The sequence below is a fragment of the Vigna unguiculata genome, chromosome 10 (genome assembly GCF_004118075.2).
Source record: "Vigna unguiculata cultivar IT97K-499-35 chromosome 10, ASM411807v1, whole genome shotgun sequence".
Lineage (NCBI taxonomy): Eukaryota > Viridiplantae > Streptophyta > Magnoliopsida > Fabales > Fabaceae > Vigna > Vigna unguiculata.
In genome coordinates, this window is record NC_040288.1 from 6,118,955 (window position 1) to 6,191,043 (window position 72,089).

At 31.1% G+C, this 72,089-nt stretch overlaps 4 protein-coding genes across 4 annotated transcripts in view; all 4 read left to right on the plus strand.

The window, feature by feature from the left end:
* The first annotated feature begins 10,546 nt into the window (after positions 1-10,546).
* Positions 10,547-11,859, plus strand: LOC114165145 (GTP cyclohydrolase 1-like). The gene is made up of 2 exons (XM_028049811.1): positions 10,547-10,574; positions 10,667-11,859. The coding sequence occupies exons 1-2, from the start codon at positions 10,547-10,549 to the stop codon at positions 11,857-11,859; spliced, it is 1,221 nt and encodes a 406-aa protein (XP_027905612.1).
* Positions 11,860-14,701: 2,842 nt separating this feature from the next.
* On the plus strand, positions 14,702-17,784 carry LOC114167680 (GTP cyclohydrolase 1-like). The gene is made up of 2 exons (XM_028052806.1): positions 14,702-15,049; positions 16,477-17,784. The coding sequence occupies exons 1-2, from the start codon at positions 14,842-14,844 to the stop codon at positions 17,670-17,672; spliced, it is 1,404 nt and encodes a 467-aa protein (XP_027908607.1). The 5' UTR covers positions 14,702-14,841; the 3' UTR covers positions 17,673-17,784.
* Positions 17,785-65,159: 47,375 nt separating this feature from the next.
* Positions 65,160-65,534, plus strand: LOC114165146. The gene has a single exon (XM_028049812.1). It carries the CDS (start codon positions 65,160-65,162, stop codon positions 65,532-65,534), a length of 375 nt encoding a protein of 124 aa, XP_027905613.1.
* Positions 65,535-70,908: 5,374 nt separating this feature from the next.
* LOC114165147 (GTP cyclohydrolase 1-like) overlaps positions 70,909-72,089 on the plus strand; it is a 2,945-nt gene continuing 1,764 nt past the window's right edge. Inside the window, exon 1 of the mRNA XM_028049813.1 lies at positions 70,909-71,116. Coding sequence (XP_027905614.1) covers positions 70,909-71,116 — 208 coding nt within the window. The remainder of the gene's footprint in view (positions 71,117-72,089) is intronic.

The following is a 72,089-nucleotide window of genomic DNA, read 5'->3' on the forward strand; positions in this document are numbered from 1 at the left end:
TTAAATATTTTTGTAAATTACCATGAATTTCATAATCTCCATAAAAATCATGATTTCAAATTAAATTTTAAATTCGTTTATTATGGAAACATTCATTATGAATTCAAACCTACTTAAAATGACGATAAGAATACATTGATTTACAGTATTATTTAGGCGTTTGACTAATAATAATTGTATAAAACAACTCAATCGTTTTCTTTAGTGACTATTTAAAACAAAACGAATATTACTTTGAATATGTTGCCCGTAGTGATATTTTAAAACAAAGAGTACTATTATTTTAATACCAAACAAATTCTTACATTTGTTTTTCTCCTCTCCTACGAGCTTAATTTATATTTTTGAAGATGCATGCAGTCCTTTATTAAGATATGTTCACCTCCATTTATTTTTTATAGGCAAAAACAAATTAAATTAATGAGGTAATTGGGTTACCTTAACCCATATACACAACATAAATAAAAGAAAAAAAATATTACCGTTTTATAGTTTCCTCTCTCGTACTAAGCCTAGTGCATAAACTTTACATTCTTATATAACACAAAGTTAGAAACATTACATACCCATATATACAAAGTAATACCAGACCCTACCAAAAAAAACATGAATAAACGGATTGAGCATAAAGATCTCAAGTCAGTTTTGATCCAATAAATGTTTCATTCATGTTTGTTTCTTGAATCTACTACTTAAAGTCATTCCAGCACCCCTATAAAAGCTACAACATATGCATATTACACAGCCTGAAGCCAAACTGCAAACAAATCCACAATACCACTATTCGAATTGAACCTACATGCACAGGTATGTTAGCCCAACTTACTTGATTAAAACATATCATAACTTAGATTAAACATAACCTTCCATAAACAAATGCACAAGTTTTAGCCTAAAACTCAAACCAACTTATAAATGCATTGTTTGAAGGCATGCTCACCTCCTTGTTACACGTTATTTGGATGATATGGAGAAAGAAAATGATGTAAGATTTCAACAAGTATAAATTTAGATTTTTGTCATACATACAGCAAAAGAACTATATGAGAGGTAATACTTCTAAAAAGTCAACGAATAATTGTTTGACTAACTTTTCTATTTTGAAGTTTTTTTTTGGCAAACGTTATTCGTATGTATACCAAATCATTAAAATACTAAAAATTTAAATTGAGATATGTTATCATAAGATATTCGTGCTCTTTAGAGAAATCATGATTAGTTACCGTTTTAGGTTAAAAACTTTAAAGGAATAATATTATTGATTTTTGAATAAAATAAATATAATTTTTAGAAAACAATTAAATTAATTAAATGAAATATGCTAAAAACTTCATAGGAGTTGAGTTTCATGATCCAATTCAATATAAAAACACTAAACAATATACTTCTAATTCTTACTTTAGCATTCACACCTTATTTAACAAGTCCTAGTTTCCTAGAAACAAGTCTAAAAACCTAGGTTTAATTACTCGTATGGTACCCACTTTGGTACAAGTGTGTCAATCTGGTACTCGCTTTTAAAAAAGCGTCAATTGCATTCCAACTTTTGAAAAAGTACTTCAATTAGGTCCCTTTAAGATGGAGTTGACTAACGTTGTTAGTCAATGTGCCATGTGTCAGACTGTGATTTTTTAGATTTTTTTTAATTTTTTGAAAAAAAAATCTCATGTGTCAGGTCTATGTGTGTGACACGTTGCATTAATGCCACGTGTCAGTGTCATTATCAGATGTCATTATGTTGATTTCGATTTAGTCCCCATATATGTCTTTTTGTTTCAATTTGGTACCCACTTATGTATATCTGATTCAATCTTGACCTAATTTTTTTTAATAATTAAAATCCATTCTTTATAAAATTAAAAGTAATTAAGTATAAAAATTTTACAAAAATTAAGTATTTGATATTTATATTAAAATTTAGTGGTAAAAGTTATTTTATTAAGTCATTTTTAATAAAAAAAAATTAGTATAACATTCAGACAAATAGAAATTTTGGTTTAAAATTAATAAGAAATAATATTGTTCTATTTTGGGTTAAAAAATAATAATTAACAAAACATGAGTACTTAATAAAAAAATAATTAATAAAGTAATATGTTAAAAAGTCATTTTTAATAAAAAATATTAGTAAAACATTTTGTACAAATAATATTTATACTTAATTAGTTTTAATCTTAAAAAAATAAGTTACAAAAATATTTTACTTATTAAAAAAATTGGGACAAAATTGAATCAGATATACATAAGGGGTACCAAATTAAAACAAAAAGACATATATAGGGACTAAACCGAAATCAACACAATGACATCTGATAGTGACACTGACACGTGGCATTTTTAATTTTTTTTTCAAAAAATTAAAAAAAATCAAAAATAAAAAAAATATTAAAAAATTAAAAATACCACAGACTGACACGTGGCACGTTGACTAACGTTAGTCAACTCCATCTGAAAGGGACCTAATTGAAGCACTTTTTCAAAAGTTGGGATGCAATTGACACTTTTTTAAAAGCGGGTACCAGATTGACACACCTGTATCAAAGTGGGTATCATCCGAGTAATTAAACCAAAAACCTAATAATACAAATTATAAATCTTAGATATTGATAAAGGACCATCCATTGATCCAATACAAAGAGAAGAAGTATTCAAATGGTACGAATTTAAGGACAAATTCTCTTCAAGTAGGAGTGTGTGATAGAGGACCATCTCCTTATTCAATACAAGAAGAACTTAAGGAGGAAGTATTGAAATTCAAAGTACATGAAAATCATAGCTTGGAGCACAATTATAGAATAGTTTTATGCAATTAAAAGTTTTGTAATTTTCTTAATTTTACTTTTTAGCTTTTATTTTGTAGTTTTGGGGTTTGGGATTTTCTTTTAGGTTTATAGGCTTTCTTATTATGGTTGGACAACATACAATTGTACTTACCTTGGATGATCATTATGTGAAAATTGATTTTTTATTGAGAGAGGATTCTCAGAGTTCTTAGATTAGAACTCTAGTTTTTATTAAAGATTGTATTTTTTTGTGATAAATCTTCCTTGACTTATTAATTTATTAAATTCTGGTGTCCCTAGTTCCGATTCTTATCAAAGATGACAATCTTTTTGGTGAATCTTCGTTGAGTTATCAACCTGCTAGATTGCAGAATTGTCATCACTATCTTATTTTGCGTTCTTCTCTGATTTTCGTTTTATTGTGCATTTAGAGGATTCAAATTCAGAAGCGATGGTACTCTTACCTAGAGATGATCGTATAAGATATTTTTACCACAAATTCGCATTAAGCACTAAATTCATATGTTTAAAATATCCAATTATTAAATCTATTAGTTTTTCTATCTATCCTAGTATAGATTCTAACATTGTGTCCAATAATTAGATACCCATAAATATGAAACCAATAATCATAGCAGTCAAGAATAAGAATAAAAAACAAAAGTAATGGAAAAGAAATATATTGAATAGTAGAAGTCACAAAAAGTTAAAATACATTACGTCCAACCCCCGTGAATAAGGGAGTTAGTTAATGTTATACATTCTGAACACTAGGAAAATGATAATGATGAATGCCTCCATAATTCAGAATGTGCCTCTACTGTCTCTCCTTTAGGTGTAGTTCCTCATTCCCAAAAGCTTATTTCTTTTAACTTTGTGAAGCCTTCTATTTAAATATCTTCAGAACTGGACTAGGCAAGGAATTTATAATTGAATTTGTAATTGAAGTAACCAATTATATAGATAACTAATTCTCTTGGTAATTGAATTATCCAATTCTACATTAATAGTTTGATTTTTAACTAAGTTAAGTAACTCTATTGTAACTTCTTGAATCTTCTGAGATTCTATATCTTTGATATATTCTTCAATATTCTTAAATTTTCAATTATCTACAAAATATTTCACAAATAAAATCCATATATTTATCTTTTTCAAAATTATCGAATAAAATCTTAATTATCTAATAAAAGATAAAATACTTATGTTTTCTAAAATTATTGAATAAATCCTTGATTATTTAAAATGATAATAATAAAATACCAATAAAAGATAAAAATAAACATAATAAAAATTAAACTTTTGAATGTCCTCATAGAAGATAAAACTATAAAATAAGAAAAATTTAGGCCAATTCATCAAAATAAGACAAGAACAAATGATTTATGAGTCCACAACAAAAGAGAATTTCACTTGTATAAAACTCAAATAGAATGACATGATTGTGTTTAATCACTCAAATCATCAAAACCGTATAATCACAAGGAACTAAGGGTGGTCATGGATTGGATTTTTAGTGATCCAATCCACATCCAAATAATTGGATCATATTTTCGATCTAAATCCATTTTTCCAGCAAAACTAGTTTGGATTTTTTTAAAATCCAGATCCAAATATTTAAATCAAGTTCAAAATTCAATATCCATTTCTTATAAAATAAATTTAAATTGAATTTTCAAAAACTTGTATCCTTAGAGCCGACACAATCGAATTTGGCAGAATTTTGGTCGGAGCCAACTTGGTAGAATTTCTGTAAGACCCGAGAAATTTAAATAATTAAATAAATAATTATTTAATAAATGCGGGTAGTAGGAGCCTTTATGGCATTCAATGTGGATTGTTATGACGTGGAAAATGTTGGCACAAGCAAGCTTGAAGCAAAGAATTGATAAAGCCATGTGCATGAAGATCATAGGTGTTTCATGAAGATTGATGAAGATGCACTTAAAGATTAAGTTTTAGTGTGTTAAATATGAAAATAAAATGTTAAATGTAATGTGTTTGTGCTATATCATGTTGGTAGGCTATATGACATCGGTTAGATGTCTTGTGTGCCTTCGTGTGTCTCTTTTGATCTGTTAAAATTGGGTTTAATAGGTTAAAAGGCTTGATGTATATAGTTTCTGGTATAAATGCATTCAGTTAGTTGAATTATTTTTCAATTGACTGATTTCACTTAAGTCAAGTGAAATTAGTTGATTGTACAGAAAATTCAATCGATTGTTTTCACTTAAACCAGACTATATAAGTTGTGTTTTCGCAAGCAGAGATGCGAATTTGAGTTTTTGTGCACGAAACTTTGTCATTCTTCTTTGGAAAACACTATCTCTCTCTCTGCAGTACACAACTACAACTCGTGTTTTGAAGATCTTGGTTGATCTTGGAGGCATTTTGGCTTGCGAGTAGCTTGAAGAACACATGTATGGTTGGCTAGGGACAACCACCATCAAGTTTGGATGTTTTTGTGCCTCTGGTTGGTTTGCTTGATGTGATTTCAGGTCTGTAAGTGTGATTCTTGTAGGGTGTGTGTCTAGATTTTTGTCTGAGTCAAAAATCTCATAAGTTTCTTTGTTCAAAAGTGTAATCTTGGTGTGTGATTTGTAAAAATTTTGAATATAGTGGAAACCAGACTTAGGTTGTCCTGGTAAACTGAATGTAGCTCTGTGATTGAGTGAACTAGTATAAAAACAGTTGTGCAATTCTCTTTCCCTCATCTCACTCACTTTGAAACTCTTTAAAAACTCAAGAAAACCAAGTAATTTGATCTTTGGTGTGATTTAATGCGTTTTTGTGTAATCTGAGGTTGTATACTTGTTAAAAATATTGATCGGAACAAGTCTTGTATGTAAAATATTTTGTTTGAGATGAATTAGCGAATTCTGCATTTTGCATAAATCTCCAGTATTTTAGCCGACTGATTTGTCTTTTTAATCGACTGTTTTATAGCTTCAAGAACAAATTAGTTTGTTGTTTTATATTTTAATCGACTAAAAGTATACTAGTCTGTTGCATTTACATCCAAACTTTCCGGTCTATTTGATTCAATTGAAAAAAATTTAAGCTTTCGAAAAAGTTTTATAAAGCCAATTCACCACCCCCACCTTCTTGGCTAAAATCACCATTTCAAAACTAACAATTGTTATCTAGAGCAAGGTTCTTGAAAGGTATTCAAGTTTGATCAAAGTATTTTAATAATTTAAACGGAAGCAAAGATGAATATTATGACGGATACGAAGACCTTTTCCATATCCAAACCCATACTCATGCCTATGACAAATCAATGCAGGAATCTCCCTCATAACGGGAATAAGTTTGGGTAATACCCAAGAGAGTGGATTTATTTATCATTCCCATACAAAAGGTACTATAACTATTCAATCATTCAGAATATCCTTGATGTGTTGTATTAAAATCAACACAAAGAGGCTAAGGAGGTCTAAGATATGCTGCTTGTGGAGGATTTTTGGGGCAGCTCGGATGAGTACATTGTTAACTTCACTTCTTTTCTAAAGGTCCAAAATAATTTATGTTGAATTTTGTGGGAGTTATTTTGACTATTGAGATTTCTTGAACCGGTGGTTGTATATGTGTGTGACTCGTCTTTGTTATGCCAAGTTTTTTATTTTAGTTTGACTGTCTCCTTATCTCCTAGAGAAAGATAGAGAAAATGAATGAAAATTTGTGAGGATATGAAGTTTAATATTTTTCACATTTATCACGAGAGTTGTGCTGATAAATTTGCTAAATATTCTAGATACATAATTTTTTTGTTTCCTATATTTCAAATTGAGTTTCTTTGTAGGAAGTTTATTTTGTATTTGTTTTTCCATTTTTTATTTGTTTTATGATAGGATTTATATGATAAAAAATAATAAATGAAATCTACGATGTCAATCTAATTAAAAATATCCAAGTTCATGTATGACTTTTTTTTTCCCTTAAATTGTATACATTTAAAACTATTTTCTTTTCACTTATGCCAGCATCCATCTTGGAAACTCGTGGTAGGAAAAAAATAGCAGGAAAAATGTTAATATAGATCGTGGGATAACAGCACCATATATTACAAATTAAATATATATATTGTTGAAACATGTAAATGGTATAATTTTATTTTTTAAATATGTGTTTATCGATGGATTTTTATTGTTTTTATAATTTATGACTGTCGATAAAACTTATTATATATATATATATATATATATATATATTATTTGTGTATTATATTTTTTTTAATTGGGCATATCCCAACGAAGCAATTGCATTTTTGCGTGTACGTGACTAGTTGTAACGTGATAATTTTTTTTAATGATACATCATTACCTATTTTTATTTTTATTTTTGGTATATCGTGACATGTGCTTGAAATTGAAGTTGACGTATCCATCGAAGAATGGAGTTACTCCAACCAGCAGTAAAATGATAATCCTTTTTCACAAGATGAATCCTCTCCAAATTGTTTGGGGATTGTGTTAACTTTTAAACTCCAGAGATATTCTCGTTTTTGTTCTAAAATTTTAATTGGGTTTTTACATTGGATCTTTGTTAACCAGTATTTTTTTTACACTAATTAATATAATTAATATGTATTGAAACTTAAAAAATATATAAATAAATGTAATGTATAATTAAATCTGATCTAATCATTATTAATATAATTTTATTTTATTTAAAAAACAAAAATATCTATAATTATTATACATGTATATGTTTCATATTTTATTTAATATTCATTAATAAAAGTTAAAATATAATTAAATAATATAATAACTATATTTTAATGTTGTTAAAAATTAAATATAATTAAACATAAAAAAATTTAAATTAATAGAACAATCAGAAAAAAAAATTGTGTTAACCAGCAAAACTATATAGAATGTTTTAACAGAGACCATACAAATTTCAAAATCATTATATTGTATCGGTACATTGTTTAAAACTTTAAAAGGGTATTTTTATTTTCATAAAATTTGTTATATACATTTATACTATCTTAACTAATGTATTTAATTATTCCAATTTTCAATATAAAAATGAAGGAACTAATTTAAATAATGAAAACTACATTTTGGATGATATACAGATCTGTAATTGTAACATGTTAAATAAGAAGCTAAAACACACAAAATGAAATACAATATGAAGTTACCGGATGAAATGAAAACATTATGATAACAAAAGGATCACTTGTGATAAATGCCAAATAAATTTATTGAAGCATAAAAGTGTTTGAGACTACAAAATATAGGTTTGCCAAAAAAAAGGTGGGAGGTTTTCATAAAAAGTGATGCCTAAGTGATGATTGCTTTAATTTTGGATAATTTTGAATTGTTAGAAATTTTGAATAATGCATAAATGATGCATTAACAATGCTTTGATTACTACTATTACTTTTTTTTCTCAGGGCTATATAAAACTTATTGTTGATAGAGACTTGTTCAAAACGCATCAAAGAATAGTGTAACCAACCATCCATCTCATGTCGAAGGATGAACAAAAGTGGATACGTCTATGACTTGAGATCAACGAGTGGAATATTGAAACCTTATTCTTCTACAAATTCTCTAAATGTAAAGTGAGTATGAATAAATAAAAGGTATAATCGGTATAAAATTAGGTAGTATAGAAAGTTTCCACTTTCTGCACAGGTATATAAAAGATTCAGATTAACAACGAATTGACTATACAATGTGTTAGGAATAAACTTAAATATGGGGCTTTAATGGACAATTAATGTGTTAGTAGTTTTGTCGATTTTGTCAATTGTAGTGCAAAAGTTTACAAGTTTATTGGTATTGTAATTGTCTTTATAGTGTGTCATGTTTTGTAATAATATAGACTTAAAAAGCTTGAAGATGGAAAACCAAAAGTGAGTATGTAAAGTTCAGGTTATAGTGTTTAATTTAACAAGTGGAAGACCATTTGAATAGAAAAACTTGTTGTCATGGATTATAAATGAAGAGATGTCAAGAGTGTTGATGATGGAGACTGCGTGTTGATAAAGGAAATAAGGTGAGTAAAGGATGTGAGTGTGAAGGAAGAAGATCGGTGTACAAGAAGGAAATAAATAAGTGTGAGGAGATTTATAAATGTGAATGAAAAATATGAGTGAGAGATTTATATAAAAGATAATGAGGAAAATTATAACCGAGGGGATTTGTCAGATTTAAATCTTGATTTTTAGATTGAAAATAATATAAAGTTTTTATAAAATTGTCATCAAAAGCACATAGATTCATGATGTATTTTTAGTTAAAATATTTTTTTTTCTCAATTTTCGTTTAAGTTTTATCATTTTAGTTTTAATATTTTTTTATTTAAATAAGTCTTAATTTTTGTCAATTTTATTCAATTTGGTCATTTTTTTGTTAAGTTGTTTAAATAACTAACAGTAATGAACGGCGACAATCACGTGTCAGTTTGTGGTGTTTTTTTTTAATTTAAAAAAAAATCCACGTGTCAATCCAATCCAACATTTGTGTCACAGACGATGTTTTATATTTAATTTGGTTCTTATGTTCGTTATTTTTGTTTAATATTTAGTTCCAATTTTGTTTAAAATTGAGCAATTTTGTCCCTCCTGAAATTGATACCAAATTTAATTTTTATATAAAACTTATAATGATATTTTTATTAAAATTCACAAATTTATTAATTTTTTTTGGTTGAAGATTACTATTATTTTAAAATTAGAACGAAAATTTTAATGATGACAACTAACACCATATATCTAAAATTTTAAAGTAGTTCTCATTTTTACGAGTTTCGTTCTAATTTTAAATTAATCGTAATCCTAAATCAAAATATTTAATAAATATGTGAATTTTATTAAAAAAATCATTATAACATTTATATAAAAATTAAATTTTGTCTCAATTTGAAGAGGGACAAAATTGTTCCATTTAAAAAAATGGAACTAAATTAAACAAAAATAATGAATATAGAAACCAAATTAAATATAAAACATTGACCCTAACGTGTAGCAAATGGTAATGACATGTGGACATTTTTAAAAAGATAAAAAGAAAACCACAACAAAAATTTTCCTTAGATATTTAAACTGTGTTAGGGACCAAATTAAAAAAATTGATGAAAATTGAGACTTATTTTAATAAAACAATAATATTAGGACTAAAATGATAAAATTGAACAAAAATTAGGACAAAAAATGTATTTTAACCTATATTTTTACAATTTATGATGTTTTTAAAAAAAATAATCCCATCATAGTGAATCATATCCAATTAAAAGCTTTATAAAATCATTCAAAATAAATTCTTAATAGTTATAACACATTAGAGTAGGTTTTTGTTTTAACAGAGTAAGTTATAAATGAAATAATTGAAATTTATATAAAAGAAAATCAAACGGAAGTATCTTAATTAAATTTAGATACTACCAAAGTCAACCAGCATATTCAACATTGCATTCTTTACCTGGTTCCTGTAAACTCAGGTGGTGTGCAAGATTTAGAAAATCTTTTTGACTTTAATTAGGAGAGATAAAACGGTTAGCCCGATTTGGCTCAGCCCACTCTTGGGTCCTAAAAAATCGAGTCGGACCTAACTTGTCCACCAGGTAAAAACGAGTCATCAGTTGTAACCCGCCCCACTTATTTGTCACACAATCTTTTTCTCATAGCTTACGTAGCCATGTTGCTATTTTTTGCAATACATGGTCAAGAAATACCGACGAATAAAATTATAGATGATAACTAGTTAGGACCGACATGGTAGTATTTATGTATCTATAAGAATCGTGATATGATTGAAGAATTCTACGGATACATAAGTTAAAGAGTCGAATTTCAGGTTTGAACTCCATTTACTAGTGTAAAATATGTTAGCAGAAATACTGATAAGAAGGGTCTTGTTATATACCAGGTTATGTTCAAAGTGTGAAGGAAATTGTGGAAGGTGCATTATTCCCCGAAGCCGGTATAGAAAACAACAAAGTTGGTGATGCAGGTGGAGTAGGTGGAGTTGTGATTGTGAGAGACCTTGAGTTTTACTCCTACTGTGAGTCTTGCATGCTACCATTCTATTTCAAGTGCCATGTGGGGTATGTCCCTTCTGCCCAAAGAGTTCTTGGTTTAAGCAAACTGTCTCGTGTCACCAATGTGTTTGCAAAACGTCTCCAAGAACCTCAAAGACTTGCAAATGAGGTGTGTTCTGCTTTGCATGAAGGAATTCAACCCACAGGTGTTGCTGTTGTGCTTCAATGCAAACACATTCCCTTTCCAGACATGGAATCATACTCTCTTGGCTCAAACCACAAAGGGGTGATGGGGATACTGGTTTCTTCTGGTTCTGGTGTTTTTGAAAACAAAGATGCAAACTTGTGGGCTGACTTTTTTGGCCTTCTACAATTTAGGGGCATTGACAAGGACAAAATTCATGATAAGGGGTCAATGGACGACCAATGTTGGTGTCCTTCTTTGTCTTCTAAAGTTTCATCCAAGAATGAAGAGCTGAACCTTGCTATGCTCACTGCAGTAGCTTCAATTCTTAAGTCTTTAGGCGAGGATCCAACTAGGAAGCAATTACAAGGGACTCCTGCTAGGTATACCAAATGGCTGATGAACTTCAAGTGTAGTAGCATTGAGAGGGCGCTGAACTGTTCGCTTGGGATTCGGACAAACGGTATTTTGAACACTAATGGGGGGTTAGGTTTTCATGAAAAGCTACACTCGGAGCTGAACATGCCCTTTCTGTCACAATGTGAGCATCATTTGCTTCCGTTTCATGGTGTTGTTCACATAGGATACTTCATTTCCAAAGGGTTTCACCCCATTGAGAAAACCTTTTTGCAGTCAATAGTGCATTTTTATGGTTTTAAGTTGCAGGTTCAAGAAAGACTGACCAAGCAGATTGCTGAAACTATTTCCCCACTGATTGGTGGAAATGTGATAGTTGTGGTGGAAGCAAGTCACACATGCATGATTTCTAGAGGAATTGAGAAATTTGGAAGTAATACAGCTACCATTGCAACATTGGGATGCTTTTGTACTGACCTTGGAGCAAGAACCTCATTCTTGGACAGTATTCCAAATGACACATACATCTCTTGTAGATAGTTGATGATTGTTTAGCTCCATTCTGAAGGGTTTCTCAATTGTTCATTTTTCATCATTCTATGTATATTTAAGGTTTCACCAGTATCGTTGTCGTTGTAATATAATGTCGATCGTGTTCAGTATGATGTGGGAATATTAAAAGTCCAAATAAGAATTGAAATTTACTCTCTAATATCTTTAATATTGATAGGTTCGGAATATAAAAGGAGGAAAAAGACTAATAACCGAATATGATCGTTATAACCTTTCGAGTGTAATTTTGATTTCCTTTTAAAGCTGTCTTGTAACAGATTATTATCAGAAGTTATAGGAAAAAGTTAGTTTTGGGTTTTTATGAAAGAATGTATGGTAGGAGAGTGAGGATCTCTCGTAGTTTCCTCAGTTGTAATCTGGAATTCGGGCTTCTACTCTATTGGCAAAAGTTGTGTTGTTAAATAAAAGTAATCAAGAATTGATCTTGATTGGTATTTAGAGCACCTTCTAGATTCTATGGGAAAGGTTCATTAGAGCACGGTCCGTAACAGAATGGAGTCAGACATGGATGAGGTTGAAAAAATGGTTCAAGAAATGGTTCAAGATCGGGACAGACAGCAAAATTAGTCACATAAGCGGTTCCAACGTTTAGAAGATCTGATTCGTGACATTACAATGGTGGTGGAGAAAATATCGTCAACAAGAAGATAGGACAAAGATGATAATTCAGTCACAAATGGAGAGTGTTCTACATCTTCATCAAGATAGTGCAGTACCCCCTTTTGGCCTCGGTTATTTTTGAGATTCTGCCTCGGTTCTTAAACCGAGGCATATTAAAGTGACCTCTTTTGGTTTCAGTCATTACCCGAAGCTATAGATCTCTTTTTTGCCTCAGTTGTAGAGAGACAGAAACCATAGATTCAATATTTTTTTTAAAAAAATAAATAAATTTGCAGCCTCCGCGAAGCTTCCTCGCGCACCAACCATAGCAGTTAATGTTCCACCATTGACGGCAGCCACTGCTTCTCCATCCTCTCTGCAACGCGTAGCCATCGCAGCACCATACCCCATCGAACCACCATGAGCAAGCTGCCCGCACAGCAGCTGAACCATCACCACCGCGCTTGCAGCAACAACAGCGTTCAAAACACCATTAACGCTCCACCATGGAAGCACGAACCAGAACCATCATGCCGAAACAGTTGCAGTAGCGAAACAGCAGCGAAAACACGAACCTTTCAGATCTGCACTGCGTCTAACCTTTGAAGACGCAGCATCACCACCATCATTTCCACTGCAACGCCGGCGCGAGCTCCACCTTTGCACATCGAACCAGATTCGCGACCACCATGGCAGCAGCGGAGACGTATCCTCCATTGCAGCAGCGAACCAGAACAACACTAGCAGCAATCACGCGAGCACACACCAGAGAGGCGAGTTCAGCCACCGCAGTTCCGTTCTTAATCTCGCCGGCAGCACCCATCGCGAATCCTTCCTTCTGATGGATAATTGGGAAACCCAGTTGACAGCTCCAAATTCTCAAAATTTCATAATTTACTATCTCTTTTTTGTTTTTCACGTATTTTTAACCATTTTTCTACATTTTAGAGACTTATTCAGCTAACTTATACTTTTTGAAAAATTCCACTTTTTTTTTGTGTTTTCTAACTTACATGCTTTAACATACAATTTTTATAGCTATAAGAGGAGCAAGGCAGAAGACAGATGTGAAAGAAAACATACATCAGAGTAAGGCACACTAGTGGCGAGCAACATGCAAGAGAAGATATCCAATGGTGTGTCATGAAAAAAACCGTAACCTATACTCTGATAACTATTATAAACATTAATTTAATGTTGTATAAATATTAATTAACTTTTTAATTAAATTTTTCACTGTTTTATATTAATTGTAATAATAAAATGTAGTTTTGTAAATATATATTTATTAGATTTAGTGAAGGTAATATTTGGTTTAGTAATCACTCCAATTATTTAATAATAATTTCAAAATATAATAAATGATATTATTTAATATTGATCTAATATTTAGAAATATTTTAATGTAAAATGATATGGAGGAAATAAATATCCGTTAAATAATAGTATTTAAATGTATTTTTACTAAAGGTTATTCGGCTTATTGTTTACATATTTAAAATTCATTAATTTAATTATTTTTATTTGTATGTTTAATTATTATTGTCTTAGATATTAATGACAAGTTTTACTTATACATATATACATTACTAAAAATTCTCATATTACATGAAATTTTTCTTGCAAATTTGTTAAAAAATTTGCAAGAAAAGACCTTTTTCTGTCATTTTTTCTAAGAATTTTAGTTGGCAGGTAATTCTTTCGTGGGTAATCATTTCCTACAAAATTATAAAATTTAAAAATATTTCTTACAAAATTTGTTGCGAAAAGTGTTTTATACAATATATTTTGCAATAAAATTAGTAACAATTTCTTGAAAAAAAAATTTCTCAACAAAATTTGTAAGTATTTCCTACAAAAAGATTTTCAAAACAAAATTGGCATGTAGTGATATATATATATATATATATATATATATATATATATATATATATATATATATATATATATATATATATATATATATAAACATTAAGTAGTAATCTCAATACATTTTTTCAATATAATTAATAATGAATTTCAATCTATTATTAAATATAATGTTTATCACATTTAATTAATGTCAATTTTGTTTTGGTAATGACGTAACTTATTTATTACATTAATAAATTCACTAAACAATATTATTTAATATTTATGAATAAACATTAATATCATGAAATTCAACAATATTTTCCCACAAAAGTAAGCAGATAAAAAAAAGAAAAGATGCTCTTACTGTGTAGACTGAGACACATTCTTTCTTTCCTTGTCACCACTACACCATCTACGTGTTTTTCTCTATAAATACGAAAAATGTCACCAATAGAAAATGAACAGAACAAGGTGTTTTGCATAAATCGTGTTTGAATGGAGCATTTGGGCGAGGTTGGTTTAAAGCGTGAGAATGGAGTCAGAATGTGTGATGGAAAAGAGTGTTTTGAGAACGAGAGCAGCACAACTTCCATTGAAGATGCTGTGAAAGTGTTGTTGATGGGTTTAGGAGAAGATATCAATAGAGAAGGCATTAGAAAGACACCACTTCGTGTTGCCAAAGCCCTTCGTGAAGGAACCAGAGGTGACCATTCATTCATTTTCTATTTTGCTTAGTTATAATGAAAGTTTATAATTTATACCATATGTTTGTTTGGAGATATATAGACCTAAACTTGTGTTATTTTAAACCTAAATCTATAGTTATACAAATAATTTTAAAAATAACATTACATTTTGAAATGTTTCGTTTTTTTTTAAACCTAGGCGAAAAGTAGTTCAATAATTTTTTTTCCGAAGTATTTTTTTAGAAGAGTCTGAAAGTATGAAATTATCATTTTTTTTGGTTCATTTTTGAAAAAGTAACTTACAGGATTTTTTGTTAAAACGAAAAATAATCCTATTTTTCGTTTGTGTTATTCCAATGGTGGAATGAATATTTTACTTTTTCAATTAAATGATTTTTTTATAAAATTTATATTTTACTTCTTTGGATGGGCCTGCACACATTGTACGCTTGTTTTAAACCATAACTTCTTTGGATGTGCATTTAACACGTTGTAAGATGCCGACTATTTCTGTCATCCAATCAAAACCATCCTTTATTTTACTTTTTATATTTTATATTTTATATTCTAAACCTTTCACTGATATTTTATGACACCCATTTTTTGTATAATAAAATAAATTACATTTTTAACAAAAAACTCAAATTTATTAATCTTGTTAAGCCTCATGCAGTGTTTAAGACAATTAAATAGATACTTAACCTTTAGTAATTGACATGTATATATATTTATAAAAAAAAATACTAATGATAATATATATTTATCCTTTATTTTATTTTTCTGTTAAAGTCCACTATATGAGCACCTAATTTGATTAATGCTAACTACACTTAATTAGAAGAAACTGTTATTCCCAGTAGCAATTTAAGTAAATATTTATTTTGAACTGCAATTGTCATCTTTGTGACGACTTTAGTATAATTGAACTTGAATGGAAATTGCTATCCTTTTGACAATTTCAATAATTGAATTTTAAATTAAAGATGTCATCTCTAAAGACTTTAGTGTAATTTATTTTAATTTAAAATTAATTACACAAAACTCAAAAGTCGAAAAACTGACGACTTTAATTCAAAATCAGTTACACTGAAATCGACAAAGAGTATGATAACTTGAGTTTAAAATTAAATTACTCAGGAAATTTTAACTGAAGTCATCGTAGAGAACAGACGATTTCTTCTTATTAAGTTTAATTAGAATTAACCAAATTAGGTCCTTATGACATGGATCTAATTTACAAAAAGTCACCGTTTGTTTTGACAACTACTTCAAAACAAAGTTATGCTTACTTCAAATCGTGCAGGTAATCTTTTTCAAAGAGAACCCAAATTTGTAATTTTGGAAACAAATTGAACCCTCATGAATAAAAAAACTTAGAACTTAAGATACTTTTTAAAACAATATGTACCAGAATTATTGATAAGAAGCTCTTATGATATTTCAGGTTATGTTCAAAGTGTGAAGGAAATTGTGGAAGGTGCATTATTCCCTGAAGCTGGTCTAGACCATACCGAATTCGCTGGTGATGCAGGTGGAGTAGGTGGAGTTGTGATTGTGAGGGACCTTGAGTTTTACTCCTACTGTGAGTCTTGCATGCTACCATTCTATTTCAAGTGCCATGTGGGGTATGTCCCTTCTGCACAAAGAGTTCTCGGTTTAAGCAAACTCTCTCGTGTCACCAATGTGTTTGCAAAACGTCTCCAAGAACCTCAAAGACTTGCAAATGAGGTGTGTTCTGCTTTGCATGAAGGAATTCAACCCACAGGTGTTGCTGTTGTGCTTCAATGCAAACACATTCCCTTTTCAGACATGGAATCAAACTCTCTTGGCTCAAACCACAAAGGGGTGATGGGGATACTGGTTTCTTCTGGTTCTGGTGTTTTTGAAAACAAAGATGCAAACTTGTGGGCTGACTTTTTTGGCCTTCTACAATTTAGGGGCATTGAGAAGGACAAAATTCATGATAAGGGGTCAATGGACGACCAATGTTGGTGTCCTTCTTTGTCTTCTAAAGTCTCATCCGAGAACGAAGAGCTGAACCCTGCTATGCTCACTGCAGTAGCTTCAATTCTCAAGTCTTTAGGCGAGGATCCAACTAGGAAGGAATTAGAAGGGACTCCTGCTAGGTATACCAAATGGCTGATCAACTTCAAGTGTAGTAGCATTGAGAGGGCGCTGAATTGTTGGCTTGGGATTCGGACAAATGGTGCTTTGAACACTAATGAGGGGTTAGGTTTTGATGAAAAGCTACACTCAGAGCTGAACTTGCCTTTTCTGTCACAGTGTGAGCATCATTTGCTTCCATTTCATGGTGTTGTTCACATAGGATACTTCGTTTCCAAAGGGTTTCATCCCATTGAGAAAACCCTTTTGCAGTCAATAGTGCATTTTTATGGTATTAAGTTGCAGGTTCAAGAAAGACTCACCAAGCAGATTGCAGAAACTATTTCCCCACTGATTGGTGGAAATGTGATAGTTGTTGTGGAAGCAAGTCACACATGCATGATTTCTAGAGGAATTGAGAAATTTGGAAGTAATACAGCTACCATTGCAACATTGGGATGCTTTTGTACTGACCTTGGAGCAAGAACCTCATTCTTGGAGAGTATTCCAAATGACAAATACATCTCTTTAAGATAGTTGATGATTGTTTAGCTCCATTCTGAAGGGTTTCTCAATTGTTCATTTTTCATCATTCTATGTATATTTAAGGTTTCACCAGTATCGTTGTCGTTGTAATATAATGTCGATCGTGTTCCGTATGATGTGGGAATATTAAAAGTCCAGATAAGAATTGAAATTTACTCTCTAATGTCTTTAATATGAATTTGGATTTTCTGCTGGATTTTTTTGTGCTGTTTCTCTACTATGCTTTCATAATACACTAATTACCACCAATCTTGACGTTTTAAAATATATTAAAAAGATATTTAAAATACCAACACAGTGCATTTCTAATGCTCAGTAGAGGACAACACCAAAAAAACCAGTAGAGAATCTGGACTCCTTTAATATTGATAGGTTCGGAATAATTTATAAAAGGAGGAAAAAGACGAATAATTGAATATGATCGTTATAACCTTTTTGAGTGTAATTTTGATTTTTTTTAAAGCTGTCTTTTTAACATACTATTATAAATAGTCAGAGGTTATAGGAAAAAGTTAGTTTTGGATTTTTTTGAAAGAAGGTTTGGTAGGAGAGTGAGAATCTCTCAAAGTTTCCTCAGTTGTAATATGGAATTCTGGCTTTTACTTTATTGGCAGAAGCTGTGTTGTTAAATAAAAGTAATCAAAAATTGATCTTGATTGTTTTATATTACTAATTGTTTCTATCAATTAGTATTCAGAGCACCTTCTAGGTTCTATGGGAAGGGTTCATTAGAGAATGGTGCATACCACAATGGAGTCAGGCAGGGATAGGGTTGAAAAAATGGTCCAAAATATGGTTCAAGATCGGGACAAACAGGAAAATGAGTCACATCAGCGGTTCCAACATTAAAAGATTTGATTCGTGGCCTTACAATGGTGGTGGAGAAAATATCGTCAACAAGAAAATAGGACAAAGATGATAATTCAGTCACAAATGGAGAGCGTTCTACATCTTCATCAAGATGGAGAAAACTGGATATTCCAGTTTTTATAGGAGAAGATGCTTATGGATGGACTTGTAGGTTGGAACGATATTTTCGTTTAAAGGAGGTAACAAAGGAAGAAAGAGTGCATGTTGTGCTGATTACTTTGGAAGGAAAGGCTTTGAATTGGTTCAAATGGTGGGAAACGTGTAATCCCAAGCCTACATGGATGATTTCAAGATTGTAGTGGTTCGCAGATTTCAACTAACCATGTTGGATAATTTGTTTGAGATTTTGATTTGCTTAAAACAAATAGGTCTGGTTGAGTTGTATATTGAAAATTTTGAACAATATACTGGGTTCTTGAAAAAAGTGGAGCAAGATTATTTGATAGCCATTTTCTTGAACGAGGTAAAAGATGATATCAAGGTTGAAGTGAAAGTATATGAACCACGAAGTCTTGCTGAACTAATTAATGATGAAAGCTAAAATGGCGGAGGAAAAAAAATTAGAGTTACATCTAAAAGCAGAAGTCGAGGGGTTGGTAGCAACAATTCAGGGGCCAAATCATATTCAACCATTAATTAGAACTTTTTCAAGAGAATGTCGTAACTCAGTAGCTCCTAGTACTACCAATAAGGAAAAGGGGGAGAGTAGTGAGGTGTCTATAAGAAATTTAGGTGGGTTACGACAACGAGGAGCCCCTTTTCGAAAATGTCAGATGCAAAATTACAAGACAAGATGAGAAAATGGGTTATGTTTTAGATGTGATGAGAAGTTTGGACCTCATCATGTATGTAGAAACAAACAATTGCACATGTTACTGCTGTTAGAAGACGAAATAACTGATTTGGGGGAATTCCAACACAACACTGAGACAACAAAAGATACTTTGAAGGACATAAGACATGTTTTACAATTATCCTTGTGTACCATGGCTGGATTCACTACCAAGAAGTCTTGGAAACTTTGGGGAAAAATTGGACAGGAGACCGTGATTGTTTTGTTGGATTGTGGAGCTTCCCACAATTTCATTTCAAATAATGGCAGATGGTAGAAAGATAAATTATCAAAGAAAATGTGCAGATTTCTTCTTGGAAATCCAAGGATTACAAATTCAACAAGATTTTTCATTTTTGAGATAGATGGAGCTGATATTGTTTTGGAGCTAGAATGGTTGGCTAGTTTAGGGGAGGTTAAGGCAGATTTTGGCAACATAAAACTTACCATTGGTGGAGGGGACGAGCAACACATGGTGATCGGGGATCTTGCTTTATCCACTACTGCAACTTCATTTAAAAAATTGATACATGAATTGTAGCAAGGGGATCAAGGGTTTTTGTTGGATATGGTTCAAAATCATGAATTTGTTGATTCCCCAGCCTATACAAAGGAAGTGGAGTAAGTGTTGGCATCTTATGTGAGGTTTTTGAAGAGTTCCAGGAATTACCTCCTACCCGAAAACAAGATCATGCTATTCATCTCAAGGAGGGAGCATCCATTCTAAACTTAAGGCCATATAAGTATTTGGACTCGCAAAAGAATGAGATTGAAAGATTGATTGGTGATATGCTGAATGTTGGTATTATTCGACCAAGTATTAGTCCTTATTCTAGCCCTATTATTTGGTGAAAAAGAAAGATGGTGGGTGGAGGTTTTGTGTGGAATACAAGGCTCTTAACAAGGTCAGCATTCCAAATAAATTTCATATTCTAGTTATAGATGAATTAATGGATGAATTGGCTAGAGCAACTATCTTTTCTAAGCTAGACCTCAAGTCTGGTTACCACCAAATTCGTATGAAAGAAAGTGATATTGAGAAAATAGCTTTTCGAACCCATGAGGGTCACTATGAATTCCTAGTCATGCCTTTTGGCTTGACAAATGCCCTAGTAACATTCCAATCTCTGATAAATGAAGTTCTCAAGCCTTTCTTGAGAAAATTTGTATTGGTGTTTTTCGATGATATCTTGGTTTATAACACTTCTTTGGATCCACACCTCCAACATTTATCAGAAGTTCTTCAACTACTATGTGATCATCAATTAAAAGTTAAAAGGAAGAAATGCAACTTTGGTCAAGACAAAATTGAATACTTGGGCCATGTGATCTCAAGAAATGGGGTATCAGTTGACCCTAGGAAGGTAGAGGCTATGTTTAAATGGCCAAGACCTAAAGATGTCACTGCTTTAAGAGGTTTTCTTGGTCTAACGCGTTACTATGGAAGGTGGTTTGACATTATGTCAAAATTGCTCAACCTCTAACACAATTTCTTAAAAGGGAAAGTTTTGTTTGGTCTAATGAAGCACAATAAGCTTCGAAGCCTTGAAGACTATTGTCTCCCAATTGCTAACACTAGGGGTGCCAGATTTTTCCAAACCATTTATGGTTGAGACTGATGCTTCCAGTAAAGGATTAAGAGTTGTGTTATTACAGGAGGACATACCTTTGGCCTTTTGGAGCCAAGCCTTGACTGAAGGAGGTCAAAGGAAGTCAGTTTATGAATGAGAATTAATGGTTATCGTCCAAGTTGTGCAAAAATGGAAGCATTACTTGATGGGTACTCACTTTACCATTGTCACTGACAAAAAAAAGCTTAAATTTTTTGAATGATCTAAATCTATTAATAGAGGAACAATTTAAATGGGCTTCGAAGCTCATTGGGTTGGATTTTGACATCAAATATTGACCTGGGAAGGAAAACATGGTTGTTGATGCATTATCTCGACAAGTCTTCTTTAACATTTATGTCCTACAAACTCAAGAGTGGGAAGATTGGGATACAAAAATACAAAAGGATATGAAAATGAGTACCATTATGAAGAATTTACTAGTGGATCCTACTCCTCACGCCCAGTTTCAACTAAAAAATGGGAAATTGTACTATCATGGAAAACTTGTTTTGCCTAAACATTATAGTAGAATCCCTACTATCATTAAAGAGTTGTATGAATCTCCATTAGGTGGTCATAGGGCTACTTTCACACTCTTAAAAGAATTGCAGGCATTCTATATTGGGAGGGCATGAGAAAATATATTAAGGATTTTGTGATGCAGTGTGACACTTATTAGAGGAATAAAACTAAGACTCTAGCTCCTGCTGGTTTACTACAACCATTGCCAATTCCGACTCAGGTTTGGAGTGATATCTCCATGAATTTTATTGGGGGTCTACCTAAAGCAAGGGGATGGACACTATCCTTCTAGTGGTCGACCGCCTCACTAAGGATGCCCATTTCTTTTCTTTAGCACATCCTTATATTGCTACAGATGTGGCTGCCATTTTTATTAAAGGGGTGGTTCGGTTACATAGTTTTCCCTCCACACAATTGTTTTAGATAGGGACAAATTTTTTTTAAGTCAATTTTTGAAGGAATTGTTCAAACAAGCAAGTACAAAGCTTAAATATAGTACATCATACCATCCACAAACAAATGGTCAAATGGAAGTGGTTAACCGTTGTTTGAAAACTTATTTACGGTGTATGACAGGATCTCAACCTAAGTTATGGCCTACCTAGTTAACTTTTTCTGAATTCTGGTTTAACACTAATTACCATGCCTCTTCGAAAATGAGATCATTTGAAGCTTTATATGGTCAAGACCCACCTTTGGTTTTGAAAGGGACAACCATTCCTTCCAAAATAGAAAGTGTCAACCAGTTGCAAGATGAACGCGATACGACTTTTAAAGCTTTGAAGTCCAATCTCTGTCGGGCTCAAGAGTATAATAAACTTCAAGCCAACAAGCATAAAAGAGAGATTACATATCAAATTGGTGATTGGGTGTTTTTTAAAATATAACCTTATAGGTTTAAATCTTTGGCTAGACGACCCAATGAGAAATTGAGTCCTCATTTCTACAAGTCATACTAGATTTTGGAATGTATTGGTCAAGTAGCATATAAAACACTACTTCTTGCCCACAACTGTATTCACCCATATTTTCATGTATCCTCACTAAAGCCTGCTCCCACTACTCTCCCCACATCACAACCTTTACCCTCATGCTATCTGAACACTACATATTGGAGGTGACACCTGAGAAAGTGTTAGATACTCGCCAGGATGCTAGAGGAGAATTAAAGGTTCTTATCACATGAAGACAACTTCCAGATTTGGAAAACAGCTGGAAATCTGCCACAACCATCCGACAAGAGTTTTCATACTTTAATCTTGAGGACAAGGTGAATCTGTAGGGGCAAAGTAATGATAGGTTCATTATAGTTTATAAAAGGAGGGAAAAAAGGAATAATGAATATGACAATTATAACCTCTAGAGTGTAATTATGGTTTCCTTTTAAAGTTGTCTTGTAACTAACTATTATAAATAGTTAGAAGTTATAGGAAAAAGTTAGTTTTGGGTTTTTCTGAAAGAAGGTCCTGTAGGAGAGTCAGGACATCTCAAAGCTTCCTCAGTTGTAATATGGAATTTTGGCTTCTACTTTATTGGCAGAAGTTGAGTTGTTAAATAAAAGTAATCAAGAATTGATCTTAATTATTCTGTATTACTAATTGTTTCTATCAAATATTTAATAGAAAAATCCATTTTCTCTAATCTTTCCTTTACAAATGTTCTATTTCTCTGGTTATCCATGTACATATTATGTGAGGATCAAATTACAATACAACATGCATGACAATTTTTTAAGAAGCATCAAGCTCAATAGTTATTAAGAAATGAATAAGAGATGGAAGGAAAGAGAAAACTGATCTTTGATCACTAGTACATTTTTTTTATGTAGAAACACACAAACTTTTGTTTCCTTTTACCATTACCAACAATATATACATTTTACATTATTCAAGTATGCTTGTATGGAATATTGTTAGAAGTGTAGATAGTAAAGCTTTTCGTGCAATATAGAATTTGATACTGGTCAGAATTTTATGCAGTAGTGCCAATAGAGGATAAAGAACATAAAGATGAAAAATTTACACTAATTAATTGTTGAGAATAGTCCAAGTTTGAGTTAAAGTCCCACATTGGATAGAAAGACAAAGTTAAACACTATATAAGATGAAAGACCCATAATTCCATTGTCTTAAGATTGAGTTAAAAGTGGTGTTAAATGTCTTATATATATAAGACCAATGTCATATACATAGAACCATAATCTCTTGATAACTACAACTAGAGATGGAAAATAAACTTGTGCTCGTGGGTATCACCCGAACCCGTCCCCATTTTGCGGGGAATCTCCGCATTGACTAGGTATGGGTATGGGTATTGGTAATACCTGGAATTTTCAATAGGAGATGAGGATATACATATCTCTGCCCAAATACCCGTTCCCATTTAAATTACTAAAATATCCATAATTTATTAGGTAATCTATATATATATATATATATATATATATATATATATATATATATATATATATATATATATATATATATAAACATAATCTATTTCTTACTTTCTCAATTTTTGGTTATACACTTTTTCTTACTCTGTCAATTTTTTGGCTTGTTTTTCAAGATTTAATTTTTATGGTAATTTTTTTTCTTCTTATTACATGATTTTTTCTTTCGTACGTGATTATTTTCATGAGAATGTTTGACTCTTAATTTGTAGCGCTTCTTTTTGTTACTTTGGTTATACACTTTTTCTTGCTCTCTCTAAATTGTTTGGCTTGTTCTATAAGGCTTAAGCAGATCTTCAAGGTACTTTTTCTTTTATCACAATCTTAATTATACATTTTTCTTCCTTTGTGTTATGTTCAAATGGATATTCTCAATTTCATTGAATCAAATTTGGGTCACACATTTAATTATTTTTACTCCTTTATGATTTTTTTATTTTTTGTTTATTTTTTGTTTCATGGGAATGTTTGACTCTCAATTTTAAGTGCTCAATTGCATAAATCCCTAATTTAATTCAAGATCAAAAGATGAAGAATCTATGTTTAAATTTGAATTATTATTAATTTAATTTTGTTAATTATGCTATTTCGCTTAAGTGGTATAATATAAATTTTTAATAGTATAAAAATATTTGAAATATTTTTAAACTTGATTATTGGTTTTCCTTTTATATTTTGTTAAAAAAGAAATTAACCTTTTTACTTTGTTTGATTTGTTTTTGTGTTACCTATGTTAGTTTATAAAGAAAATGAGCACAAGAAATCAAGATTTGAAGGTACCAAGTCCACCACAATGTTCAAAACAACCAACTCCCTTTCAAAATTCCAATAATGACAGTTAATGTCCACTGAATCCATCTACGCAAACACCTTCAGAAGTACATGATGAAATACATTCAACAACACAAGCAAAGCCTGAGAAAGGGAAGTTGAAAAGTGTTGTGTGGCAACACTTTGAAGAGATAAAAGTTGATGGAAAATACAAAGCTAAATGTAACTATTGCAAGAAATTGCTTGGTAGAGAAACAAAGAATGGAACAAAGCACTTGCACCATCATCTAGACATATGTATTCAAAATAAGACTTTAACAAGGGGAAAAGGGGGACAAAAAACACTTTTTTCTAAGATTATAAGTGGCAAAAAGGAGTTGGCTTGTGGAGCATATAATGAAGAAAATGCCAAGAGGGAACTTGCTACAATGATTATATTGCATGAATATTCATTGTCAATAGTAGACCTTATTGGTTTTATTAGATTCGTGACAACAATTCGACAATTATTTCAACTTCCTTCACGAAATACGATAAAGAAAGAGATACTCGGTATCTATGGACATGAAAAACAAGTTTTTATAAAGTTGATAGATACAAATAAAGGAAGAATAACAATTACATCGAATATGTGGACTGCAAGTAATCAAAAGAAAGGGTATATGTCTATCACATCTCACTATTGATAACAAGTGGACCTTGCAAAATATAATTTTGAGGTACACCTTTTTTAATTTTTAAGTTTTCAATAAATTTTTTATGCGCCTCTAGAAAGAGTATATGTCTTACAAAATATTGCTTAATTTATAGGTTCATTTATGTTCCCGCACCTCACACAGCTGATCGACTTTGCAATGAATTAGTTGATTTTTTGTTCGATTGGAATATTGATACAAAATTGTCTACTATCACTTTGGACAACTGTAGCACAAATGATAGCATGATTGAAAAAATTAAGGATAAGTTGAAGTTGGACGCACTCATTAAGGAAGGGTCTTTGGTTCATATGCATTGTTTAGCACATATCCTTAATTTGATTGTGAAAGATTTGAGGAATCAATTGGACAATTGCAAATTTCTTTCACGAAAAAATTAAGTTTGGATTACCCAACTAGATGGAATTCTACTTACAAGATGCTTGATATTGGCATATGTTATAAGGATGTTTTTTTTAGGTTAAAGCAACGTGAAGCTCAATACACTTCTTTGCCAACTGATATGTAGTGGGAATTCGCAAAGGATGTTTGTGGAAGGCTAAAATTGTTTAATGACATCACAAAAATCATTTCTAGCTCCACATGCCCAACTGCCAACATCTTTTTCCCAAATATTTGTGAGATCAAGCTTGCAATAAATGATTGGGTTAAATCTCCTAAGACAGTCATTCAAAATATGACAATACAAATGTTAAAGAAATTTGAAAGTTACTGGAGTGTTATTCATGATATATTGGCAATTGCTTCAGTTTTAGATCCAAGGTACAAGATGGACATGTTAGAATATTATTTTTATAAATTGTATGGTATTGATTTTGATCTAAAACTTAGTAGGATTTGTCATGTGCTATGATTTGGTTTTAGAATATGAATCAAAAAAGAATGCAACTTCTTCTTATAAAGCTACATTGTTGGAGTTGGAAAAGGTTGTTGATAATGATGCAAATGAATTTTTAGAGTTTATGGCAAAAAAAGAAAAAAAAAATGTAGAACTACAGTTATGAAAACAGAGTTGGATTATTACTTGGAAGAAGATAAATTGCCAATTACACAAGAATTTGATATCCTATCATGGTGGAAAACAAATGGGTTAAAGTTTCCAACCCTTCAAGCAATTGCAAGGGATGATTTAGCTATTCCAATAACAATTGTAGCTTTGAATCTGCTTTTAGTACTAGTGGTTAGATATTAACTTCTCATTGTAGTTGATTTCATCATATTACTATAGAGGCTTTGATGTGTACAAGAAGTTGGATATGAAACTTAAACCATTTAGGTAAGTTACTCAAATTTTTTAATATTTATTGTTAGTATTTTTTTATGAATTCTCATTTAATATTCTATATTTGGTGTTTGTAGGTGTTAAAAAATTAAAAGAAAAATATGTTCTCATGAGTGAAAATGAATCTGATGAAAAAGGTACGTTATATTCTATTAATTAAAATTTCCAATTTTAATTATTATATCATATCTAATTTTTCATTTTTTTTCTATGTGTAGGTGGATCAAATGCAAATGAAACCATTGATCGTTTGTAAAATTAATAAATATTTTAGTTATTATAAATTTTTAGTAATATGTAATTGTTTAGCTTTTATAATTATTTGAATTTTCTCTAGTTGTTATTTGATACTTTAATTTGAGATTTATAGTACTACAACATTTTTTTTAATATTTGACATCATGAAAAGAAAAAAGACTATGTTATTTTAATATTGAATATTTTGATAGTATCATGATTCCTTTGATGTGACTTTTAAATTTTTTTATAAAAATTATTTAATTGATATTTGGAACAGTAAAAAAATGGGTATGGATATAGGTATAAGAATATACCCGTTACCCAGTGGGGATGGGGACGGATCAAAGTTGTATATCCGCTGAGTTTGGAAATGAGAATGGGGATGAATTTTTATTATGGGGATGAGGATGAGATCATGATACCCGTACCTGTCCCGTTGCCATCTCTATCATGAACCAGGGTAGAAATCTCCAAGGATGTTAGTATGCTATTCCTCAATTTTTATTTATAGAAAGTCCCAACACACATATGCATAAAAGTAGTAGAAAAATAGGTTGGAAGGTACAACCATATGTTTGAATTGGTTATATCTTGTGAGATTCCACCACATGCACGCTTGATAACCTTGGGTTGGCTTTGTACTTCATTCCATTTTGAGTTATTATAACTTTCAATATATCATTTTACATTTATTTAAGTACTCCTTCATATTCTTTTAGCCGATAATAAAAATTCAAGATTACGTTTTTAAATTTGTTTTCGTAGTCAATAATTACAATAGATATTACATTTTTCACCTATTAAAGTGTCCTTAAAGTGTCATTTGAGATTCGTCCCACTTGCTCTTCGTCCCCATTTGGCCAGCAGTGTGTGGAGACTCTAGCCTCCCTCTCCAAGTTCGTCTTTCAATTTGGTACAAGATGTTAGTTTTTCATTTCTTTGATTTGCTCGTTATTTCTTGTTTATTGTATGTATATAATTGCTTGTATTTTGTATTTGCCATTATAGTTTTAATCTTAGACTATATTTTTGGCCTATTTCTTTTTTTATTTGAAACTTTTTAATGATGTTTGTAAAATTAGGAAATAAAATTATATTTATTGTTAGATGTTGCATGTTTAAATAATTCTAATTGCATTTGACTTTTGAATATTATTGTTGCATTAATTGTTATTTTATATATGTAGATTTATTACACTTTTAGTATACAATTTGTGCCATACATTGATAAGTAGGTGTTTTTGTTTGTAATATTTTATGAAGTATTATTAATTATTTCGGCTAAGTACTTTTACTACAAAAAATCATGTATATAACGATGTTTTTAATATGACGGTTAATTAAAACTGTTATTTTTCGCAGTATAATACGCCAGTTTGATAACTGCCATAATGTACATGTATAATATGGCGTTTCTAACCACCATCTTTTACATTGTCATATTATTATTTAAAATTGTGTCATTTTGAAATACCACTTTACATAAAACATTATTTTTATAATTTTATGAAGTTATTTCCTATCCCACTTTTGTCTCGGTACCCCCTTTTTTGGTAAAACTTTGTTCCCTCTCTTTTCTATTTCATTTTCCCACTCAACAGTTTAATATTTCCTTAACTAAGATTACTTTTCCAAATTCATTGACACCCAAATTACTCAAACCCCAAATCACTTCATTCTCACAACGTTCACTCAAACTTTCTCCTTCATTTCACCTCTTTCTCCTTTCTCCTTCCTTCTCGATCTGTGTTTGCACCTCCATTTGTGCCTCAGTCCATGATTTCCTCTGTTCGCATATACATTAGCGCCTTCATTTGCTCGATTGGGTTCTTCATCCTCGTTCGGAAGGAGAAAGGTTTGATTGGGTCATGTAACCACTCCTTTTCTGTTTCTGGTATGACATTCATCAAATTAGTGTTGCCTTTCTGAATTTACTCTTGCCTATTTTTGATTTGAGTGGCCAATTGTACAATTAGGGTTTTCTCTTTGATTCCTTCACGTGGTGGACAATGCCAGTTCGACATTGAAGGGCGAGGAACTCGCACCCGTTGTCTCCCCCACACTGAAGCTCGAAATCGATAGGCAGGTTTACAGGCCTGGTGATCCTGTCGTTGTGACCATCCAGATCTCCAATCCCACAAATGGGTGCTCGTTTCTAATGGAAAGACTCGATTTTGAGATCAGGGGCATCGAGAAATTGGACACTTAGTGGTTCGCCACGCAGAAGCCTATGTTTGGCACAAGACATAGGAGAGGTATGTTGTTACAGCAATAACACTCAAATTGGAGTTTTAGTTCTTTTAGTTGTTGTTTTGTTTAATTTGTTAACAACTAGATGAAAATTTATAGTTTCTACTGTATCATTGTTATTATGATGGTAAAATAAGTTTTGTTCTGCCAAAATATCTTGAAATTCAGGTTACTCTCTCTACTCCCTATAGAAATTTTATACTTGTTTTAGTCCTTACTTGAAGTGACATGGTTTTAGCAACACATAACACACCCTTTTGATCATAATCTGTATTTATGTTGGTACATTACTGGTGTTGATGTTTGTAAGGTTCTGCAACAATTTTTTCTCTCTAATCGGATATTACATGGCATGAACTCCAATTTCATATATCATCGTTTAACATTTTTATGTGTGTTTCTTAAAAATGGTGTTTCCATAAAGAAAAACAAGAGATTACATGATGATAGTTAATTAGTTACACTTCTAAATAGGAAAATTTCTTAATTAACTTTTATGTCATGCTCTACAATTTTTACATTCTTTTCTTGTTGAAAGTCCTTGTCGTAATGTTTTGTTGTGAGAAATAGTTTTCATTTAATCATTTACGTTTAATGTGAGGCATAATTTGTCTTTTTGGTTTATGTATGTCAGGGGTGGAAATTAGTGTTAAAATATAGCGAAAGCACTAAAATGGTACAACTTTATTTGGAAACAACTGATATGGTTACCTTTTGTAAAAAAATAGGTAAATGGTAAGTTGTGATTTTAAGTATAACTTTCATCCTTTTGCTTTTTGTTTATTTATTTTAGTAATAAAGTTGTGCTTTGAAACAAGATTTTAGTATTTTTTTTAATATAGAAATTGTGCTGTAAAACTTAATTTTAGTATTTTTTTAAGGTGAAGTTATGATTACAAGCATGAGTTTTAGTGCAAATTAAATTACTTTAAAGTTGTGCTTTAAATTAGGACTTTAGGTTTTTTTTAAGGTGAAGTTATGATTACAACCATGATTTTTATTCCAAATTAAATTACTTTAAAATTGTGCTTTAAATTAGGATTTTAGGTTTTTTTAAGGTGAATTTATGATTACAAGCTATTAATTTGCTTTCCAAAAAATCAAGAGGGGTAATGTTGCTTTTAAAATAAATATTTCAAAAGCTTATGACACTTTGAATTGAACTTTTTTGATAAAAGTGTTACATGGTTTTTAATTTCATAGCAGGTTCACCTCTTGGACTTTAACTATATTAAAGTTTGATTACATGTGATTCTTCCAACTCTAATTTACTTTTTCTTATTTTCATTCATTATGTTTTATCCCCTATTACTGAGACCAATTTTGCCATTTAAGGTTGATAATAGAAAGACATATATTATATGTATTTCTATTTAATGATTTACGACAAATAACAAAGCCTGTTTTGAAAGAAAAAAATAAAGACTATTCATGCACCAACGATTACTCAAAGTGATATGAAAGCCATGATACAAATATCATTCACATCTTTATGTTAATTTAAATCATATATTACACAACATTATAGTTATTTTTACAATGATTTTTACCTTCTCTATTTGTATAGGATAAAACTTGGACAACTTGCAAGTTAAAGCTGGTGCAAACTTTGTCCAGCTTATTTCATATAATATCAAGGTTTGAGCTTAAGTCATGTTCTTTGCAATTCAATTATTTTAGTTAAATCTTTCATTTAATTGTTTTGAGGATAAAATATATATGTTTTGTCCTTTATTTTATAATTGCTTTGAATGAATACGTTGGTTAACTAATTATTTTAGTTAACTCTTTCATTTAGTTGTTTTGAGGATAGAACACCTTCCTCTTGTTTGTATGATTTCTTTCCTAAGTAATGAATTTTTTTTCTTTGGTATTTATTTTGTAGTCATGCCAATAGATAAATTGAGGACTTCTAAACCACGAAACACCATTGAATATTCAAATGGGTTGAATATTTTTTTTGGATTTTGCTTTTGAACATGGTAATGGTCGTGTTATTAAGTGTCCATGTTCAAAGTGTGGTTTCAATAAATGGCAAACTAGGGATGCGGTTCTAGAACACTTAACATGTAGACCTTTTTCTGAAAACTACAAAACATGGTATATGCATGGTGAAGGACCAAGTGTAAGTGATTCCATGGCTGGTAGAAGTGCAAATGTGGTTCAAGATTTTTTAGAATCTCAAAATCCAATGGAAGACATGTTGAATGATGCATTCAGGTTTGTGGGGAATGATGTTAATGATTTTGACAAGGCTACTAAAGATGATGGTGTGCAAGCTAATATGATGTGTGGTGAAGGAAATACAGATTTTGATGCTTTGTTGAAGGAAAATAACCAACCATTATATGATGATTGTACAAAGTATTCAAAATAATCATTCATGTTGAAGTTATATCATATAAAGTGCATGTGTAGAATGAGTGACAAAGTAATGACATTGATTCTAGAGTTGCTAAAGGACGCATTTGAACATGCTAAGTTTCCTAGCTCATTCTACGAGGCCAAGAATTCAATTAGCAAGCTTGGTCTTAACTATGTCAAAATACCAGCTTGCCCAAAAGACTGCATGCTATATTGGGGTGAAGAGAATGAAGACTTAGAAGAATGTAAACGGTGTAAGATGTCTAAATGGAAAGATAAAAATAAGAAACAATATGCAAAGATATTGCGTTACTTTCCCTTAAAGTCGAGATTGCAATGATTATTTATGTGTTCTAAGACAATTGATTCTATGACATGGCATGCATCAGAAAAAAAGGTTTTCATTGTCAAAAGCAAAGAAGAAAACATTTTTTCAAACATTGAAAAATGTTAAAATGCTAGATGGATACTCAAGTAACATTTCACGATGTATCGACTTGAAAAATGGAAATATATTTGGACTTAAAAGTCATGATTGTCATATTCTTATGGAACACTTACTACCTATTTCCATACGCAATCTTTTTCCAAAAAATGTCACTGCTGTGATAGTAGAATTATGTTCCTTTTTTCGACAATTATGTGGCAAAAGTTTAAGTCAATTAGATCTTGAAAAACTTGAGTGTCGCATGATTCAAACACTATGCCACTTAGAAATGTTATTCCCTCCAATCTTTTTTACAATCATGGTTCATTTAACTTGTCACCTAGCTGGGGAGGCAAAACTTGGAGGTCTGGTACATTATCGTTGGATGTATCCCATTGAAAGGTTTGTCTACAACACACCTTTCTATTTTTGTTTAAGTGTAACATTTGTTTTGCCTAATTGTTTTAATAGGTATTTGGGACACTTAAAGTCCTATGTTTGAAACAAATCACAACCCGAAGGTTCTATTGCTTAAGGATACATAGTTGAAGAGGTTCTAACCTTTTGCTCTTAGTATATGGAAGGGATGGAGACAAGAATTAATAGACCTTCACGTGTGGATGATTGTGGTGATACAAAATTATCTGAATTGAGTACCGTATTTCCACTAATTGGTAGAGTAATAAGTGCCTCTTCAACTTTTCAAATGTCAACCATGGAGAAAACCGAAGCACATTGATATGTGTTATTTAATTGCCCTCTTGTTAAACCTTATATTGAGTGAGTATTACCATAAACAATAATGTAGTTATATTTAAAATGTGTTTTTTATGGTATTATTAGTAATATGTTGAGATATTATATTAGAGAATTTAAAGATCATTTGCGAAGGCAGTCTAGAAGGTGAAGAATTTCCAATACAAAGATAAAAAAGATTGTTAATAAGGATTTCATGAATTGGTTTCCTCGTAGGGTATGTACAATATGTGTTATTAGATCTTAAATTAAAGTTTCACTTTAAATTGACGTCTAAATTCATTATTTTTTTAGATTGATAACCCATACATTTCGAGTTTCGTGCCAGATGATCTGAAGTATTTAGCTCAACGTCCAACACCACATGCTAGAAGATTTACTACCTTTAATGTAAATGGATTCAAATTTAGAACTCAAAGTCGAGAACATGGGATGAAAACCCAAAATAGTGGAGTGTTCTTAACTTCTTCAACATCATGTGTTGCAAGTAGTGCAGACAATAACATTAGAGAAGCAGATTTGGCATATTATGGAAAATTAGAAGACATAATTTAGCTCAATTACTATGGGAAATTTAAAGTTATATTGTTCAAATGTAAATGGGCTGAAACCACACAAGAAAGGGGGTTTAAAAAGGATGCATGGGGTTCACTTGTATAAATTTTTCACGATTAATTCACATTGGAGATCGTGAGGATCATGACCCATACATCGAAGCTTCACAAGCTAAAATGGTCTATTATGTCAACGATGAGGTCAATAATGATTGGGCCATTTCTCTCCATGTCAAACCAAGAGACTTTTATGATATGGGAGAAGGTGATATTGATGTTTGTGAAGTTGAAACATGTCCACAACAAGACTTAAATCAATTTTTTAGTGACTCTGAACAACCACTAGTGCAAAATTGTATTTTTACCTCGCCTTATAGGTCTCGGTTGGCAAGGAACCGAAGCATATAATGGCGCGGTGGCATTTTTGCAATTCCAAGCAACTTTTATGCCTCGGTTCAAGAAAAGCCCGAAGCCAAAAGGGGTTATATGCTTCGGTTAAAAAAAAACCGGTGCCAAAAGGTGCTTATATGCTTCGGTTGAAGAGACCCGAAGTCAAAAACGTGACTGAAAATTTCAAAAATGCCACTAGCTGTCACGTCTTTGGCCTCGGGTGGCACAGAACCGGGGCCAAATAGGGCTATATGCCTCGGTTATTAATTGAACCGAGGCCATATAGTTTAATTAGGGCACAAAAACACGAACCCCTCTACTTCTTCCTCGCGCGCCGCTGCATCTCCTCTATCTCTCTCTGCGCGCATTTTCTCCAAACCCTAACTCTCTTCTTTCGCACGCTGCCACCACGCCAGCCACCGAGACTGGGTCCGCGAGCACCAAGGAAACCAGCCCTCCGGCCGCCGCGACAACGACCGCTCCTGTCCAAGACTCCAACTCTCTGTTTCTCTATTTCTGATTTGTTCTTGGGTGTGAACGATTGGGGAAGATGAAACGTAAGAGTTTTGTGCTGGGACGGGGGTTCTGATTTGCTGTGATGTTGTATTGCAGGGAAGCTCTTGCGGTTCGACAGCCGGTGACGGATTTTTCCGGCGAAGACGAAGAGGAAGAGGAGGCGAAGAAGGAGGAAGAAGAAGAGAAGGAGAACGTGGCGGATGACGGTGGTGATGCGAAGGCCTCAACGATCGACGCGGGGCTTGCGAAATTCGTGAAAAAGATGCCCATGTTTGAACCTGAGAGGGTGGAATCGAAAGAGAGACCCCTCAAAGTGAATTTGGACTTGGCGTTAAGCTTATGGCTAGAAGAAACTTTCGATACAAAGAAGCAGAGGCATTGCTTCGAAAGCTGTGGTGTCACTTTTTTCCTTTTCTTTAATTACTGAGTTTGTTTCTGTGGAAATATTGGCAAGTTCTTTTTTGATGGTTTTGAATGGGAATGGAAGTGTATAAGCTTTTGGCCTGAAGAGGAGCGTGCTGTGTTGTTTTGAATTTCACTTATGTTTGATGCAGCAGAATTTGTGAGAATCTTAGGTTGTCCATTAAACCTCTCATCAACGCACAGGGACATATCTCGCGAAAAATTTAATTTAAAAATTATTTTTACCATATGGCTTCGGTTCTCGTGGACCCGAGGCAGAAAAGGAACCCTATGGCTCCGGTTCATTTAAAACCGAGGCATAAAAGGGACTTTATGGCTTCGGGTAACAACCGAGGCCAAAAGGGGTACCTTTTGGCCTCACCCCAATATGCCTCGGTTCCAGACCCGAGGCAAAATGAGGAAAATAACCGGGGCAAAAAGCCCTTAGTGTACTAGTGAACTAGCACTTTTTAGGGATGATGAAGATGATGACTTATTAAATGAGGACAATTGTAATGATGAAAATGATTCAATGTTAGAGTAATAATAATTATTGGGTATGAGTCTAGGTCATAGAACTTGGTGAAACATGTATTGGTTATAAATTATTTACTTTTACCTTGTTTCTAACTTAAAGTGTAGAAAATTTAGTAATACATGTTTACCTTATTAATTATGTTTTTGCTGATTTATTTTTTGTTTTTTGTGCAGATATGCCTAGACCCAAGAGGATTAGGAAATTGCTAAAGTCAGTTCCAGGTACCCCTGAAAATGAACACATTTCGTCTAGTTCAGAACATTATGTGGGAAATTATGTGCAAGATACATTTAGACAACCATCTACTCAACAAGGACAAGCAAGAATTCAACTAGGACAACCAATAACTCAACCTGGAGAGCGAGGAATTGAATCTGCAGATGCAACTTCTAAACTTGCACAACCAGCTTCTGAATCTTCACAGCCATCTTCAGAATTTTCACAGCCAATATCTCAATATACTCAACTCAATTATGAAGCTGAACCTGTAGTAATGATCCCCAAAAAAGGAAGACAATCAAACCACTATTGGTTTGTGGATGCTATAGGTAAATTTAATATTGTGTTAATGTTTTCAATTAATAAGTTCTAATTAATGTATTTGATTTTTATAGATGAAGATGGAGTTAGTAAAAATCTTAAGGTCAAGGTTAAGGATGTTCATAACTTGCCAAATGGATTACATGTGGTCGTGTATTATGATGATAAATATCATCCAATTGGAGAAGCATTTGGCCTTCTTGTTGGAGTGTATAGGCAGCTAGCAACACATTGTATATTGTTCCCTATAAGTTTTGAAAGGTGGTCATCTGTGCCAGATACTTACAAGGACAAAGTGTGGGAAAGTCTAAAGGTAATTAAACTCTCTATTTTTATTTCTTCTATTAAATATAAATTATAAATATTGACTAACATTTGAATTCTTTGAAACCTCGATTTTGTTTCAAGATAAATGAGGACTTGGCAAAAAGAGATGTTATGTCTAGAATTGGAAAACTATGGAGGGAGTACAGATGGAAGTTATGGAATGAGTTTTATGACCCCCTTCTCAATAGAAATGAACTCATCAAGAATGTTCCCGATGAGATTACCATGGATCAATGGGCTCTTTTTGTTGATTATCGTCTAAAGCCTTCAACAATGGTAAACAAATTGTAATTAGTATATTTACATACATTCTCAATTTAAATTTCCACAAAATTGATTTCCTTTACATTTGGTAGGAAATGGGTAATAGAAATAGAGATATCAGGAAAAGGCAAACTATTCCTCACACGGGTGGTGCTATGTCTTTGTCAGGAAGAAGGGAAAATTTGGTATTTTTTCTTTTGATATTTTGTTCTCAATTTAGTAATATTCTAATGTTTGACTTAAATTATTTTCTTTGAATATTAGAAATTGGAGCTTGGTAAGAATATTGCGAGAGCTAAAATGTGGAAGGTGACTCATATGAGAAAAAATGGCACCTATGTGACTGACAAGGCTATGGAGATTGGGGTAACTTTACTCATATCATTAAGTTGTTAAAATATGGATTGTTAGATTATTGAATTTGGATGACTTTGCATGGTACTAGATGTATACTCTTATAAGGCTTTCTTATATTGTAGAGTAGTACTAAGTGGTATTGACGTGAGAATTGAGTTATGACAGCATGCTTTTCTGTTGGTTTCTAAGTGGAAGCCATTAGGACCCCAAGTGGGCCTAATAATGCCTAGAGGTTTTCTTGAGATAGGTCTTAACTCAATTAACCAAATATGTTCAAGATTTGATTTTGGTACTCTGACAGACATCAAATAACGTCGGCCAAGGTAAGCCCCGACGTTATTTGATGTCTGTCAGAGCATCACCAGACGTCAAACAATGCAGTTTGTTAGCACCATTCAGCGCGAAAATTGACGTCTGCTCCCTTTTGACCCAACAATTGATAACGTCGAACCCTTCTGTCCCCGATGTTAATTGACGTCAACTCTAGTTTCTGATGTTATTTTGACGTCACCCAGTACGACGTTAGTGTTTGGACAAACGTCAAAGGTCAAAAATATCGGACGTTAAAAGTCTTTTTTGTGTTAGTGTTTGGAGTTTGTTGTGGTACGTCTCAGGTATACTTTTTTTTTCTTTTGGTTTCGAAATAATTGTGTAAATTTTTATGGGTTTATTGTAACATCCCGTCAGGATATTACGAATTTAAAAATAAAATAAACGAAGTAAATGAATAACAGAGTATTTTATAATACCCCATTTTCCCAAAACAAGAGAAAATTTAAAATTTATTAAATGAGTAGATAATGTTCATAATCATCAGTCATAAAAACTGAAAACCAAATGTTATAATATCACCCATCAGAGTTTATAATTGATTCCAAAACCAAATAAAAGAAAACATAAGATTTCCCCAAGTCTATCCCCTCTCCGCGACTAAGCTTCACCTAAGCCACCTGCATCAACAACATCTGCTCCCGTGTAGCGCGTACACGATCATCGCCAAACACACGCAGATAGGGTGAGCTTAACAGATAAAACATATATAATGTTACAGATATATATCTACATACACACATATCACTATACATAACTTAACATTCCACATTTGTTCTATACTTTAATTCCTACTATCTGACCCCCAATCAGATTATTCGTGTTCTACATCGTCTAATGATTTCTTCAAGGTGACTTGCTGTCATACCTATCGGCCACAACCGATAGAGCACATGCGAGAAACAATGCTACGGATCATACACCGTAACGCCAGGTAGAGTTCCCATATACGAACATAGTTCGTATCGTCCCAAGACTACCAAACTTGTCAGCCAACAACTGAGGAGGGCAATCTATCTGGACACATCCGTAATGGCCACAACCAGCACACTCACACCGACAACATCGCCAACCCAAGCCACAACTCAAGGGTTCCTCGTGTTCATCTGCCATCCCGAGCCACAACTCAAGGGATGCTATTCCGAGCCACAACTCAAGGAATACCACGTGTTTAACCCTTATCGTGAGCCACAACTCAAGGGATACGTTCTGAGCCACAACTCAAGGAACACCAGCAACCCCACCTTTAAAGCACCACTAGACGCCTTGTAGATCACAAATACGAAACCAAAATTCCAAGCTGCAGTAGAACAAATCGCTTGGCAGGGGACACGTGCCTACCAGGCGCTGCCAGCTCCCAGACCGCCTGGCGGGTGTCGCGTACCGCCAAGCGCACAGCGCCTCAAAAATTCATCTCGCTGTAGGTACCGCCTGGTGGTATTACCCTCACCGCCAGGCGCCTACATAACAATGGCTCATTGTTGGATAGATATCGCCTGGCGCCACAGACCCGACCGTCAGGCATCGCGCTATCAGGTACTCTCTGATTCCCTCTCTATCGCCTGGGAGAGCCGTTCCCTCCCGCCAGGCGCTATTCCAGAACAACTTGTTTCTGGTTTAACATGTCTTAGTACCTCTAATGATCCTTAATTCCCTTTCACTGACCTCTCCATCCCTTACGCCACACCCAAGCTTATGATTAAGGTCAATATTACCTGTTAACATCATATTTAATCCACTCCTACCCACACAAAATAGAAATTGTACCTTGTAATATACTATTGGTCCTGTTGTGCATGTGATTAATCATCTCAGTCAATTATCTTAGACTCTGACTGGCTTATGTTCAATACCCATCCAACCTTAGTTGTGCTTTATACTTCATTCCTAATCAAAGCCTATTTTCCAACCTCACGACCCACTCAGGATTTTCCATTCTTTATCCTTCATAACTTGTTATCCAACTCAAAAATATATCCAAGAGAAAACATCTTCATTGAATTACCCTATATCATTTCATGACCAGATTATCATCGCATCTAACCCGAACCTAACGTACTCCAAACTTTCCCACATGCCTCTGATTTCCTCGTTGTCGCCTGGCGGTATCCTCTAGCCCGCCAGGCGGTACATCAGACCTGGGAAGTTCCAGGTTCTGTCACGGCCTATAACATCTTACCCCATTCTCTTGTTGTGTTTCCTGTCAAATATTCTCTTAGTTCACACTCTCACTCACTCTATAGTCCCATGTGTAATTCTCCACTCAATCTTTATCGCTTTCTCCCTTAAAATTTCAACATCAATTGGTCTAATAGCAAGATCTCCTTTCCTTCCAACCCTAACATTGTTCCATCACTTATACTGATCATTCATGCTGGAAATCAACAAAATACCACCTCAATTATCTTATAACCACAAATCTCCAAATTTCCCCCCGATTAGAATTCTCCTAGGAAGCACAGAATCAGGAAATCGAGTCAACAGATTCGCGTCGCCTAGCAGAAATTCATCACCGCCAGGCAGATCATTAAATAAACCCAGAATTTAGCCATCCACTTGCGTCGCCTGGCGTACAGGGTTTCACCGTCAGGCGCTGCCCCTAGAAACACCCCAAACACATACGTTTGGCATGAGCCGCCTGGCGGCTATGTATAGCCCGCCAGGCGGTTTCTGAAAAATTTCCAGAAATCAGAATTTCACAATCAAAACGAGAATCATGCATTCACATCATCATATCATTCATGTAATTTGATAAAACAACAAAGTAAATGGAGTCCAGCTCCCCTAACCTGGATCCTTTAGCTTAAACTTTGACAATTTAGGAAGTTCTCCTTTGATCACCAAACCCTTATTGGTTCCTCTCTATTCAGCCCCTCAACTCTCACTCAAACCTCACAAAACTCCAAATTCTCGTGCTTTCTCTCTGGGTATATTTTCCAGCTTGCCAAACCTTCACTATTAACCCCCTTTTACCTTTTAAAGTGTGCCTAAAAACTAGGTGAATACCTTAGGACGAAAATTTGTTATTAAGTGATGTTTAATGTCATTTACCAACTCATTATGGCTATTTTCCAGCCAGCCCCTACTAGGGTTTTCTTTCAACCTTTCCATATTCAAGCCAAAGCCAAAAATACAAAAAATTAAAGTTTAATGTAAGTTCTCCAAGGCTTAAACCCATAACCATGCAATTGCCAAATCAATATCAAACCATTTAACCAATTCATATTTCATGCTAACAATCATAATTCAATTATTTTCCCACCCGCATTTATTAATTAATTAATTATTTAATTAATTAAATCCTACATGTCATACATTTATGGCTTCTTCTCTGTTTCATTTAGGGTTTCAAATTTGGGTTTTCATTTGATTTTCTCTCCATATTTAGACTTTCGTATGTCTTCTTCTTCAAGTATACTTTTTATCTTCTTCTTCTTCTTTTTCAGTTTTGGTTTCAAAATAAATGTGTAAATCTTCTTTCTATTTCATTTCATTTTTCATTTTTGGTTTCTTCGGATTCTCTTCTCTACATCTTTGGAGTTTGTTGTGGTACGTCTCAGGTATACTTCTTATCTATTTTTTTTCTTTTTTTTTAAAATAATTGCATAAATGTTTATAGGTTATGTGATTTGTATTATTATCATCTATTGTCGTCAAGGCTGATGTGGTTTTTTGTGTATTGTGTATTGTGTATTGTTGATTGTGTATTGTGTGCTATGTTGTTTTTCTTTATTTAATAATCGTGTTTTTTTTGTTACTTTTGGTTTTGTTTCCTCTCAATTGTAGTCAAGTTTTAATTTTTTGTTGTGTATTGTATGTTGGTTTTTTTGTTTTTCTTTCTGGGTTAGTATGCTTTTTTGGGTCAATTTTTTGTTATTTTGTCTTTGCTCAAGTGAAGTGTGAACATTGGCAAACTTAATAGATTGCATAGATTGTATGTAGGACAAGTAACATGTTTCTATTTTTACAATTATTATTGTATCATTGATGAAGTTGTACTTTTTATTTAAGGAGTTAAGGAGAAAAGGAGGGGAAGTCTCAAGTACTCACTTTTCCTCAAAACAAAAATTGATACAGGATCAAAGTTATGGTGTATTGAAAACCATAATTTATCTGTTTTTATTTTTTGTCTTTACTAATTTTTGTAAATTCTATATTTCTTTTGTGCTACAAAGTTTGATTAGAATGTACTATGTTATTGAAAAAAAGCTAGAGCCAAACTGAAGGACATTTTTATCTCCTTTTGTTACTGATTTGTTTTTTATTCAAGTGCTCCAGAAGATTCATATTCAACTATATAAGTAAAGGTACGCTATTTGTGTAGGAAACTATTAGTTCTAATTTTAACGCCTTTTCAATCCTATTTTTGGTCAAACTAATCCTTCACTTTCATTGCTTAGAGATATATCTGCTGATGAGTTATGTGAGAAGTACAAGGGTGAACTACATGATTTGCAAATGCAATTTGACAATAAGTTGGAAGAGCCTGAGGAGTTAAGGAGAAAACAAGGGGAAGTCTCAAGTACTGTATGCCTTCAAGTGTATGATTATCTTGAATTTGTTTGTACTTACATTGTTTTATTAAATAATGATGTTGTATTTGTTTTGCTTAGGTTAGTTTTGGAAGAGCTGATAATAGATTAGAATTTAATTTTTTTTTTCCTTTGTCTCACCTTCCGCATTTTCTTGATCTTCATTTTGAGTATATACGCTAGGCATCACTTTTCCTCAAAACAAAAACTGATATTGCATTCAAGTTATGGTGTATTGAAACCATAATTTTATCTCTTTTTATTTTCTGTGTTTACTAATTGTGCAAATTCCACATTTCCTTCGTGTTACAAAGCTTGGTCACAATGTACTATGTTATTGGAAAAAAAAACTGGAGCAAAATTTACTGACATTTTTATCTCATTTTGTTACTGTTTTTTTTTTTTTTTGGTTGGAGTGCTACAAAAGATTCACTTTGAGCTTGATTGTTACTAACTACTATGTTATAGATTCTGCCATGGAAACTAACGAGGAATAATGAAAGGTGAGAGTTCAAGTATGAAGCACTACTATGATAATAAGTGTCACAATTCCTTCAACCCTTCTCAGAATTCTCCTTTTTAGGGATTAAAGAAGCAACAAAAAAACTTCAATCCATCCCTCAAGATTGGACAAGGTGGATATGAAAGTATATTTAAAGATATCTTACAGTACACTAAGGTAGCTATAGAAATGTTGAGTCCAGTAGAGTTCCAAGAAGAGGTTGGATGACTTAGTTTTAGTTTTACTTCATATTTTGTCCATCATCCTATTTTGGTTAGTAAGACTTTTTTTGTGTGGATGCTTTTGTAATATTAAATATGTTAAAATTACTTTGGTTGAATCTTGCAAGTTGTTAACTACTTATATGTGTGAACCAAAAAAAAAGAAGTTAATTTAATTGATTGAGTATTGCAGTTTCAACATCTCATCTCCTTATTATTTTTCAATAATGTAATCCCAAACATTAACTGATTTAGATTTTTCTATCATCTATTTTAAAGTTTACAATTAAAAAAAAAAACTTAATATATTTAAGGGAAATTCACCTTAGATATAATTGTACTTTCTATTAGTCATTATTAAGACTAATTTCATAATTAAAATCTGTAACCATTTCCAAACAAATCTTTAAATCTTCTTTAACTATAATAATTAACAAACCGAATAGATTTATTTTACATAACAAAATAATAACTTTATTTTCTTGCACATTTACGTTATAAAAAATAATGATTCAACCTTTACAACTTTAATCAATTAAAATGTTGTTATAAATATACATCACCAATAATTATTATCTGGCTATCCTTTATTTATCCTTTATTTAGTATTATCTAATATGCATCAAAATAAAAGTTTTTTATCTTATATATTTATCTTTATAAAAAAAAAAGAGGAAAAATACGTTTTTGGTCCTTGAAGTTTCACAAAAAATTGCTAATGGTCCCTCACCGAAACTTTGTCACCGTTTGGTCCTCATAGTTTCAAAATGAGTGTTATTGGTCCTTCTGTTAGGACGACGTTACAAAAAATGGTGAGTGGCAAACGGCGTTCCACCTCAGCATGTGAGATGACAGGTCTTCATAGAGATCTTTGACACGTGTTATTATTATTCCTTTTACCTAAGTAATATATCAAAACGCGCATTTAACTTAATTTTTAACCTACGTTTGTTTCCCTTTGTTTTACCTCCCTGCTTGAATTCGAAGACCAGCACTGGAAGAGAGAATCACGACCACCAGCGTGCGACAGAGACCCAAGTCGTAATTGATGAAGATCGGTCATGAAAATCGTTAAGGGGAATAGAGATTCGAAGTTGCAGTGGAAGTGAAAGGTGAGATTAGGGTTTGTATATTTGTTGTTTAAACTTTCCCAATATGAGGAGGAGTTATGGATCCAAGTGTTCGACGACTTCATCTTCATCTTCTCAAATTCGAAGTTCTGGATTTGTGCCAAGAATTTGCAGATGTGGGGAAACTTTGTTGCTTTTCAAAGCCACTACCCAGAAGAACAATGGGAGATTTTTTTGGAGATGTAAAAACTGGGTTGTAAGTAACAAAGTCATTTTGAGTGTTTAGGATTTTGATTTGGGATAAATATTTTTCTTGAATTGATTTTTTTTTCACTGCAGAATGACAAAAATTGTAGGTTCTTCGAATGGGCTGATGAAGTTGAACCTGAAAAGGAAGTAACACTAGAGAAAAACGAGGAGGATAGTGTTTGTGTTAATGAAAGAATGCTTGTAGATGTGCTACAGAAGAATGCTAAGTTGAAGAAGTTGATGGAAGAGAGAAAAATGGGTCAACTTAAGATGTGTGCATTCCTTGTATCATGGGCATTCACTGTTATGTTTTGTGTTTTTTTTTGTGACAAAAATCAACTGTAACAGGTAGTGTGTAGAAAGATGTTATGAAATACTGGTCATTTGCTGTTAAATTAAGATGTCTGCAAGCCTTGTGATGTAACTTGAAATTGTTATTAGCCCTTTATGAGTAAAATTTAGTTCTTTTCAGTCCCTACGCTGTTATTTTAAGATGTAATTAGTCCTTCTTTTATGAAGAATGTATAACGTATGTTATTTGAAATTTGCCCTCTGTATTATTAGTACCCGTGGGATAAATCTCATGTATAGAGATTAATACATCAAAAATGCTTACAAAATTAACTAACTTGATTTTTTTTTGCAATTCCAAACAACATCACAAGTCATAAAGATAAGGAAAATAATGTTTTGACAATTTTTTTTTTTTTACAAAGTTGACAAAGTTACTATAAATGGAATTAAAAGAAATTATCATTTTATTTTTTAACCAAAATAAAATAATAAAATAATACATTTTTACTTAAATTAGTAATTTGTCAAAAAGTTTGTTAAAAAACTTTGTTAACCAATCACTTCCCTAAAGATAAAGATAGTACATAACATGTCATTAAGTCATAAAGATAACAAGTGGTCCAAACAACTTGACCATATTTGTTTGATAAAGTTCACACAAAAGCTGATTCATAGCTGGCTATAACTTAATAATACTTGCCCCAAAACACAACTTCCAAAAATTACAATTAAAATTAGACTTCCATTGTCATTGAAACAACAAAAGCACACACTTCTCAATGTAGGTCACATAAGTTGTCAACTTGGGTTGCTAGAACTTTCTTGGGAGCCTAAAACCACAGTGGCTGCCACTCCTTTATTAGACCTTCGTCCTCCCCTTGTAGTTGGTGGTTGTGATGTTCTCCCTATGGTAGATCTCAACCTGTTGCTTCGCCTCGCTCTAGATGCACTGGTGGTACATTCACTTCCAACATTGCTCTTCTTTTGATGTCCTTTCCCCTGTAATTAAGATGCATGAATGAAGTTAAATGTTTGTAATTTAACTCTAAATGTTTGTAATTTATGGTACAAAGATTACCTTCTGGTTTTTTGTAGTTCTACAACCTTTGATATTGTGTCTGTATTGGTTACACTTATTGCACTTCATCTTCACTGGTTTTTTCCCTGCTTTAGAGTGACTAACATTTTCATCAGCCTCTCTTCTTCTTAGTTTCTTGGGCCTCCCTAGAGGAGCCTTGTATGTAGGAAGAAGTAGTGGAGTTGCATTTGTCTTTGGCCATAATTGTTGTCCATTAATAGGTGAAATATGAGGCAAATAACAAGCTTCATATGCCTCTCTTTTATAAAATCGATGGACATAATCTTCAGGCTGTTCTAACTTGTAGTTAATAACGGCAATGGCATGTCTACATGGAATGCCACTAAGTCCCAAAAATAGCAAGAACACATATGATTTGTAAGATCAACGACAAACTTCTCCATAGTAAATCCTTGAGTGACTTCAAAAATTCCATCACCACTCCAAACAGCAATCCAATTGCCACTGTTCTCAACTTCCCTATCCAGCCTTTTACTTGGTTTAGGCATAACAGCTCCAGGATATGCAGCAAACTTTTCTCTTAAAGTAGCAAATCTAGTCATCAAGTATGATCTAATCCACTCCTTCATGGTAATAATAGGTTTATCCCTAGCTAAAAGTATTGTGTTGTTAAAAGATTCTGATAAGTTGTTCATAAGCACATCACACCTAGGGTATACACTAAATGCATGTTCATAAGCATGTCACTTTGGCAGCCCCCATCATGAGGTTTCTAATCAGGATCCCTCCTCCAAACTTCTTGTAGTTGTTGTACAAGTGTCTTAGACAAAATCTATGTTCCACCCCATGTAGGATTTCGTCAAACACTTGCATTAGCCCCTGCAAAAAAATAGCAGAACATAAATTTAGATACACAACAGCAAAACATAAATGAAAAGATACAAATTCAGAATTTACCTTCTATTGATCATAAATAAACACCCAGCGATTAGATTGTACATCCCCAATGTCATCCAACAAGAGACTAAGAAACCATCTCTAGGTCTCCTTAGACTCATTTTCCACCACTACAAAGGCAAGTGGGAAATACTGGTCATTTGGGTTCCTCCCTACAGCTACTAACAACTACCCTCCATAACTATTTTTCAGGTGACAACCATCAACACCTATAAATGGTCTACAACAATTAATGAAAGCTTCCTGGCACCCTTCTAAACACATATAAAAAGACCCAAAATGTGGTTGTAGGGTGGGTAAGGGACGATTAATTTTAATCTTGCATGTTGTACCAGCAGACACTCTTTTCAACTCTGCAACATAGTCATACAACAAGCTATATTGCTTATCCCCATCCCCTTCTACAATGTCCATGGCAATTTGTTTTCATTTCACAACCCTCCACCTACTAATCCCAACACTGTAAGTCTTCTTTATGTCATCTATAATTTCATTTGCAGTCATCTTGCCCACGTTTCTGTACTTGTCAGCAACAATTTTCGAAACCAATCCTTGTTTGCATTCCTATTCGCAAATACCCTCCCACAACTATGTGAATCAACCAATGTTTTAACCCGAAATGTATGGCTGCCTCCAACTTTACTACATAGAATCAGAAAACCGCATTTCTTCTTACAAATAGCCCTAACTCTAACATCATCATTTTTAAGAAAAAATACCTCTCTCCCATTCAATACAGAGTACTCCTTTAAAGCTTGTTTAAACTATTTAAGGGAACAAAACTCCATTCCCAAGTAGAATTTGAAATCTCTTCCCATGTCATCAGCTTTAAACATTGGGTACTTTTGCACTTCCTCCCCTTCACACTCCACATCGCTTTGTAATTCATATGTGCTATATGTTGCATCCATGTTATGATTTCCACCAAATTGGGGTGTTTCAAAACCACCAACACTTGCACTAGTTGAAGGCTTCCTTTTTCTCCTATTCTTTCTCATATTAGACCACCTTTGAAGAACATTTGTTATGTTCCTGTGTGGTGTATCCCTGCATCCAAAACCATCATCATTGTCTCTATGAAGTTCTTCTTCACTTTCATCCAACACTTCATATTCATTTTCAACTGCACTATCATCACCATTTTGCACATCCACATCTGCAGCCACATTTGCATCATGGACAGTAGCAACCACATTTGCATCATCCACAGCAACAACTATATTTACATCTTCCACAGTAGAAGCATTAACAACTTCATCATGATCTCGAGCTTGAACATCAACATCCTCCTCACCAACCTTCTCATTAAGATCACCAGCTCCACCCTGACCACCATTATCATTAAGAGCAGCAACTTCATCCTGACCACCATTATCATTAAGAGCAGCATATCCCTCCTCACCACCACCACCCTCAGTACCACTCTATGTCCATCAATAAACTCAATTGGCTCAGCGGTACTAACAACATGTTCTACATAGTCAGACAATTCCAGTGCATCTTTATCTGTTACTAGAGGCCTCAAATCTCTGTCCATCCTACCTCTTTTAGGCTTCCACCACAATTTCACCATTCTGTCATATTTAAATTCATCCTTTAAGATGGAAGGTGCCTCGAAATATGGCCATCTATCAACATCCAGGCCATGGACTACATGTTCTTCCCCTCTCTGGTATCTCAGAAACCTTCCTTTAAAGGATTCGAATTTCCCCATGTGGTAAAACACAATCGAAAAACCCATCTCTGAAAAATGGAAGAAATAGAAACCCTAAATGCACGAAATTAAACAAAAATGGGAACCAACACAAACCATAGCTAAATCAAAATACAACAACCTAGATGAATCAAAGAAAATCAAAGAAAACGCCTCGCTCAAATGAATAAATCCACACCCTCGACTTCGTCTTCACTACGGGATACGAGACGAAATGCCCTTCGACAACAAGCTTTCCCACTTCGATTCAAGAACTAGACGAAACCACTTTTCTCTGCAACCTAGAACCAATTTCTCTCTCGCGCGCTGAAGATTTTCTCCCTCACGGTGGTGGTCACGACTGACGTAGGTAACAATGGTGGTGCTCGCGATTTTTACTTAGGTAAAATGGTGCTCGCGATTTACTTAGGTAAGAAACACTTCTCTCTCAGCTTCGGTAAAAAATAAATAAAATAATAATAACACGTGTCAAAGATCTCTATGAAGACGTGTCAACATCTCACATGCTGAGGTGGAACGCAGTTTGCCACTCACCATTTTTTGTAACGTCGTCCTAACAGAAGGATCAATAACACTCATTTTGAAACTATGAGGACCAAACGGTGACAAAGTTTCACTGAGAGACCATTTGCAATTTTTTGTGAAACTTTAGGGACCAAAAACATATTTTTCCCAAAAAAAAAAACATGCCTTAAGAATACATACTAACTAAGAAGCATATATATTAACACATTAATCCACACCCTCCTAACAGTTTTTATAACTTTAGTCCTCAAATTTCTGTATCACTAAGTTTTAACATAAACTTTATTTTTCTATTAAATTTTATTTAATTAATGTTTTTAATTAATCTCCAAAACTATAACCATAACATTCAAATCTTTCATTACATTATTATACGTAATATTATAATCAATATTTAATATTCATAACATATATACAATATATAATGAACAATTACTATACTATTTATTTCATTAAATTATTGAAGAAAAATATCTAAAATTATAAGTTTTACTAAAAAAACAAATCACCTATGTATACGCATGTTATAATCACCATTTGTCTAACTACTAAATCTAAATTTTACATTATTTATTTATTATTATTATTATTATTATTATTATAATAAGCATTAGAATTATCATTACAATTATTTGTTATGAATGAATATTTACTTATTATAAATTTAATGTTATAGCAACATTTGTATTATTATTACTATGATTAACAAATTATTATTTGAAATTTTAAGAAGTATAACTGCACATCATTAATCAATTATTGTAAATTTCATAATTAGTACAAATAAATTCATATCAAAATATTATTTTTTACTCTTAATATTTATCATTCTAAAAAAAAATAATAGTGATGACAAATAGTAATACTTTAAATGTTATTTTAAGTTTTTATATTTATAGTTTTGTTAACAAATTTTAGCATCTATTTCGATTTGTATTTATTTTGTATTAAGTTTATGATTATTTTTGAATATATTTGAATGATTAAAACATTTATTTTTACAATCAATAATTATATTATTTATTTCTAATTTTTTTATTAATTAGCCAATTAATTTCATTAATTATTTTTAACTTTCTAACTACGAATAAGTTGTTTTTTATTCCGTACATTTTGAAATCTTCTACTTTTATAGCGTTGCAATGATTAATAATTATATGATTAATTTCTAAAAATGTTGTATCAATGTTGATTTCATTAATTATTTTAAATTTTTTTAATTATAAATAATGTTTTCTATTGATAATTGATTATGCTGAATCAATAAATATATTTTATTTTAAATTATTCTTTTACTTTTTAGTCAAAAAATGTTGAATTAAAATTTATTAAAAATAATTATTTTATTTTATTACTTTTATCTACCGTGTTAGCTTCAATATTAATTTTTTTTATAATTATCGGGAGACAAATTGTTTTTATCATAATAATTGTATTTAATTTTGAACAAATATTGGTTTTATGTTTTTATATTTATGCTTCAGTTAACAAATTTTAACATCAATTTTGTTGTTATGAAATAAAGCGAATAACATAGAGAATGACGACAGATAATAGAGAAGAGAAGAAACAAGAGAGAATAGACAATGAGAGAATAGGGAGCAACTCATCTGTATCTTATTATTGATAGGAAGAGTCCTATTTATAGATACAATATGTAATCCATAAAGGAAACAAATCAACTTAGTTAATACAAATATCTACCATAAAGAGTAATGAATCATATGAGTAAATGTATCAAATCAATGGACAATCATTTAATTCATAACACTCCCCCTTGAGTGTCCATTGATAAAGAATGTGCCTCGTTAAAACCTTACTAGGAAAAACCCTTTGGGATAAAAAAACCTAGTGAAGGAAAAAGAGTACAACATTCTGTATTCTTTAATACAATATTGTTTATCACATATTCTATTTCTCCCCCTCATGTAAACTTACATCATTAAGGTGACAGAGTCCGAATTTGTGAGTCATTTGCTCAAAAGTTTTTCTTGGCAAAAACTTTACAAATAGACTTGTCATATTTTCAGATGAACGAATTTTTGGATATCTATATCATCCTTTCAATTGAACAATATACTATTGTCTTCATATATGGTTGTTGATTCCATCTTTCTCGGGGATAGTCACAAGTTTCTTGCACATGTTAAATTATAAACCTTAACCAAACATATTCACAACTTTCCTCGTAATTTTGTATGATTAGACGATGTTGCTACTATGGTTTGTTTCATATACCTTAATGAAACCATTGTGCTACCACATTTGAACAAACATCTTGTTTGTGATCAACCATTGTGACATTGTAAGAATATGTAAAATAACATGCATATCCATAACCCATTGGTCTGAATTTGAATCATTTGGATGGAATATATTCGTAGTACCCTTAAAGTAACGATGTATATGTTTTACTCCAAACCATTTTCTTCTTGTAGTTGAAGAACTATATCTTGCTTAACAAATTTATAGCAAATGCAATATTAGATCGAGTATAATTCGCAAGATACATTAGTGTTTCTATGACACTAAGATATGGTGCTTCTAGACCAAAAAGATTTTCATCATTTTCTTGAGGTCTAAGAAGAGTCTTTATCAACATCTAACGACCTCACAACTATTGGAGTGCATAATGAACATGACTTGTCCATTTAGAACATTTTAAGCACCTTAATCATATAAGCCTCTTGACGTATAAAAATACTTTTATTTAAATACTCAATTTCTAATTTCAAACAAGATTTTGTCCTTCAAAGATCATTCATCTCAAATTCTTTCAATTGCCTTGTGAGCTTATTAGTAGTTTCAACGACGTTTATGTCATCTACATAAACAATAATTATGGCAAATTCATTATTTGGATCTTTTCATATAAATACAAGACCAAATAGGATCATTTTTTATATCCTTCTTTTAATAAGTACTCAATAAGACGGTTATGCCACACACGTCTTGATTTCTTTAATCAATAAAAGAGCATGTTCAATTTTATTGAATAACCCTCTTAAGAATTTGTCTTGTTGGGCAAATAAAATCCTTCAGGGATTTTCATATAAATATGATTCTCAAAAGAATCGTACGAATAGGTTGTAACATCATCCATTAGATGTAAATGCAAACCTTGTTGTGCAACTAGGATAATCGAATATTGCAATGTTGTTGCATCCAATACTAGTGAATATGTTTTTTCACAAATCAATACAAGGTTTTGTGAACAACCTTGAGCAACCAATTGTGCTTTGTATCTAACAATTTCATCATTCTTAATTTGATTTTTGCGCAAAAATTCATATGTACCCAACGGGTTTCATAACTTCAGGTGTGCGAACTATATGTTCAAAAACCTTTCGTTTAGCAAACAAATATAATTATGCTTCTTTGCATATTTTCATTTTGGCCAATCTTTTCTTTGCCGACAATCTTCAATGATCATTGCTTATTGATCCTCATTGTCATTCATAGCATTCATCGCTATGTTATAAGTAAAAGTTTCGTCAATGTTAACTTTATTTTGGTTCCATATTATATGATTCATGACATAATTTATTGAGATCTCATCATTTTCAACCATTTCAGGTACCTGAGGTTCTTCTTGAACCGAACCATTAATTATGTCAAATGAATCTTTTGGGATTTCAACCTTTTCGATTAGGTTATTTTGCATATTAGCCCCCTTTCTCATTCAAGAGTTTTTATCTTTGGAACCAATAGGTCTACCACGCTTCAAACGTGTTCACATGAGTTTTTCAACCCTTTTTTTTTCGCATCATAATAAATGATCATGTCAAACAAGGCAATCATTTTGATTTGTAAACTTCTGGTTTACCATGACATGCATTTAAATTGTACTAATAAACTTGTAGTACAAACTATAAGAGAATGTTGATAATTTCTCCAATACACTTTCTTTTTCAACTCAATCATAGAGATATAAAGATATTTCATATCTTTTTCATTATTTGTCTCAATATAATATCCATTCAGACAAATATCATTGAAACTTAAAAGTTTCTATTCAACTTCTTGGTAGAAGTATAGTAGCTCTTTTAGAGTCTTCAAATATATTTGTAGTACTATAAATAATACTAACATCGATGTCTCACATTATCAAACAAGAGAAAAATTTATTACTCTTGAGAATTGTATAAGTTGTTGTACTATCAATAAGACGCATATCTTTTGGTACTAGTGCAAAACATTCGTTTTTCATATAAACGTAAATATCAATATGAGATTTTTTTTTTCAACACTCTCATAATCAATTAGGTGATCAATGCTTTCATTTGCTTTAGCAAAGAAAATAACAATATTAAGATGAGTAACATCCATATGGCCATAATCAGAATCACCATCTTCATAAGCAAAATGTGTTTCTATGTTCTTCTCGTTATTTGTAAGATGCTTTGGTGTACAATAAGTACAACTCAAATGGCCTTTACCACCATAATGATAATATATACTTTCATCTTTTTGTCAATATTTTCACATTTTCCTTTTCCCTTTTTTTTCACATTATTGTGCTACTTCTGGTGACAAAATGTGTCTTTGAAATTTTCTTTATAACCATGTCCATAATCAAGATCACGATCACGATCATGAAAATATAAATAAAATGTTGCTGCATTCACTTCTGGGAATGGAGCAGAATCAATTTGGACAACTTTCATGATTTTCTATCAAAAGCTCATTGCTTTTTTCAGCCATACAAAGGCATGAAATAAATTCATAATATTGATTGTTTCATTCACTTCTGGGAATGGAACAGATTAGACGGATCTCATGATTTTTCATCAAAAGCTGTATTGCTTTGTCCAGCCAGCCATACATAGGCATGAAATAAATTCATAATATTTGCGAATCCTTTTTCACAATATTTGTGTCGCATGAGCAAATTAGTTGCTTAGATGCTTTATTTCTTGATTTAATGGTATCCAATTATCCATTGCATCTAAATGTATTTCAAAATTTAAAATCCAATATAAGGAATTCTTCCTTGGAATATCAAGGGTCACAAATCCAAATTTTGCAACATTTCGCGCGTTTAGAACTAACACATAAAATAATAATATTAATAATAATCATCATCATCAAAATAATAATATTAATAATAATCATCGTCATAATAAAAATAAATAATAAGACGGAGATGGAAATTGATAAAGTTAAACAATTCTTATCGCAAGAGGAAGAATATAAGTTAAAATTATAATTAGAGAAAGGATTAGAAAGAGCCTGGATTGAGACACGCAGAGCACTGTCGTTATAGAGAAAAAGCTTCCACTAGTCCTCAATTGGTTGAAGCATCGTGCTGATAACGTGTTATGAAATAAAGCGAATAACATAGAGAATGACGACAGATAATAGAGAAGAGAAGAAACAAGAGAGAATAGACAATGAGAGAATAGGGAGCAACTCATCTGTATCTTATTATTGATAGGAAGAGTCCTATTTATAGATACAATATGTAATCCATAAAGGAAACAAATCAACTTAGTTAATACAAATATCTACCATAAAGAGTAATGAATCATATGAGTAAATGTATCAAATCAATGGACAATCATTTAATTCATAACAGTTTTGCATTTATTTTGTACGGGATATAATGCACAATATACTTACCTTTTATTTTATTTTAACAAACGGTCAATTAATGTTCATTTCATTTTAATATAATATAAAACTCAAAAGTTTAATTATAAATTTTAATAATAAAAAAATATTATTTTATTACATGTAACTAATAATATATTACAATTATTAGTATTAATATTAGTATAATGAATATTTATTACTATTTGATCTCGAAGCTTTGGACCAATTTAGTCCTCTAACTTTAGAAATTTAGAAATGTGTGAATTTAATCATTTTAACTACATGTTGTTAACTTCATTGTGTAGTTAACGTTTTAAATGTATTTCATGATAACATTTCAGCTAACATTGAATCGAAGATGTGTCAAATAGTGTAAATAGTATAACCAATTCAAATACATCATCAAACGCGTTTGAAACGTCAAATAAACTTAACGAAATTCGGTTGGAATGGTTATATCCATGAAGGACTAAATTAGGCAAAAGTTTCATAGAGACTAATTTCAATTTTTATTGAAGGTTAAGGAAACAAAAATATATTTAACCCATAATTATAACACTTAAATTTGATTATATATATAAATTATTTATTTAAATATAATAATATTACTATTATTCAATTAACCAATAATCAATAATAACGCTATATCGCGAATTCATTCTAAATATTTGTTTAAGTTTTTAAATTTATACTTCAGTTAATAAATTTTAACATCAACTTTGTTTTATATTTATTTTGTACGGGATCCATAATATACAATATACCTACGTCTTATTTTAAAACAATGGTATATACTCATTTCATTTTAATATAATATACAACTCAAAAGTTTAACTATAAATTTTATCATACAATAATATTATTTTATCACACATAACAAATAGTACATTACAATTATTAGTATTAATATGATCAATATTAATGAATATATATTATTATTGGTATTAATATTATTCTACTACTATTATCATTAATATTATTTTACATTATTATTATTATTATTATTATTATTATTATTAATACGTTTACACTCTTCGTACTACTTTTATTATTATTGTTATTATTATTGTGGATTATTATTATTAGTTATATTATTATTATTATTATTATTATTATTATTACTACTAAAATACTCCCTTGGTCCATGGTTTTGTTCAAAAATTTCAAATAGGTCCTAGGATATTTTTTATTCTCAATTAGATCCATATTTTTTAAAATGTGTAACAATTAGGTCCATTTAATTAGTATGGTGTTAATGGTCTTAAAGATGTGTCACATGTCAACTTCTCATTTTTTTTTGAATTTTTTGAATTTTTTTGAATTCTTTTGAATTCTTTTGAATTTTTTAATTTTTTTTTTGAAAATTATTCATGCCACGTGTCACGTCAATATTGTGCCACGTGTCAAGTCAGTAAGCTGACACGTGTCAAGTTATTGTCTGAATCTCAATTTGGTCCATATATTTGTTATTTTTATTACATTTCAGTCCATTTTTTTAAAATAAATAAATATATCTATTTTAACTTTTTTACAAAATTGTTTTAAAATTTTATATTTAAATTTATAATTTTTTTTAAACCAACTCTAACATTTGTATATAAATTATTTAAAAAAAATTGTAACAAGTTAAAATAAATATTTTAAAATTTTAAAACAAAATATAAGTAAAGTTTAATGTAAAATATAAATTTAAATAAACTTAATATTATTAAAATGTTTAATAAAAATATCATTATAAAATTTATATAAAAGTTAAATTTGGTCTCAATTTGGAAAATTGAAAATTAAAAAAAATGGACTGAAATATAATCAAAATAACAAATATATTGACCAAATTGAGATTCAAACAATGACTTGACATGTGTCACCTTACTGACTTGACACGTGGCACAATATTATGTGACACGTGGCATGAATAATTTAAAAAAAAATAAAAAAATTCAAAAAATTGAGGAGCTGACACGTGGCACATTTTTAATACCGTTAACACCATATTTAACGGAATGGACCTAATTGTTACACATTTTCAAAAATATGGACCTAATTGAGACTAAAAAAAAATCTTATGACCAATTTGAGATTTTTGAACAAAAACATGGACCAAAAGAGCATTTTAACCATATTATTATTATTATTATTATATTAAAATTGATATTATTAATATTATTTGTAATCAATTCTAAAGTAATCCATTAAAAAAATAATATATTTTTGTTCCATCGACACAATATCTATGAATAATAATCACATTATTATTTATAACCAATTTTAAGGAAATTTATTAAAAAATATCATATGTTGTTATTCGATTTAACACAATATATAAGAAGTATATACTAAAGCACTATAATACTATTATTTAGAAAAAATTAATTATTAAATCCATAGTTTTATTTTTAACAATATCAAATTCTAAAACTTATATTTTAAACACCAAAAAGTATAAATAATTATTAAATCTATTGTATTATTACTTGTCTTTTATTTATATCTTAATTACTTAAATACATATATAATAATTAAATCAATTGTATTATAACATGTTTTCTATTTATATATGTTTTAAAAACATAATTATGAAATGATTTATAATATTTAATTATGTTATATCAAATATGTACAATTACACATTATAACAAATTAAAATCTTATTTGTCTTACATCTATACAAATTTAAAAAAAAAAATCTTAAAATCAAATATAGTTATTTTAAATATTTTGCTAGTATAAAACATGTATGGATACATTTTTCGTAATAAATATATTGTTAGACATGATGATATTTTAATTAATTGCGTTTTGTCTATGAATCTTGTTATTATTTAAATTAATATTAACATTATTATTATTATTGATTATTGTATTATTATTATTATTATTATTATTATTATTATTATTATTATTATTATTATTATTATTATTATTATTATTATTATCCGGTGATTCCTATATAATAAATTTATGAACAAATGAACAAGACCAATAAGAGAAACTAAGATATTTTATTTAATATAATATTTAACTAAAATGTCTAATAAGAAATTTTAGTCATATAACCGTATATCATTAATAAATTATTATGTCAATTTTATAATTTTATAATTTAGTAAAAATAAATTTATATCTAAATGTTATTTTTTAATCTTAGTATTTATCATTAAAAAAATAGTAATATCTTTGATTCATCATTTGTCAACATATCTTTCAGTAGTTTTGTCTGCTTGTTTGTGTATCTTATGTGATATTTGTATATGTTTCTATTTATAAGTTTTAACATCAACCTCATGCTTCTATTTTGCACAGGATCATTTATATCTTATGAAATACCTACACTTTACTTTTATTTTGTACATGTATTTCACTTATATTTTTGTTACGATTATATTTCAATTATTTGCATATTTTATCTATGTGACTATATTGTTGTTATTTGAATTAACATTATCATTACTAGTAGTAAAATGAGTCTTAATAGTAGGATTGTTATTATTACTAGTAGTAATGTTATTATTATTATTATTAGCATTAGCATTTACATTAATATTATTAGTAACAAACAATTCCTATATCATAAATTCACAAACAACACCAACAAAAGACAACCTAAAATATTTCATTTAATATAATATTGTTATGAATTAATGGTCGTCTATTGATTTATATAATTACCGATATGATTGATAATCATATTATTCATTACTCTTTATGTAATATTTTGTATTTAATATTTGATTTTATATCCTTTCTGGGTTACCATGTTGTATTTATAAATAAGACTTGTCCTATCAGTAATAAGACACACATACAAACAAGTTGCTCCATACTCTCTCATTCTCTATTATTCCTCTCCTTTGTCTCTCTCTCTTATTACCTTTATTTTATAACACGTTATCATACTACAAAAAAATTACATATTAGCTACAGAAAATTCCGTAGCTATTCCGTAGCTAATCCCTCGCTAATCAGTTTTGCTACAGATTAACTATAAAATTGCTAGAGAATATTTCGTAGCTAAATCCAGGTAGCTAATTAGAGAGAAATATATTTCATCGCTATTCTGTAGCAAATTCTCTCGCTAATCCGTAGCTAATCTCTCGCAACTTTGTTCTCGCTAATCCGTAGCTAATCTCTCGCAACTTTGTTCTTGCTAATCCGTAGTTAATCTCTCGCAACTTTGTTCTCGCTAATCTGTAGAAACAACTTTGTTCTTGCTAATCCGTAGCTAATCTCTCGCAATTTTGTTCTCGCTAATCTGTAGCTAATCTCTCACAACTTTGTTCTCGCTAATTCGTAGCTAATCTCTCGCAACTTTGTTCTCGCTAATCCGTAGCTAATCTCTCGCAACTTTGTTCTCGCTAATCCGTGGCTAATCTCTCGCAACTTTGTTCTCGCTAATCCGTAGCTAATTCTTCGCAACTTTGTTCTTGTTAATCCGTAGCTAATCTCTCGCAATTTTTTTCTCGCTAATCCGTAGCTAATCTCTCACAACTTTGTTCTCGCTAATCCGTAGCTAATCTCTCGCAACTTTGTTCTCGCTAATCCATAGCTAATCTCTCGCAACTTTGTTCTCACTAATCTCTTGCAAATTTGTTCTCGCTAATCCGTAGCTAATTCCTCACAATTTTGTTTTCGCTAATCCATAGCTAATTTATCACAATCATATACACCTATCTATATTCATATTCTTATTTTATTAAAGAATAAGTTATTTTGTTATTTTATGAGTAATTAATTAAAAATAATACAATGTTATCTAAAATGTATATAATTTTAAAAAGTGTATATATGTTATTTTAAAAATAGTTATTTAATTTCAATAGTGATAAGATATTCAATAATTTATTTAATTAAATAAATTAATACGTTATTTTTTATTTATTAAAAAGTTGTCAAGTAATATATAAGTTTTAATTATCTATTTTTAGTTTAATAAATTTTTAAGTGAGTCACACTGTCATGCACCAGTGCAGGAAGGGCCTTTGGCAGCGGTTATTTTTAATATTCTGCACCGGTTCGGGAATCGAAGCATATTGGGGCGAGGCCAAAAGAGCATAGCTTTTGGCCTCGGTTAAGAACTGAAGCCATAGAGTCCCCTTCTGCCTCGTTTCAGCGGAACCCGGGGCCATAGAGCCCGGCCTTTTGGCCTCGGTTTTCTGTGCCACCCGAGGCCATATGGGCTTTTTTTTTAAAAAAAAAATTCGATACCCTTTTGGCCTCGGTTTTGGTTGCACCCGAGGCCATATGGGCTTCTTTTTTTAAAAAAAAAAATTTGATACCCTTTTTGGCCTCAGTTTTGGTTGCACCCGAGGCCAAAAGTGTGCTTTTTGCTTCGGTTCTGGTATGAACCGAGGCCTAATACGCTGTTTTTTTTTTTAATACAGTTTCTAGTTTGGTGTAATTCCCACATTTAAACCTGCAAATTTTATTCAGCACCCAGCACAGACCAGAATAGACCAGAACAGAATATTTTAAAACACATCTATAATTCAAATTCATTTAAAAGACAATTACAAATATTTTATAATCAACATACATGTTCTAATCAATACTATTGTACATTTCAATTATATATTTGGCACATGCTATCCTACCAAACTTGATGGACTTTGCGGGAATTGCTGCAGGACTCTTGAATGTCTACAAAATAATAGATTAAGTTAAGTTAGTATATAAAAAGGAAATATTGCAAAGTATTCATTTTAATTCAAATATATATTACCGTTTCCCAATTTGTTGTAATACGAGCACGCACAGTGGTTGTCATCCATTGCATTATATAGTAACCGCACTCATATGAGCCGGTTTGTCTATTACACTACATTCTGTGAAGCTTTTATCTGTCCAACCATTGGTCGCTTTCAAATTCATAAGTCTTAAAACCGCTGATAATCGCGTGAACTTAGTTGAACCAACATACAGCGGAGTTTCCGCATCAGCAGACATCGTCTCATACACATGCGCTGGTGCAAAAGCTTCTGCGCCAACATCCCGTATCATGTCCTCTATATTGTCTTCTTCTACTCGCTCTTCACATCGCTCTTCACATCGCTCTTCCTGTCGCTCTTTCATGGAGGAATTGGCAAGATATTCAGATCGAGAAACAGTTGGAATGTGTATTAATTCGCCGTGCCATGTCCATATTGTATAACTTTTAAGGAAACCATCACAAATAAGATGTTCCCTAACTTGAGTTGCATTCAATTTTCTTCCATTCAAACAGTTGACACACGGACATCTGAACTTCACCTCATCATCACTTCTCCCCTCATAACGTTGCGCAAATTTTATAAATTCTTCTACTCCATTCTCATACTCAGCGCTAATACATGGTAAATTAATCCAATCTCGATCCATACTGAAATTGCGTGAACAATTTCAGTAATCTTTGAATCAATGCTCACGTCGTAATCAAGGTGTGACCCTATCCCATTTAAGAAGATTCACTTTCTTTATTTTATTGGTACATATTACTTTTAAAATACATATCTTAAATTTCACGAAATTTTGCCAGCATTTTGCATTGGCCTTCAGGATACACGAAATAAAAGTGATTATAAACCACAATCAAATATGCACCCGAAGATCAATACAAAACACAATTGACAAATATTCATGAATTTTAAGATATGTATTTTAAAATATATATATATATATATATATATATATATATATATATATATATATCTATATATATATATATATATATATATATATAGATATATATATATATATATATATATATATATATATATATATGCACTAATAAATTACTAGAAAGTGATTAATCTTCTTAAACTGTCCAATCGGACAATTCAAGATTCAATACATTTAAATTATTAGTATTGTATCCCCTTATATCTAATTTTAAAAAAATGTAATTTTTTCAAAATGAAAACTCGGGGACAATACATAATTTACGTATTGAATCTCAAACGGGAAACTAAGGCTAACTCACATATAAGAAAAACAAACAACATGTTTTAACAAATAATTAATAAAATATATAAAGCAAACAACATATTGGCATCATAGGAAAATATTAGAATTAGGAACCTGAGAGCGCGTAAAAAGAGCATATGACACTGGAAGATGATGCAATTCAACGCGTTCGAAAGCTACAAGAGATAACAAAAAACACAAGAGAAAATCATAAGTAACAAATAAAAGCAAAAACAACAATTTCCTTAACATCATATATTACCTATTTAATTATAGTGTTTTTACAATTCTCTTAAATTAAATTCAGAGTTAATGCTCTACATTTGAAGACACAATGCTCTTAAATTGAGACTCAATCCTCTCACAAAATTAATCAAAACACTCTAAACAATTTCTATCTCAATCCAAATTAACACTCACAATAACTAAAATTTAAAATTAACATACACAAAAACAGAAAATCAAACATACACAAAAACAGAAAATAAAAAAAAAATGCGTTGAAAATTTACCTTAAAGAAAACCGCGGCGCGACAATTGCGGCAAAAGAACCAGAATGTTCGCGTGGTGGTGGAGGGACGCCGGAACACTTGCAGAGAGACAGAGAGAGGGACCACTGCCGGAGCAGCGTGGCCGGAGGCGAGACGACACTGCGGCAGGGGGCTCGCGTGGTTTTCTCGTCGGAAGTCGCGGAGAGAGAAGGAGAGACAGCGGCGGCAGAGGGCTCGGGTGCTCGCGTGGTTTTCTCGCCAGAAGTCGCGGAGAGAGAAGGAGGAGACAACGACGGGGTGGCTGTGGCAGTGGCAGCAGAGGAGCAACGCGTGATGGTGGCCGGAATTGCAGAGAGAAATGGAGGAGAGAAATAGAGGAGGAGCGCGCGCGAGGAAGAAAGGGGGCGCTGTTTTGAGCCCTAATTAAACAATATGGCCTCGGTTCAATTTAGAACCGAGGCATATAACCCCTTTTGGCCTCGGGTCCCTAATAACCGAGGCCTAACACCACTTTTGGCACCGGCTTTTGTCCCAACCGAGGCCTATAAGTCAAAACGAGAATGGCATTTTTGAAATTTTGGGCATCCTTTTTGGCTTCGGGCCTTCTTAACCGAGGCCTAACAGCCCTTTTGGCTTCGGTTTCTTTACAACCGAGGCCTATAACAGCTTTTGGCTTCGGGTTGTAGGGGAACCGAGGCATAAAAGTTGCCCATAATTGCAAAATTGCCACCGCGCCATTATAGGCTTCGGTTCCTGGCCAACCAAAGTCTATAAGGCGAGGTAGAAATTCAATTCTGCACTAGTGATGATGCCAACGAGTTCCTTAAATATTTAATCATACCATTTAAATATTCCCATAATGATGACAATTAATTACGAATTTACAGGATAACAAGTCCAAAATCAATCCATTATCATTTATGAATAATGATTAAAAACGTGATCTTACATTCCATTAACAAATAATAAAAAAATAGCAAGAATAATGTAATAAATGAATAAAGCATTAGAAAAACCAGATTCAACAGTGCTTGTATTTTTGGCTGAGAGGCACGCGTGCATTGCAGCAACAAAAGCAGTTTCAATACCATGAAACTCTGGTTGTCATGTAAACAATGCAAAAGTTCAAATCTGAAGCAGCCAACATGAGCAGGACATAAAGTAAAAATTATTAGCATGAAAATACACATTAAAAAGAAGTATACATGCAAATTAATTAATACCAAGCATCCATTTCTATATATAATGATAAAAAAATTTCAATGACATATTAATTTGCTCTACCAAATTGAATGATTCCTGAATCACAGTAAGGACTTGACATAACATTTCTGCTATCATTTTCTCAAACGAAGATTAAAAAGATGAGCACGATATATAATTAGAAGTCATAACTTTCTAACCAATAAGAGTTCAATATTCTAATTCATTATCAGTCACAAATCATGTTAGTTAACCAGCAAGATGAACTGAAATGACTTTTTCGTTGAAGATAAGCTCAAATATCCCAATAATAAAAAGACTTCATCGTTGATAGTTAAGTTGAGTTGAGAGAACTCATTAATGAAAAAACATGTAACAATTCATAAACTAAACATGTGAGCTTAGTGCACAAAAACGCCTTACCAGAATATGCACATCCCTTCATAAATATGTAAAAGATCAGAGCTATATACAAATAGAAGAACAAAAGATAATTGATGAGCACCTTTTGCCTAGATATTGGATAACCAGGTTGATAATTGATGAGCACCTATCCATTTTATTCCCTTCCACCAACCCCATGATTTGTGAAGCTTTGCAACCTCCAACTAAATATTTTTTAAAATTGTAAAGCTAAAACACTAATGAGCCACCTAAAATGTCATTAAAGAAACAATGATTAAACAAAATTGTGGTGCTAAATTATTTGCATCTGATGCTAAACTTACAAACCAAAGCCAGGATAGTGATATTCATCCCATCAATCATCAAAGAAATTAAAGTTACAAAAATACAAGTTTACATCCTATAACAACAAAGTAAACCTTTTAAGAGAAGAAGAAAAGCATGAAGAAGTTCTGTTGAGGAGCTATTTCTTTTTAGGGTTAGTTTTGGTAATGATGAAATGAAAGTAAAGCACTACAACATGCAAACATTAAAGAAGAAATAGGGAAAAAGAAAACGGAGAAATCAACATGACGAAAGAAACCAATGCAATGGAAACTGACCTAAGGATGAGGATTGGTTTGAAATCGCCGAAATTGGGAAAAGGAAGAAAAAGAAAACAGAGAGAAATTGGAGTGTGAAGCCTTCGCGCGCTGCCAAGTTGGGGAAATACCGGTGGACGAGGAATCGATGGTTACGTTGGGGCGGCACCTCCTCCGCACAGCAGCGGCGTGTGGTGTGGAGGCTTCTCAACGGTGAACGACTGTGACAGGAAGAGAAGAAAACCAACACCGATGAATGTAGCATTTCAAAAGCAACACAACGTGAGAGGTTAAGATTCCAAAAGCACAATAAAGGATGGAGAATGAAAGAGACTATTAAATTTAGAGCAAAGCTTAACAATGGATAAAGAGGAAACCGTTGATAAAGAGGAAGACTAGAAGAAGACTGAATAGTAACGAAATAAATGTTGAGATCGTGTACAAAGACGAAAGGAAACATATTTTTTCCTTGCAAAGTGTTTAATGATCCAGCATAATTTTTTTTCTAGGATTTTTTAGTGAACTAATTAATATATTTTTCCTAAATAGCCAAATCTAAAAAAAAAAATAGCAAAATTTTAATAATTTTATAAAATTATCTTTCTTAAACTTATAATTCTTTTATTAAAATTAATGTTTATATATATTATTGCTTATTTTTAATTAAAACCTTTGTTATATTGCTGTATATTTATTATAGCTTGAATATCATGAAATTTTTTTATATTTTTATATGATAATATGTTTTAATTTATTTATTGATATTGATATTGATCTTTTATATTTCAATATATACAACTATATTTTAAAATAATAATTTTAAATATTTAAATTAAAATTAATTTTAGAATATTTAAATTAACAATAATTTTAACATGTTTAAATTTTAAAAAATTTATGTTTAAATTAAAAATTATTAAAAATAATAATTATTTCTTTTAAATTTATAATATTTCAGTGTGTAAAAGATAGTTACAAAGGTAACTAATAATATTTTACTTTACTGATTAAAAAATAAAAATAAAATTCCTAAATTGCCAAATTTAAATAAAAAATATATTATAATTTATTTATTGATATTGATATTGATATTTTATATTTTAATATATACAATTATATTTAAAAATAATAATTTAAATATTTAAATTAATAGTAATTTTAAAATATTTAAATTTTAAAAAAATATATATTTAAATTAAAAATTGTTTTTATTTTTGAATTTAATATAATTTTAATTGAGAAGGAATATCTCAAATATATATTATGGTAAATTTGTAGCTATTTTGCTACGAACAAGCTGCAAATTTTTTTTCTTCGTTATTTTCTCGCAAATTAGCTAGGTATTAGCTACAAATATATGTTATGGTAAATTTGTAGCTATTTTGTTATGAATCAGCTACAATTTTATTCCTTCGTTATTTTCTCGCAAATTAGTTAGAGATTAGCTACAAATATATGTTTTGGTAAATCTGTAACTATTTTGCTACGAATTAGCTATAATTTTATTTTTTCGCTATTCCCTCGCAAATTAGTGAGGAATTAGCTATAAAAAATTTTCCTAGCTAATTTCTCTAGCAAAATACAAAATTTCTTGTAGTGTCAGCACGAGGGTTATCCAACTAAGCGTGAAGGCATTTTTTTTTCTCCCTAAGAACAACGCTCTACATTCCTCAACCGAGGTTCTTACTAATCTTTTTCTCATTCACAAATTTTATCTTATATTTTTTTTGTAATGATAATTGTTTGATTTATTTTTTCTCTGTCATATTATTATTATTATTATTTGATTTTAATAATTTCATACATGAAATTTCATTATATTAATATTTTATGTGCTAGTTCTAAAACATGTCAAATCTTGCAAAGCTTGAATTTGCGGCCCTTGATATTTCGGGGAAGAATTATTTATCATGGATTTTAGATGCTAAAATTCATCTAGATGCAATGGGTTTGGGTGATGCTATTAAAGAAGCAAATAAAGCATCTGAACAAGATAAAGTTAAAGCTATGATTTTCCTTCATCGCCATCTTCATGAACGGTTGAAAATTGAATACCTTACTGTAAAAGATCCTTCTGTATTATGGAAAAATTTAAAAGAAAGATATGACCACCAGAAAACTATGATTTTGCCAAAAGCTCGTTATGATTGGATGCATTTACGGTTGCAAGATTTTAAAACTGTAAGTGAATATAATTCTGCAATGTTTAGAATTACTTCTTAATTGACTCTATGTAGAGAAAGAATTAATGATGAGGATATGTTGGAAAAAACACTCTCAACTTTTCATGCAACTAATTTACTTTTGCAACAACAATATCGTGAAAAAGGTTTTCACAAATATTCTGAATTGATTTCATGCTTTCTTCTGGCTGAACAAAATAATGAGCTCTTGATGAAAAATCATGAGGCCCGACCAACTGGTTCTACTCAATTCTCAGAAGTGAATGTAGCAACATCTGATCCATATAATCATGGACGAGGTCAAGACCATAATAATAATAGTGGTCGTAATTTTGGCCGTGGTCGTAGCCATGGTCGTGGTCGTGGTCGTGCTATTAATCATGGTCGTGGACATGGTTATAAAGGAAATTTCAAAGAGAAACTTCATCAACAGAAGTGGAACAAGAATGCGAAAAAGGAAAAAGAAAGGGGTGAAAATAATGACAAAAAGGCTGAAAATATATGTTATCGTTGTGGCAGTAAAGGTCATTGGACCCGTGCCTGTTATACACCAAAGCATCTTGTTGAACTCTACCAAGAATCACATAAAAAGAAGAATATAGAAACACACTTTGCTTATGAAGATGGTGATTCTGATTATGGTCATATGGATACTACTCATCTTGATATTGATGATTTCTTTTCTAAATCTGATGGAAGCATTGATCACGTTATTGGTGATGGGAGTGTTAGAAAATAGTTTTATTTTATTTTATATTATGTTATTAAATTTTAAGACAATGTTTTATATTTAATTCATGTTGCTTTTATATGTAAAAGTTCTATATGGACAAATCACTACTCCAATGGTGGTAAGGTTATTAGATGTTGATAAAGACCCTTTTAGACCTCAAGAAAAAGATGAAGAACTACTTGGTCCTGAAGTACCATATCTTAGTGCTATAGGAGCACCAATGTATCTTGCTAATTATACTCGACCTGATATAACATTTGCTGTAAATTTGTTAGCAAGATATAGTTCTTCACCTACAAGAAGACATTGGAATGGAGTAAAACAAATACTTCGTTACCTTAAAGGCACTATGAATATGAGTTTATTTTACCCAAATGCTTCAAAATTAGATCTAATGGGTTATGCAGATGCAGGTTATTTATCAGATCCTCATAATGGTCGATCACAAACAAGATATTTATTCACATGTGGTGGCACAACGATTTCATGGCGATCTGTGAAACAAACAATAACAACAACATCGTCAAATCATGCAAAATTTTTAGCATTACATGAGGCAAGTCGTGAATGCGTTTGGTTAAGGTCTATAATTCAACATGTGCGACAAACTTGTGGTTTATCCTTGGAAAAATGAAACCAACAACGATATATGAAGACAATAGTGCATGCATTGCTCAATTGAAAGAAGGGTATATTAAAAGAGACAGAACAAAACATATTCTTCCAAAATTCTTTTTCACTCATGATTTTCAAAGAAATGGTGATGTAGAGATCCAAAAGATTCGCTCATGTGAAAATCTAGCAGATTTATTTACAAAGTCTTTGCCAAGGAGAACTTTTGAGCAATTGGTTCACAGGATTGGACTCCGCCATCTTGATGATGTAAGTTTACATGAGGGGGAGAAATAGAAGATGCAAAGAACAATATTATATAGAATGATGTACTCTTTTTCCTTCACTAGGTTTTTATCCTAAAGGGTTTTTACTAGTAAGGTTTTAACGAGACACATTCTTTTATCAATGGACACCCAAGGGAGAATGTTATGAATTAATGGTCGTCCATTGATTTATACAATTACCCATATGATTGATAATCATATTATTCATTACTCTCTATGTAATATTTTGTATTTACTATTTGATTTTATATCCTTTCTGGGTTACCATGTTGTATATATAAATAGGACTTGTCCTTTCAGTAATAAGACACACATACAAACAGAAGTTGCTCCCTACTCTCTCATTCTCTATTCTTCCTCTCCTTTGTCTCTCTCTTATTACCTTTATTTTATAACAAATATTTAATTTAAATGTCTAATTTAAAATTTTAATCATATATATACACATCACTAATTACTTATTATGTCAAATTTATAATTTAGCTCAAATAAATTCATATTCAAGTGTTACTTTTTAATAATATTTGTCATGTAAAAACAAAATCTTTGATTTCATATGTCATTATCTTTCGATATATCTTTATCTGTCTATATTTGCTACAAATCTTACATTAATTCATGTTGTTTCTATTTTTTGTACGAAATCATTCATATCTCACAGTATGTCTACACTTTACTTTCATTTTGTACAGACATTTCACTTTTATTTTCTACGAAATCATATTTCAATTGCTTGTATATTTTCTAGGTGATCATATTATTATTTGAATTAATATTAACATTAGTATTAATAATATTAGTATTAATAGTACGATTGGTATGTGTGCTTAATTATTATCTACATGGACTTATATAGATTTTACGTAGTTAAAACTATTTCTAATTATTTACTTATGTTATATCAAACATGACCAATTAATTACACATGGTAATGAATTCAAAACTAATTCATGTTACATACAATAAAAGTTTCATATAAACTAATTAGATTCAGGTCAAAAATATTGTTATTTTATTGTAAAATATATTGTTATTATAAACAAATACAACCATGTACTTTTGATTATACGATGATAATAAATCAATTCTCCTTACTAATATACATGTTAAACTAACAAATATAATGGAAAAAAAAAAGAAAAAAAAATAATAACTCGTGCGTACGCACAGTTGTAAGACTAGTATTACTTAATAGTTCATTTAGGTTTAAATTAGATATTTACAATAATAAAAATCATCCTACTTAATAGTATAAAATTTGATTTATAATATTTGAATTCACTCTTAATAACGAGCCTTTCACTCATGTATATAGTTTACTAGCCATTTGCTCAAAACTAACAGTGTAGGAAGGGGATATGTCTACGGTTTTTTTAATATTAAGCTACGGTTAATGAACTGTAGTATATTTAGACATAGTAAAAAATGGTGGGTTATAGTCTATGGTTGAGAACCATCTCCTAATGTACACAACAAGTTATGCTTCCTGGAAAAACCGTAGCCAATAGACTTGAATTTTTTTTCTTTTTTTCTTTTAAATCATAATAGGCCGCGGTTGGATGAAAAAATTGTATATATGTTACGGTTTCCTAATACGCTCCATTAAACAACATGAAAAATTAAATCAAGATTTAACAACATCAAATAACATAGTTGAACTAGAATCAAGTACCAGATAACATCAAAACTTAGTTTTCACTACTTCTAAAATTCACCAAAAATAAGAATAAATTGATTTTTGAATCAATTTTTTTATGGTAACTTATATCATTGCATATTTATTTGTAGAGTGTGTATATTATTCATTGCTATCACAAGCTTTATTTTGGCAAGATTTGGTGGAGAGAAACCTTTAAAGGATCATAACTTTTGTTAGGACCTCAAATGAAGAAGTGTTGAATTGGAAAGTTGTTGGAAATTATGTTTCCCTTCTAATGGATAATTGGGAAACCCAGTTGACAGCTCCAAATTCTCAAAATTTCATAATTTACTATCTCTTTTCTGTTTTTCACGTATTTTTAACCATTTTTCTATATTTTAGAGACTTATTTAGCTAACTTATACTTTATGAAAAATTCCACTTTTTTTGTGTTTTCTAACTTACATGCTTTCACATACAATTTTTATAGCTATAAGAGGAGCAAGGCAGAAGACAGATGTAAAAGAAAACATACATCAGAGTAAGGCACACTAGTGGCGAGCAACATGCAAGAGAAGATATCCAATGGTGTGTCATGAAAAAAACCGTAACCTATACTCTAATAACTATTACTAGCATAAATACAGGCGGTATCACGTCTGTGTGTATGATTTTTTAAATATGCGTGATATTATATTAGTAAGTGATAATATTGAAATATTATTATGTTGTTATATAAACTAAAATGATATTTATTAAAAATAAAGTGAAATATATCAGAACAGATGAAAGAATAACCATTGATAAATAAAGAAGAAAAGAATAAGCAGACATAGCCAAATTTATAAAAAGCTTATAAAAATAACGGTCAATTTTTAAAAATTTAATAAATTATTATATTTAAAGGGAAAAATTGGTATTTTAAAATGTGGACACAAAAAGGGGAATCCCCTTTATATTTGTTATAGATAAACATTAATTTAATGTTGTATAAATATTAATTAACTTTTTAATTAAATTTTTCACTGTTTTATATTAATTGTAATAATAAAATTTAGTTTTGTAAATATATATATATATATATATATTAGATATATATATATATATATATATATATATATATATATTAGATTTAGTGAAGGTAATATTTGGTTTAGTAATCACTCCAATTATTTAATAATAATTTCAAAATTTAATAAATGATATTATTTAGTATTGATCAAATCTTTAGACATATTTTAATGTAAAATGATATGGAGGAAATAAATATCCGTTAAATAATAGTATTTAAATGTATTTTTACTAAAGGTTATTCGGCTTATTGTTTACATATTTAAAATTCATTAATTTAATTATTTTCATTTGTATGTTTAATTATTTTCATATGTATGTTTAGTTATTATTGTCTTAGATATTAATTACAAGTTTTACTTATACATATATACATTACTAAAAATTCTCATATTACATGAAATTTTTCTTGCAAATTTGTTAAAAAAATTTGCAAAAAAAAGGCATTTTTCTGCCATTTTTTCTAAGAATTTTAATTGGCAGGTAATTCTTTCGTGGGTGATATTTTTTACAAAATTATAAAATTTAAAAGTATTTCTTACAAAATTTGTTGCGAAAAGTGTTTTATACAATATATTTTGCAATAAAATTAGTAACAATTTTTTGAAAAAAAAATTTCTCAATAAAATTTGTAAGTATTTCCTACAAAAAGATTTTCAAAACAAAATTGGCATGTAGTGATATATATATATATAAACATTAAGTACTAATCTCAATACATTTTTTCAATATAATTAATAATGAATTTCAATCTATTATTAAATATAATGTTTATCACATTTAATTAATGTCAATTTTGTTTTGGTAATGACGTAACTTATTTATTACATTAATAAATTCACTAAACAATATTATTTAATATTTATGAATAAACATTAATATCATGAAATTCAATTTTCCCACAAAAGTAAGCAGATAAAAAAAAGAAAAGATGCTCTTACTGTGTAGACTGAGACACATTCTTTCTTTCCTTGTCACCACTACACCATCTACGTGTTTTTCTCTATAAATACGAAAAATGTCACCAATAGAAAATGAACAGAACAAGGTGTTTTGCATAAATCGTGTTTGAATGGAGCATTTGGGCGAGGTTGGTTTAAAGCGTGAGAATGGAGTCAGAATGTGTGATGGAAAAGAGTGTTTTGAGAACGAGAGCAGCACAACTTCCATTGAAGATGTTGTGAAAGTGTTGTTGATGGGTTTAGGAGAAGATATCAATAGAGAAGGCATTAGAAAGACACCACTTCGTGTTGCCAAAGCCCTTCGTGAAGGAACCAGAGGTGACCATTCATTCATTTTCTATTTTGCTTAGTTATAATGAAAGTTTATAATTTATACCATATGTTTGTTTGGAGATATATAGACCTAAACTTGTGTTATTTTAAACCTAAATCTATAGTTATACAAATAATTTTAAAAATAACATTACATTTTGAAATGTTTCGTTTTTTTTTTAAACCTAGGCGAAAAGTAGTTCAATAATTTTTTTTCCGAAGTATTTTTTTAGAAGAGTCTGAAAGTATGAAATTATCATTTTTTTTGGTTCATTTTTGAAAAAGTAACTTACAGGATTTTTTGTTAAAACGAAAAATAATCCTATTTTTCGTTTGTGTTATTCCAATGGTGGAATGAATATTTTACTTTTTCAATTAAATGATTTTTTTATAAAATTTATATTTTACTTCTTTGGATGGGCCTGCACACATTGTACGCTTGTTTTAAACCATAACTTCTTTGGATGTGCATTTAACATGTTGTAAGATGCCGACTATTTCTGTCATCCAATCAAAACCATCCTTTATTTTACTTTTTATATTTTATATTTTATATTCTAAACCTTTCACTGATATTTTATGACACCCATTTTTTGTATAATAAAATAAATTACATTTTTAACAAAAAACTCAAATTTATTAATCTTGTTAAGCCTCATGCAGTGTTTAAGACAATTAAATAGATACTTAACCTTTAGTAATTGACATGTATATATATTTATAAAAAAAAAATACTAATGATAATATATATTTATCCTTTATTTTATTTTTCTGTTAAAGTCCACTATATGAGCACCTAATTTGATTAATGCTAACTACACTTAATTAGAAGAAACTGTTATTCCCAGTAGCAATTTAAGTAAATATTTATTTTGAACTGCAATTGTCATCTTTGTGACGACTTTAGTATAATTGAACTTGAATGAAAATTGCTATCCTTTTGACAATTTCAATAATTGAATTTTAAATTAAAGATGTC

Bases quoted from the DNA above. Each gene is read 5' to 3' on its own strand.
- LOC114167680 (XM_028052806.1), top strand. From the start codon at position 14,842: ATGGAGCATTTGGGCGAGGTTGGTTTAAAGCGTGAGAATGGAGTCAGA. The intron at 15,050-16,476 runs GTGACCATTCAT...ATGATATTTCAG, and splicing joins CCTTCGTGAAGGAACCAGAG to GTTATGTTCAAAGTGTGAAG.
- LOC114165145 (XM_028049811.1), top strand. From the start codon at position 10,547: ATGATTGAAGAATTCTACGGATACATAA. The intron at 10,575-10,666 runs GTTAAAGAGTCG...GTTATATACCAG, and splicing joins AGAATTCTACGGATACATAA to GTTATGTTCAAAGTGTGAAG.
- LOC114165146 (XM_028049812.1), top strand. From the start codon at position 65,160: ATGTCAAATCTTGCAAAGCTTGAATTTGCGGCCCTTGATATTTCGGGG.